This window comes from Podarcis tiliguerta (assembly GCF_965153285.1).
Source record: "Podarcis tiliguerta genome assembly, chromosome: W".
NCBI classification, from domain to species: Eukaryota; Metazoa; Chordata; class Lepidosauria; order Squamata; family Lacertidae; genus Podarcis; species Podarcis tiliguerta.
In genome coordinates, this window is record NC_139552.1 from 14,727,661 (window position 1) to 14,799,749 (window position 72,089).

Here is a 72,089-nt window from a genome sequence, read left to right on the forward strand (position 1 = left end):
TGCATGTTCCCTCGGCCCTAAAGGTGTTCAAGGCAAAAGTGGTGGCTGTGCTCGCTTATGCTGCCCCGCTCTGGGCCGTGTTGACAGATCTTGCCCCCCTTGAGACTCTGCAAAACCAATTCCTACGTCGGCTCCTAATGCTCCCTATGTGCGTTAGCAACGCAGCCATGCGACTAGAATTGAAGATCGCATCCTTAGAAACTTGCCTGTGGAAGCAAGTCTTCAATTACTGGTTATCATTGTGGCACAGATTACCAAACCATTACCTTGTCCAATGCCTATGGCGAGATGAATTCTCTAGCCTTTGGTCTAGTAGAATTCATGCCAAACTCTTGAGCTATGGAATCTCTCCCTCAGATTCCCTAAAATTAGATCAAATCACAGCTCAAAGACTGATCCGCCAAAGACTGGACGACATCGACTTACAGCGAAATTATATGCTGGGGGGAGGTGTTTGTTCGCCCCAGAGCATTGGTATCACTTTAACTTACTGCGTCCCATCATACCTTTCCTCCCTTTCGACTGTTGCCCATAGACTGGCCTTCACCAAAGCGAGGTTCAACGTTTTTCCCTCCAATGTCCTGAGACATAGATTCTCAAAGGGCCAAGTCCCCGCCATGTGCGAATGTGATAAGGTGACGCCGGAGTCGCTCCAGCACATTATGTTCTCTTGCCCCTTGTTTAATGTGCTACGGGCAAATTTGCTGGGATCAATCATTCAGAAACTAGTGGGTACCCCTCCAACATTCCACCTTGCCCAAATCTTGCAGGATAAGGATACCCATACGACCCTGAAAGTGGCTAGGTTCCTGGCTGCGGTCCTTACCCAAAAGCGACGCCAAGGAGCACTACAAGCTAATTAAGGTGTAGGATGCCATTCCATCTTACAGTATTTTATTGTTATAGGGGCGTTTTAGCGGCTGTTTATTTCTATTCTTTCTTTTTTTCTTCTCTCTTCGTTTTTTTCTTTTTTCTTTCCCCACGTCCACAAGCTGTTATTTATGTTTTTTCTGTATGGGCCCATGGCCGTAAAAAAAATAAAAAAAAAAAAAAAAAAAAAAAAGGAGTTGAACTCAATGAGGTCCTTAGGTGTGTTCTCCACCACGAAGCTGCCAGAGGGCAAGCAGGCCGTGAGCTGTCGTTGGGTTTACAGGATTAAGCCCACAGCGTCTGGAGAACCACAGTACAAGGCGAGGCTTATAGCCAGAGGGTTCACGCAGAGAAGGGGGCTGCATTACACTGAGGTGTATGCTCCTACGTCCCAGAGTGAGACTCTGCGTGTGCTTGGTCCCGTTCAGGTTTATCTAGGCGTTAGGATAGACAGGTCAGAGAACGGGAGTTTCTTGCTCAGTCAGAAAGGCAAGATTGAGCAGTTGCTTGAGAAGTTCCGGATGTCTGACTGTGCAGGGGTCAGAACGCCCATGGAGACCAACTTCGTGAAGGACAGACAACTTGGGGAGCGTTCTGAGTTCCAAAACCCTGAGGTGTTTCAGTTAGCGCTAGGGAGTCTGTTGTATCTCTCTCAGTGGAGCAGAACAGACATAGCGTTTGCTGTGAATCTGCTCAGCAGGGAGGCTACGAAGCCTAGTGTGAATGCCTGGCAAGGCATCAAGAGAGTGTTGAGGTATTTGCAGGATACCAAAGAGTTTTGCCTCACGTTGTCAGCTGAAGGTGACACACGGCTTACGTGCTGGAGTGACAGCGACTGGGCATCTCTTGGGGACAGGAAGTCTGTGTCTGGGCTGGTGATAAAATTCGGGGAATCCCTGGTTGGGTGGAAGTCCCGGAAGCAAAGTCTTATTGCACTTTCTTCCACTGAGGCTGAGTTCAGTGCGTTGTCAGATTTGTGCAGGGAGTTGGACTTCTACCGGTGCTTGATCCAAGAGATCTGTGGGGATTGTTGCTTGCCCATAACTGTTTGGGGAGACAATCAACCTTGTCTTAGGTTGACAGAATCTGGACAGTTCAAGTCCAGAACCAAGCATTTGGACATACGTTTCCAGAATGTATGTCAGAGTGTCCAGGCAGGTTGGATACGGCTCAAGTATTGTTCGAGCCGGGAGAACCTAGCTGATGGGTTTACCAAACCCTTGACCTTCCAGCGACATGGGGAGTTCTGTGAAGGGTTGTGTTTGGGGTGAGTTATACTCACAGTTTCCCTCAGGATGCGAGACGAGAGGAGGTGTGAGGAGAATCAGAACTTACAGGGTTAAACAGTTCTGTGTGACGTCTCACATTCTGAGGCGTGGTTTGGTTCACATACGGGAATCTTTCTTTGTGTGTGAGTTTCCTTTCGTTTTTGGCTGAGAGGCGAGAAGGATGTCTGCTCTCTCACCGGGACTGATTTATGATGTTTTTCTTCACATTAAAGGCTGTTAGAGATTAGCAAGAAGCCTGCGTTCAATCTGATTTGTTATCCACACACGAGGCAACGCTTTCTACCGCTGCTAAGAACTCTGCTAAGAGCTTCAAAGAGCTCAAGTTTTCTATCGGCACGAGCGTCCAAAGGCAGAGAGGAAGCGTGCCAGGCGCCATCTTATCGCACAGTAAATTTGTGACATACTGAAAGTAATTGTAGAAATTTAAAAACTACAGTAGGCTTAACGTAAACCTTGTGACGTGTACATAATTGGAACAGAAACTGTAAGAGTAGAAGTATACCAAGAAAACCACAACGGGATAGGAAGGAAGTCGAGGCATGATCCAACGCAATGTAAATAAGATGATGGTACCAAAGAACGATTGTTAAGAGTGTTTGTTTTAGTTTTTGATTGTTTGTTCTGGTTTGATTTCTGATTTCTGTTTAACTGAAAATCTCAATAAAAATAATTTAAAAAAAATGTTTGCCATACAGTCTTTCTTGAATCTAGATATTAGTTGACAGTATGTAAGCAGTTTCATATTTTTTCTCCTCTTTAATACTTTGGCATGTATTTGATCTGTTCTTGAATATGAACCATATCTTGGTATTATATATATTCATATATTCTCTTTTCGGCTCTAATAATAATTTTCCAGTGGAGACATTAACAGTGCAGGTAAGGGCATTTTTGTGATTTTTGTAGTGCAACTCATGATTTTTGTGGTGAGGATCCATGAGGATCCACGTTTTTGTTCCACGGTACGACCAGGAAGCCATGGATCTGAGTTTTTTGTGTTGCAGAATGTGCCCCTGGCTATGATGTGTGATTTGATGGTGATTTAGGGGTGGCCCAATGCAAAAATCATGAGGATCCAGGCTTCAAAACCATGTTTTTGGACCATGGAGTGGCCAGGAAGCCGTGGATCTGAGTTTTTTGTGGTGCAGGCTATGCCCCTGGCTATAACATGTGATTTGACAATGAGTTTGGGTTGGCCCAATGCAAAAAGCATGAGGATCCATGAGGATCCGTGCTTCAAAACCACGTTTTTGGGCCACGGTACGACCAGGAAGCCATGGATCCGTGATTTTTTGTGGTGGATGTTGTGCCCATGGCCATGATGTTTGATCTGATGGTGATTTTGGGCTGATCTAGTGCAAAAATCATGAGGACCCATGAGGATCCGTGCTTCAAAACCACGTTTTTGGGCCATGGAGTGGCCAGGAAGCCGTGGATCCGTGATTTTTGTGGTGGATGCTGTGCCCCTGGCTATGATGTGTGATTTGATGGTGAGTTTGGGGTGGCCCAATGTGAAAAGTGTGAGGATCCATGAAGATCCGTGCTTCAAAACCACGTTTTTGGGCTACGGTGTCACCAGGAAGTCGTGGATCCGTCATTTTTGTGGTGGATGCTGTGCCCATGGCCATGATATTTGAAATGATGGTGACTTTGGGCTGATCTAGTGCAGAAATCATGAGGATCCATGTTTTGTAACCATGTTTTTGCGCCATTGCGGCACCACGAAACAGTGGATGCGTGATTTTTTTGGTTCTGCCTACAGACTAAGAAGTGGTCTACAGTATCATGGTGTTTTTATTTTGTTTCAATATAAAAATCGTATGAATTCATGAGGATCCATGAGGATCCATGCCTCGGATCCATGTTTTTGTGCTGCTGCAGCGGCAAAGTGTTGGATCCACGTTTTTATAGTCCAGTCTGTAGGCGTGCCTTCCAGGTGTGATTTGACACTGCATTTGTTGGGGTTATTTTTTAAAAAGGGGAGGATCCATGAGGATCCGTCTACATCCGCCTTTAACCCAGACCCTCCTGTGAGCTAGTGATGAAGGCAGTTGTAGTCCCAAAACAGCTGGACGGCCACCATTCGCCAGCCAACCTGCGATTCTGTGTATGTGTGCGCGCGCGTTGTTTATTGACGTTTTTCACTACATACCGTGAGAGGCGGGGAGAGGACGACCCTCTTTCTGGACGGGCCGGGCGAGGGAAACGCACATCCGCAGCCTCCACAGAAACAACCACCCTTGTTCCCATCACCGCAGCAAGCGACGATGGGCGGCCCGAGCGAGGCCCTCCTCTCTGTGCACGCGTCGGGGAAGCTCCACCCACCGCCCCGCCCCCTGCCGCCCAAGGACGTCGAGAAGAGGCACCGCCTCTCGCGCCCATTTCCCGCCTCCCGATTCACATTCCCGGCAGCCCTATCGACTGGTGACACAAAAAGGGGCGGGGAAATGGGCGGGCCCGTCCGCTGAGCCGAGGGAGAGAGTCGGAGAGGCGGTGCTTGGTGACCGAAAGAGCCCAGAGGCGGCGGCGGCGGGTCTGTCCGAGGGGTGAGTGAGGGCAGGGAGCGGGGGTCTGCCGCCCCCCAGGAATGCCCTCAGGGGTTTCCTTCCCGCTGAGGGGCCTGTTTGGGGACTACCATTCCCACCATCCCTCACCTCTTGCTCCTTGATGGGAGTTGTAGTCCCGAAACAGCTGCGAGGCGACCCGACCCCGAAACAAAAGCGGGTCTCCTCGGGCTTGAGGGGAAGGAGCTGCGCTGCGCTGCGCTCCTCTGCGGGGGGGGGGGGCGGCGATCGGGGGTCTCGGGCCGTTGGGGGGGGGGCTTCCTGGGGGAAATGGCTCTCGAAGAAGCAGGCGACCCTCGCTGAGGGCGAGGAGGGCCTGGCTTTTGGGGGGGGGGGGATCGTCGTCGTCGTCATGCCTTTGGCGGTCACTCTCTCTCGCCTTGGGGGTCCCGGGCAGTGGTGGGCAGCGCCTCCTTCTTCCGTGGCGGAGTTCCCGGAGTTGTGTCAGGGATGACCCCCCTCTTAGCTTTTTTGGGACTACAATGCCCATCATCCCTGGCCACTGGTGCTGTTGGCTAGGGATGATGGGAGTTGTAGTCCCAAAACAGCTTGAGGGCCAAATTTTATTAATAGCGGTATGGAGTATAGTGGCCAAGAGTACGAGCTGTGAAACAATAAGTCCTCCATTTGAAACAACTATGAACAATATTATGATTGTTTCTATATATCAGGCTTCCTCAAACTCAGCCCTCCAGATGTTTTTGGCCTACAACTCCCATGATCCCTAGCTAGCAGGACCAGTTGTCAGGGATGATGGGAATTGTAGTCTCAAAACATCTGGAGGGCCAAGGTTTAGGAAGCTTGCTATATATTAATATATAATCCACCTGGCTGCCAAAGTATGCGAACCAGAGCCTTTGACCTTTACCGTTGTTGTTTTTTCTGCCTATAAGTTTGCCAAAATGCTTTCGGATTCCTAAATTGCTCTGACAAGACGCTTGGGGAGACGAAGCGGTCCTGTGAGCAGAAGGCACAGCGGGGAGGACGACTCGGGGCCAATGCAGCAGCAAAAACGGCAGCCAGAGTTAGTGGAAGGAACCCTTCCCGTATTCCTGTTCCCCACGGAGCTTATCTTTTACGCGGACGACCAGTCGACCCACAAACAGGTGTTGACTCTCTATAACCCCTATGAATTTGCCTTGAAATTCAAAGGTGCGTCTCAGGTACAATTCAATTGAAGGGCTTGCTTGGGGAGGAGGGATTGCCTCAACTTCCTTTTATTCACTTTCTGACCTGCCTTTTTCCTGAAAGTCCCTGGGTGGGTTACAATAACTTGGGAGTCTAGATCAGGCATGGCCCAACTTGGCCTTCCAGCTGTTTGGGGACAACAACTCCCATCATCCCGAGCTCACAGGGCCAGTGGTCAGGGATGATGTCCCCTCAAAGACTGAATGGCAAGCCAAATTGACAAGAGTACTTACAATTAGTCAGGAAGAGGAAATACAAAACAGGAAGTAAATAAGGATTGGTTAATAAGTAATATCTCAAAGGGTACTGCAATAGTAAAAGTTTTCTGGAGGATATTGAATGAGCGTTGTAATACAAAGTACACGTTAGATAAAGTTAAATTAAGTTAATGTTCTGCCAAGGGCAGGGTTCTTTCTAGATCTGGAGCCAATAAACACACCAGTGGATGAAGAATAAGTAATGCTTTATTTGCATAAGGTTAACAGATAGCAGCAGGCATACAAAACACAAATTATAGCATACCTGACAGAAGTCATACACAATCTCCCCTTCAGCTGCCTGGAGCTCCAGGTAAAGCAGCAAGAAAGACCCCAGCCAACAGTATCTGGTACCTCAATCTGTGAAGAAGCTCTGTGAGCCCCTTCAACCTACAGCTTTTATAGCCAACTTTGATTGACTGCACCTGGTTAGCAGGGATCACTCATGATCAGCCTGGGACACGGGTTGTGACTCAACAGGAATGCGGAGCAGCTGAGCGTCTTCAACCCAATTCACTGCAATTGGGTATCCTCCCCACTAGCCAATCAGCACCTAGAACACAGGAGACCCAGGAAACTCCTGACACAGGTGTGTGGAAAACAAGTTATACCAGCATGAATCGGCAAATTTAAAACCAGGAATGTAAAGGGAAAGAGGCATGTCATCTAGCTCCTTGAAATTACAATGGTCTTCAGCGTTTCCCCAACAGTTAACGAAAAACAATGTTGTGTAACTGTAAATAATAGTTTATTTGAAAATTAGTACCATGGGTATAGTTGGAAGTTTCTTTTCTTTGCTGACTAAAATATGAGCTATTACTATGTTTTTTACTCTATTCATTTATTCTTCTTTTCTTTTTTCCCTCTCCCTCTCTCTTTCCTTTATTTTTGTTATTTTGTATGTATACTCTCAATAATTTTTATGTTTGTTTGCTGGTATTGCATGTATTTTAAGACTTTGCTTGTTCAATAAATTCTTTATTAAAAAAGTGGTCAGGGATGATGGGAATTGTAGTCCAAAGCAGCTGGGGGGCCGAGTTGGGCCATCCCTGTGGTAGGTGAAGTAAATGACGAAAAAATGTAGAGCAGCAGTCATAGGCAAACTCTGTCCCTCCAGATGTTTGGGGCTACAATTCCCACCACCCCTGACCACTGATCCCATTAGCTAGGGATGATGGGAGTTGTCCCAAAACAACTGGAGGGCCGGAGTTTGCCTGTGCCTGATGTTGAGCTTTGTTTCTGTGCCAGTTCCTGGCAATTGGCTGACATCAAATGACGGCCCTTTTTCTTTTCTTTCAGTTCTTTGCACAACCCCAAATAAATACATTGTGGTCGATGCAGTGGGTGCGGTGAAGCCTCAGTGCTGCGTTGACATGTGAGTAAAAAGCTGGTTTTGGGTTTGTTGGCTTGTAATGAATAGCAACCACTAACCTGCCTTCCAGAGGCCGATCTTCCCTTTATTAGATGTATAGTCCACCCTTATCAAGACATCTCAGGGTGGGGAAAATAAAGAAAAATGGTCCAGGAGGAACGTAGAGACCAATGAAATTTGTTCTGGGTCTGAGCTTTCGTGTGCATGCACACTTCTTCAGATACACGGAAACTGAAGTCTGTATAAGGACTAGTATGAAAAGAGGCCTCCCAGGCCCATATAAGAGCAGTGCAAATAGTTGGGCCTGATGAGTGTTTACTGTTCCCAACCCTAATCCTGCAGAAAGCCATCTAATTGGATTTTAATTTGATCCTGACTTGTTTTCAGGAGGTAATTTCGTTATTGCTTGATTTTATACCAGTGTTACATATTTGATGTTAGCTGCCCTGAGCCCGGTTTCGTCCGAGGAGGGCGGGATACAAATCAAAGTTTATTACTTGTTGTTGTTATTACCAGGCCGTGATATATAGTGGGAGGGTGGGGCGGGGCTTTTCTACAAAGGGTAGTAGAACTCAATGGGATTGGTCAACCTGTGGGCGACTGTGAACGGCTGCAATTAGTCCGGCAGGAAAAAGCAAGGGAGATTATGCAGGTGAACAAAAATAGCTGAAATAATACAAAAATAAAAATTGTCTAGTAGCACCTTAGAGACCAACTCAGTTTGTTCTGGGTCTAAGCTTTTATGTGCAGGGGCTCTTCTTCAAATACACTGAAACAGAAGTCCCCAGACCCTGTTATATAGTGGGAGGGTGGGGTGGGGTATTTCTCAGAAGGGTGGTAGGAAATGGGTGATTTTATGGTTCCCAAAAGGAAACCTTCCTCCACTTGTCCATATTGAGAGGATGCAAGCAAGCCTGAACCTTTCCCAAAAGGAAACCTTCCTCTGTCCATATTGAGAGGAAGCCTGAGATAAGGTAAATAGGGTGATTTAGAAATGCGAAGATAAAAGTGATTGCATATGGAAATTAGGGAGGGGAACGGGAGGAAGGCAAAGCTCAATTTGAGAAAAGATATATTTGATAAAGAAATTTTATTTGGTTGTTATAAAGCAGGCAGCCCCAACATTCGGCCCTCCAGATGTTTTGGACTACAATTCCCATCATCCCTGGCCACTGGTCCTGTTAGCTAGGGATCATGGGAGTTGTAGGCCAAAACATCTGGAGGGCCACAGGTAAAGAAAATTTAATAAACATTAAAACCAAAAAAAAGCAATGTGTTAAAAACGGAAATGTGGCCGTTCACACTCTCCTCCCGTTACAGCGTGATCCGTCACCGAGACGTCCAACCTCGCCACTATGGTGTGATTGACAAGTTTCAGCTCCTGGTCTCCAAGCAGAGCCAGAGGAAAGCATTGGGGAGGAAAGAGGTCATCGCCATGCTGCTTCCGGTGGCGAAAGAGCCAAAGGAAGAGGAGGAGGAGAGGATCACGGAGCACCTGGCAGAGAGCGTCTTTTTCGAGCAGGCTTTATGCCAGCCAGGTAGTTGGGTGCTTGGAACGCCATTGCTTTTTTGTGCTATATACCGGTACCTGCCTCTTTCTTTCTAAAAATTGTTTTATTTAAGCATATTTACTTTTTTTTCTTTAAACAGTTTTTATTGGTTTTGCGATATATACATCCTTGATGAAATAGCTCTCCAACAATTTCCCATTTTTTCCTGCCCCCCTCCCCTGGACTTCCCTTATCCTTCCACTTGGTTTTACTTTCAATTTCTTCATCCTGCGTCTTATTTTTTTCTGCCGGGGCCGGCCCACTGTCCCTCAGACCTTGTGGGGGGGCAGACTATATTTTGGAGACTATATATATGTGTCAGAGCTGGCTCCTGGTCCCAGCTCACAAAGGACCAACGCTAGCCGGTAGTAAAGTATCAAAGTCTTTATTGAAGAATAGTTTCCATTTCCAAGCCTCAGCGTCCCAGCTCTACGTCTGGAGTTTAGACCGGCGAAGCTCCGTCTGAGTCTCCGCCCCCTGTACACCAGTTTAAGACTCTAATCTTACTCCACCTCTTCCTTCTCTCTCTCTTCCTCTGGGTCCTACTACCCCCCGGGGTCTCCTCCCTCCTGGACTCTTCCGACGCAGACGTTGACCCCTCTGACTCCTCCCACTCTCTTCGGCGGGCTTTAGGACCTGGCTCCCTACCCGGGCTGCCCACCGTGCCGCCCTCCTGTACATTTGAACTTGGCGCGCACGCACGTTTAACTTTCCTGATGACCGTTTCCTCGCTCCCTGACGGGGGTGTGGTCACTCCTGCCTCATGTTCTCCCGCTGCCCGCGCGCCACCTGATCCCGATGCCTGGGACTCCTCCCCCCTACTGCACTCTGGGGGGGACGCTGGTCCTGATTTCCAGCTGCTGCTCTCTGAGTCCCCTCTGGCCCCTTCTTCCCGAGGTGTCCCCCTGGGCACTCCTCTTGCCCTGACTATGGGGGCCCCTTTCTGTGAATCCTCCGAGTCACTGGAGAGACTCAGAGACCTCGGATTGCTGTCATCGCTGACATTTCCTTCGGACTCCTCCCCCTCACTCTCCATTTCCTCCCTCTCCTGTGCCTCTGCTCCTGAACCCCTGACAATATGTATTTGGAGACTATTTTTTTTAATAAAAATGAACAAATTCCTATGCCCCACAAATAACCCAGAGATGCATTTTAAATAAAAGGACACATTCTACTCATGTCAAAACATGCTGATTCCTGGACCGTCTGCAGGCTGGATTGAGAAGGCGATTGGGCTACCCATGTTATATACACTTGTGAATGTTTACTCAAACCCTGCCAATGAGTCCAACTCTTCGTGTTGTTTCTTCATATATATCGTAAATGGTTCAAAATTCTTTTAAAGTCTTTGTTGTCCCTTTTGTGTAATTTATTTGTTCATTTGGCTAATGCTGCATATCCCAGGAGTTTCTCTTGACACTGTTTTTTCATTGGGCTTTCTTCCGTCTTCCGAGCTGGTGCTAGTAGAATTCTTGCTGGTTTTGTTGCACACATAATTTCCAGTCGCCTTTTCTTATTTCTTTAAGTATATTTTCAAGCAGACAATACGGAGGTGCAAGTTGCAGCTATACCAAAGGTGGCATTTTTTCATCTCCACCAAGCTAAGCAGTTGGCTCCTTACCTCCCTCGCCCTGATTTAGCCACTGTGATCCATGCAACGGTCACCTCTCGGCTCGATTATAATAACTCGCTCTACGCGGAGCTGCCCTCGAAGCTGACCCAGAAACCCCAGCGGGTGCAGAACACTCCCCGCCACAGGACCACATCCACCCAGCACTATGCCAGCTGCACTGGCTCCTGGTGGAGCACAAGGTCAGGTTTTAGGTGCTGGTTTTCACCTTTAAAGCAGGCATCCCCAACCTGTGGCCCTTGAGATGTTTTGGCCTATGGCCAAAGGTTGGAGATGCCTGCTTTCAAGTAAGGTTTTCCAAAGAATCCAGGGACATTTTTTTTTGAAAAGAGAAAAAAAAGCTATTAACAGAAAAGTTACTTTTTTAAAAAATAAGAAATACAGTATTTTTCGCCCTATAGGGTGCACTTTTTCCCCTCCAAAAATGAAGGGGAAATCTGGGTGCGTCCTATGGGGCGAATGCAGGCTTTTGTTGAAGCGTGGAGAGCGAGAGGGACCCCTCTCACTCTCCAGGCTTCAGGAAGACATCCGCAGCCTAGGCAGCCCTGTGGGAGGTCTCACAGGGATGTCTAGGCTGCGGATAGCAGCCTGCTTCCCGGAGCGTCGGGCGCCTTGAAAGCAGAGCGACCGGCGCTTCGGGAACACATCCGCAGCCTGCTTCCCGGAGCGTCGGGCACCCTGAAAGCAGAGCGCCCGGCGCTTCGGGAAAGCACCCGCAGCCTAGGCAGACCTGCGGGAGTCCCCGCAGGGCTCCCCACGCTGCGGATAGCAGCCTGCCGCCCGGCGGGCGGGCGGGGCGCCCTGAAGCAGAGCACCCCTCGCGCCGGGCAGACATCCGCAGCGTGGGGAGCCCTCCAGGAGTTCCCCGCAGGGCTCCCCACGCTGCGGATAGCAGCTTGCCGCCCGGCGGGCAGGGCACCCTGGAGCAGAGCGCCCCTCGCGCCAGGCATACATCCGCAGCGTGGGGAGCCATGCAGGAGTTCCCCGCAGGGCTCCCCACGCTGCGGATAGCAGCCTGCTGCCCGGCGGGCGGGGCGCCCTGAAGCAGAGCACCCCTCGCGCCGGGCAGACATCGGCCAGCCCCACAAGCTCGGGGGACAGCAGGGAGGCGCAGCGCCGCCACCCCGCTGTTCCTCGACCTGCTTCCGTTTCCCCGACCTGCTTTTGGGGGGGAAATAAAGGAAAAAAAATTTTCCTTTATTTCCCCCCCAAAAAACTAGGTGCGTCCTATGGGACGGAGCGTCCTATGGGACGAAAAATACGGTACCCTCTTCTCTTCTGTGGTCTCCTCTGTCGTGTGGCGTTCCTCAACCTCGGCCCTCCAGATGTTTTGGGACTACAACTCCCATCATCCCAAGCTAGCAGGACCAGTGGTCATGGATGATGGGAATTGTAGTCTCAAAACAGCTGGAGGGCCGAGGTTGAGGAAGCCTGCGCTAGCCGCTTTGGAGTAGGCTTGGCTCGGGCTGGGGCTCGGCCATGTGCCCTCACCCTCCTGGTGCTCTCCTACCTCTCCTCTTCGGTAGCGGCGCAGCAAAGTCGGGGCTCCCCTCTTTTTTGCCTTCCTCTTTCTCTTCCTTCTCCTCCTCCTCCCTGTCTTGGCTCCGGCATATTTCTTGCCCCGGAGCGCCGCTGAGCAGTCAGCTGGGTGGCCGGGCGCTCTCGCCCCCGGCTTGATTTGGGTCGCGGGGTGGGTGGGTGTCAGCAGTTCCCCCAGTCGACATGCCGGGCGTCCCCAGTTCCCCCTTGGCAGTGGCGGCGGCAGTGGCAGCCTCAGCAGCCATATGATGTGCCTTGTGCCATTGAACCAATCACACCACGTTCATTCCCTACCAATAAATCAACAACAATATAAATCCAGGGACATTAAATCCGGGGACAGGTTTGTAAATCCGGGGACTGTCCCCGGGAAACGGGGACATCTGGTAACCATAATTTAAAGCCCTATACTAACGTTACCGGATCCCCCCCCCCCCCCCGAATCCGGGGACACTTTTCAACTTCAGTTGAAGGGGATAGGTTTTGTCAGGGGACCGATTTGTAAATCCAAGGACTGACCCCGGGAAACGGGGTCGCCTGGTAACCTTACCCTATACAGCCGAGGGCCCTCGTACCTACGGAACCACCTCTCCTGGCATGCCCCGTGGAGGAAGTTAGGGTCTGCAAATAATATCTTGGAGGTCCCAGGCCTCGAGGAAGTTCAACTGGCCTCAACCAGGGCCCAAAACCTTTTCAGCTTTGTCCCCGGCCTGGGGGAATGCTCTATTGCAGGAGACCAGGGCCCTGCGGGAATTGACGTCCTTCCACCATGGCCTGCAAGACGGAGCTGTTCCACCTGGCCTTCGGTACAGGCCCAGTTTGAACACACACACACCCCTCTATGGGACCCTGTAAGTTATCTCTTTGGCCCTTTTATCGGCTCATGTGGGACCAAAACGGATAGCTGGCCCTTACGAATACTTGAGGTCCCCGACCCCTATGGTTGTAATTCATGGGCAGCCATTTAAGTTTATCCTGGTTCTAATTTTTAAGCTGTGTTTTAATCATTTGGTTGCGTTTTCATGTATTTGATATTTGAGGTTAGCCGGCCTGAGCTTGGTCTTGGCTGGGGAGGGCGGGGTATAAATAAAATTTTACTTACTAATAAGGTACACACACTTAACCCAGGCTTCCTCAACCTCGGCCCTCCAGATGTTTTTGGCCTACAACTCCCATCATCCCTAGCCAGCAGGACCAGTGGTCAGGGATGATGGGAATTGTAGTCTCAAAACATCTGGAGGGCTGAGGTTGAGGAAGCCTGCACTTAACCACAAAAACCAGAGAGTAAAGGGAAGGGGTCAGGAAGTGGGGGAAGGATCAAGTACCACACCCATTTGACTTTTTAATGTTTTATTTAAGCATATTTACAAATGGACAAAAAGGTACACACAGTTCACCCCCCCAAAACCAAAGAGAGTAAAGGGAAAGGGTCAGAAAGAAAGGATGGATGGAGGACCATACCCATTTGACTCTCCTCCACCAGCACCCAGCACCTTGTAGTCCTTTAAATTCTCATTCCCACTGCATATCATTTATTGTTGGAATTACTTCTTTTATAGTACTATGACTGTGTAACATCAAGTCACCTTACAAGCTTAGTCTAGCAAATGATGGTATGGTGTGCCTCCAAATTCCAAAAAGGAAACCTTCATCTGGTTGTCAATATGAAGAGGATGCCAGCAAGGTCAAAGCTTTCTGTAAAAAAACAAGCAAAAAAACAAAAAACTAAGGGATTTTGATTCAAAAAAAAGGAGAACCTTCCTCTGGTTGTCAATATGAAGAGGATGCCAGCAAGGTTGAAGCTTTCTGTAAAAAAAAAATAATGATTTAAATCAAGTCTTGCTGACTAGTGATTTAAATCCCTCCCTCCTACTTGCTTCTCCCCACCCTGCCTAGAGGAGGAAGGAGGCTGGCTGAGTGCCATTTTGAGCAGCCCCTCTCCGGAGCCAGCCCTTTCGCACTCCGCCGCCCTGCTGCTCCTGTGGGCCAGAGAGTGCAGCGGACGAGCTTGCTCTACCTACTCACGAGAATCAGCAGCAGTGGTGGTGGCAGCCTCCAGGAGGTAACTGCAGCAGGTGAGGCTCGGGAGGACTACTTGCCCACCTCGCCTCTTCTTCCAGCTCCCCCCCCCCCCCCCCCCGGTGCTGCTTCTCTGGCTCCTCAAGTTGCTAGGGATGGTGGACCGGCCCGCGGCAAAAAAATTTTGCCGGCCCCTGCTCTAATCCATGGGTCCGCAAACTACGGCCCGGGGACTGAATCCAGCCCAATTACCTTCTTGTTCTGGCCAGCGGACAGTCCAAGAATTGGCGTGTTTTTACACGAGTAGAATGCGCCTTTTTATTTCAAACACTCCTCTGGGTGATTTGTGGGGCATAGGAATTTCTTCATTTTTTTATTGATTTTTCAAAATATAGTCAAGGGACAGTGGACTATCCAGAAAATTCTGCCGACCCCTGAAGTCCTAGCCATTCTGGCAGGGTGGATTTGACGGGAAGCAAGATTGTTTGGTGAAATGAAACATTTAGGAATGAAGTGGATCTCATTTGTAGATAAATAGATAAACTTTATTCACATTAGCCAATGGCCATAGCAACATAAAACAAGCAATATATACAATTAAAAAGACAACAATGGGTAAAAAGGGCCAAGATTATTGTTCAGATAGTGTCCCTTAATCTCATTGCACCATTGATAAACCTAGCAACCTTTGCTGTTGTCTGATCATTTTGATCTGATAAAAGAAAAAACAATGTGGCCACAGATGGGTGGCCTGGGATGGTAAGTAAGATGATCTCATTCCTCAGATCTTTATAAAGGGGACAGAACAGGACAGGAAAACATGAGCCACTGTTTCCAGATTGCCATCTGCACAGGGGCAGAGTCGTTTCTCAGTTGGAATCTTTTGGTATCTGCCCTCAAGTACGGCAGAGGGCATCACATCCAATCTGGCCAGTGTGAAGGCACGTCTGTATTTTGGGATAGTTATTTGGGATAGTCATTTGTACTTTTTGTTATACCAGGGGTGGCGAACTCCCAAGAGACTGTGATCCACTCAGAGTTAAAAACTGGCAGTGACATACCCCTGTTTTGGGGGAGTTCAGGTCTAAGTAGGTCACGATCTACCTATTGGACATGCCTGTATTCATAAAAACTGTGGACAAAAAAATACAAATTTTACAGTATGTTATTTAATAAGATAAAATTACCTGAAAATGCACTGTAGGTGGTATTTAGCACCAGAGAGATTGGCTAAAATGAACAAATCGCTTGGTAATAAGTGTTGGAGATGCACAAAACAGATTGGAACCTTCTACCATATGTGGTGGACATGTCCAGAGATCCGAAAGTTCTGGGACATGATTCATGAAAAAATAAAAGAGTTACTAAGAACTTCAGATAGTAAAAGACCAGAAAAATATATTTTGGGAATATTGAACAGTGATACTGTATTCCAAAAGAAAAAAACTAATTCAGCGGCGAAAATTCTGGTGGCTAAGTACTGGAAGGGTAACCAGGTACCGGCCAAAGAGGAATGGTTATTTAAATTATGTGAATATTTGGAACTGGCCAAATTGATGGATATAATAAGACTAAAGCCAATGAATACAGTCAAGAAGGAATGGAATTGCTTGAATGACTATTCAGAAAGACAAGGTTCAAAAGTAAAAATTTGGCTGTGTCTAGAATGACTTTGTGAATAGAAAATATACATATATACAAATCTATATATTAAGAGGAAAATAATACTGAAATACAGATAAAATATGATAGGTGAAAGGAAATGTGAGAGTGATGGAAGTCATTATTATTATTATTATTATTATTTTGTAAAATAGTATTTATTGTATTGAAATATTATACTTTTCTTTATTCTTTAACTGTCTACTTTTTTCTTTTTCTTCTTTTTTTCTTTCTGTTTTATTGGATATTTTTCTTTATGTATGGTTTTGTTTTGATTTATTTATTTTTCTTTATGTATGGTTTTGTTTTGATTTATTTACTTTGCAACATAATAAAGATTTTTTTAAAAAGTTTTGTTATTTACTAAATTCAATAAAAGGGTGGGGGAAGAAAGGAAAGAAATTCTGCCCCTTTCCATAATGTCAAATGCCTTTTCCTTTTTCCAGAAAACAGAATTTCCTCATCAGGGCCAAGTTTGCTCACCGTGTTCCTCGGAATCATGTGCATTGCGGCTCTCATGCTTCCCACATTGGGAGAAGGGGGTTCCCTCGGGCCTCTCTACCTCCACTTAAGTGTTAATCAAAAGTTAGTAGCAGCTTACGTATTAGGTACGCATCTTTTTGTCGTCATTACATTATGTGATTTGGGGCAGGACCAAGTGAAAAAATGAAAATGTGTATAGAAACGTTTTTTTAAAAAACCTATAATCGAGTCACTGTGTGAGGCCCATGCCAGCAAAATTGCAACCAGTGTGGATAAAGATCAATGGTTTTTTTAAAAAAGTTTTTAAAAATCGGATTTTTGAAATAAAATGCTTTTGGAGGAAGAATCTTTCTATAGTTTCCCTTTTAGGTTACATTATAGTCCAAAAGCTATTCATCAGGAAATAAGGATTTGTTTTAAGTTTTTAATGTGTGCTAAAACTTAGTCTTGTTTTTTAAAAAACGTTCAACCCCAGCAGTTAACAAACATGGGTCCATATGCTAGCATGTTATTGCTTTAGTTAAATAAATGGTTTAAATTGTGATGAAGAAAATGATTCTTTTTCTCCTTTCAATTAAGTACAGCAGAAAAGCTGTCCAAATAGAAACAGTTAGCTTATGAAACCTCACCAACATTTCATCATTATCTGTCAATGTATTTCGAATAGTAGAACCAAATCAGTCATTTTTGATAGAACTGTAAAAACGATTCTGAAATTTTACTGTTCCAAAAAGGAAACCTCCCTCTGGTTGTCAATATTAGGAGGATGCCAGCAAGGCTGAACCTTTCTGTAACTTATTCCAAAAAGGAAACCTTCCTGTGCTTGTCAAATATGAAGAGGATGGCAGCAAGGCTGAACCTTTCCATAGAAAAAAATATGATTTAAATCAAGTCTTACTGACTAGTGATTGAAATCGTGATTGAAATTGATTTGAATCCAATCCACCCTGATTGCAACTGAAAGTATATCTGGTTTTTTTTTTTTATAAATATTTTATTCGTTTTTGCATAAAAGACAACAAAGCAAAACAAAAGCAACAAACAATACACCAAAAACATACAGAATTACACAAACATAACATACTACAAACAACAGAAATAAAAACAATCTTATCTTCATATTGATCTTGCATTAACTTGTTTCTCTGCAACTGAAAGTATATCTGAGCCCCCTGACATTTCGGCGTTTATACAAAGATCAGTTGTCTATGCAAACTACATTTCACAAATATTAACAAACGTGCATTTCCCTGTGAACAAGCTTTCATGCGTGCTCCCCACACCTAACAAACCTCTCGGTGTGGGTTATTTCTCGAGTTAAGCTGAAATAACTGGATTTTTACCTCTGATTCTTGCAGGTCTTATCACTATGGTCATCCTGAGAACATGAGTGAGAACACAACTGGATGTTTATCTTTTTTCTCCTTTTCTTACCGCGTTTTAAATTTGCATCCTGAACGTGGGCCTCTGACTCCCGTTTGGGTGCAAAAATCATCTGGCGATTTGCATTTTATTTTTTTCTTCTGGAAAGCAGAGCTTTAACTCTTTTTCACTGGAAAGACTTGCATGCTTGGAGGCACTTTTCGACAGACAGCCATGAAATGGTCGAAGGAATTTGCAGAAACTTCTCTACCTAGGCCTACCATGCAAAAATCTCATTTCTGCTTTCTTTTTAAATTGCATGTTTTTAAATTCACGTAGACTTTAGCGTTTGGCTGCCATAGGAGCCGGCAGTTCTATCTGCAACGTTCATTTGACTGTGAGTATTACAAATTTAAATACGGATAAAACGCCAAGATGGCGGAATAGAAAGCCGCTCGCCTGACAGTGGAAGCTGCCATGTTTTTCAGTCTATTTTTGGAAACTCAGGTTTAAGAAAACCGGGGGGGGGGGGAGGAGATGGCCCACAGTATAAGACGCCCCCTATTTTTGGAGAGTCAGATTTAAGAAAATGGGGGGGGGGGGGGAATGGCCCAGAGCATGGGTAGGCAACCTAAGGCCCAGGGGCCGAATGCGGCCCAATCGCCTTCTCAATCCAGCCAGCGGACGGTCCAGGAATTTGAGTGTTTTGACATGAGTGCTTTTATTAAAATGCATCTGTCAGGGGTTCAGGAGCAGAGGCACAGGAAAGGGAGGAAATGGAGAGCGAGGGGGAGGAGTCCGAAGGAAATGTCAGCGATGACAGCGGTCCGAGGTCTCTGAGTCTTTCCAGTGAATCGGAAGATTCACAGAAAGGGGCTCCCATGGTCAGGGCAAGGGGGGTGCCCAGGGGGACACCCCAGGAAGAAGGGGCCAGAGGGGACTCAGAGAGCAGCAGTTGGAAATCCGGACCAGCGTCCACACCAGAGTGCAGTAGGGGGGAGGAGTCCCAGGCATCGGGATCAGGCGGCGCGCTGCCAGCGGGAGGACATGAGGCAGGACTGGCCACGCCTCCATCGGGGAGCGAGGAAATGGTTGAGAGGAAGGTTGAAGGCTGGGCGCGCGCGCCAAGTTCAAATGTACAGGAGGGCGGCACAGTCGGCAGCCCGGATAGGGAGCCAGGTCCCAAAGCCCGCCGGAAAGAGCGGGAGGAGTCAGGGGGGTCATCGTCAGCCTCAGAAGAGTCCAGGAAGGAAGGGACCCCGGAGGGTAGCAGGACCCAAAGGAGAAAGGAGAGACGGAAGAGGTGGAGTAAGGCTAGAGTCTTAAACTGGTGTACAGGGGGCGGAGATTCAGATGGAGCTTCGCCGGTCTAAACCCTAGACGTAGAGCTGGGGCGCTGCGGCTTGAAAATGGAAACTGTACTTCAATAAAGACTTTTGTACATTACTACCGGCTAGCGTTGGTCCTCTGTGAGCTGGGACCAGGAGCCAGCTCTGACAGCATCTCTAGGTGATTTGTGGGGCATATGAATTCGTTCATCCCCCCCCCAAAAAATATAGTCCACCCCCCCCCCCAAGGTCCAGGGACAGTGGACCGGCCCACTGCTGAAAATGTTTGCTGACCCCTGGCGCCCTTCTTACAAAAGGAGAAAAGAGGACAAGCTTTTGCAACCATACAACTACACCGAATGAATTGTTGACTGCTAAATCTGCAACACAGATATATATATATAAACATAAACTAATACATTACAGCGGGATCCGTTCTGGAGGTCTGGCCGGATTCCGAGGTTTTTGCAACCGGAGGTGCCATTCTGTGCATGCGTGCGGCATGGTAGAGCGCTTCTGCGCAAGCTGCAAAACCCGGTAAAACACTTCTGGGGTTGCCACTTACATATCCCGAAGTTTACGTAACCAAAGGGTTACATAAGCGGAGGTACTGCTGTATTTGCACTTCAGGGAAGCTCATCCATAGTAGGCGCAGGCGTGGTTAAACTTGGCCCTCCAGCTGTTTTGGAATTACAACGCACATCATCCCTAGCTAACAGGACCAGTGATCAGGGATGATCGGCGTTGTAGTCCCCAAACAGCTGGAGGGCCAAGTTGGGCCATGCCTGATCTAGAGCAGTGGTGGCTGAGGAAACCAACTCTCCCCAGGTGAAAACCGGAATAGGGGTAACAAGAGGTACAACTCCAATTCCAAACCAACGCTTTCCAAAGGGAAACTCCAGGAAGGGAAAAGCCAAATGTCCTTTTTTTCTCCTTTTTCCAAGCCAGATGAACACAATCTCACATCAAATTCCGTGCTATTTCTCGGAATGAAGGAAGGAAGAAAATCAAAGTTTTCCAAATGTGGACGGCAAGAAACATTTGGAACCGGAATCCTACAAATAGGACAACGTTGCCTATCAATACAGACCAGCCAGCGCTCACAGAACATGGGGAAAGGGCTTCATAAATACTCTAACAAATCACCAGACTACTACTATTATGATTATGATTTTATTTTATTTTACAGAATTATAAATAATAAATAGCGTGTAAGACAGTAGATTACAAATTGTTTGCTTCTTTTTTAAAAAGAAAAAAGAAGTTAAGGCCGATGGGATCTTGTGAGAAGGAATAGATCAGGCTTCCTCAACCTCGGCCCTTCAGATGTTTTTCGCCTACAACTCCCATGATCCCTAGCTAGCAGGACCAGTGGTCAGGGATGATGGGAGCTGTAGTCCCAAAACAGCGGGAGGGCAGAGTTTGCCTAGGTCTGATCTAGTTTATTTCAACTCCATTCTTATCTTCAGAACAGGCATGGGCAAACTCCAGCCCTCCAGATGTTTGCGGACTGCAACTCCCATCGTCTCTGACCCCTGGTCCTGTTAGCTAGGGATGATGGGAGTTGTAGTCCCAAACATCTAGAGGGCTGGAGTTTGCCTGTGCCTGCTTCAGAACAAGCGATCGCAACAGCTTTTTTTTTTAATAAGAATTAAGAGTTACTATCCGAGCAGACATTGGCAAAATAATAATTTATAATAATAACTTATTCTTTATACCCCGCCCATCTGGCTGAGTTTCCCCAGCCACTCTGGGCGGCTTCCAATCCAGGGCTGCCTTCAGATGTCTTTTAAAGAGAAGATAACTGCTTATTTCCTTCACATTTGAAGGGAGGGTATTCCACAGGGCGGGCGCCACTACCAAGAAGGCCCTCTGTCTGGTTCCCTGTAACCTCACTTCTCGCAATGAGGGAACCGCCAGAAGGCCCTCGGTGCTGGATCTCAGTGTCTGGGCTGAATGATGGGGGTGGAGACGCTCCTTCAGGTAGTTAAAAGGAAAACCGGCAAACCAGGCAGCATTGGGCCTGATGTGTCTATTAAAAGGAGAATTATTCTTTCTAAACAAGTATCTAGACCAGGCATTGGCAAACTCGGCACTCCAGCTGTTCGGGGACTACAACTCCCACAATCCCTAGCTAACAGGACCAGTGGTCTGGGATGATGGTAGGTGTAGTCCCCAAACAGCTGGAGGGCCAAATTTGCGTAGGCCTGACCTAGAGCAACAGAGTTTATTTCAACTGCATTCTTACCTTTGGAACAAGTGACGGCGACTGGTTTCTCGCCGACATTTTTAACGCAAATATAAATTGGGTGCTTTTCTGAGAATCTGGAGGAAATGTGGATTCACTTTCTTTGAAAGGAAAGTCCCGATCTGAGCAGTTGTTGTCAAAATAATTGGTAGTTAAAAGGAAAACCGAGCAGATGTTGGCAAAAGAATTAAAAGGGAAACCGGCGAGCCAGGCACTGCCGGGACCTGACGCATCCCTTAAAAGGATTAAAATCGCCAGGAGACGTTGCCGAGAAGGAAGGTTGACGTGGGCATTTCGCACTCTGCACTCATAATCCGGATGCCCTCAGGGGTTTTATGCCACCAATTTCTCTGTAGGCGGGTATAGCAAAAGGACGGCACGGGCGGACATCCAGGCGAGCGGCAGGGGGGAGTCACTTGGGGGAAAGGTCATCCATCAAGATGAAGGGGGTTCGGATCGTGCAACAGGTGCTTCCGCCACGGCGCCTTTGGCCAGGGAGTCAGAGGAAAGCCTGGCACTGCTGGAGCTCCCGTCGAGGGCGTCCGAGGACAAACTGCAGGGCACGAGGGGAAACCACAAGCTTAAGTCAGGGCACATGAAATGAAAATTTAAAAAATGTCCAGTAGAATCTTAGAGCAGGCATAGGCAAACTCCTATGTTACATTTCCCATAATCCCTGACCACTGGTCCTGTGAGCTAGGGATGATGGGAGTTGTAGTCCAAAAACAGCTGGATGGCCAAGTTGGGCCACGCCTGATCTAGAGCAGTGGTGGCCCAACTTGGCCCTCCAGCTGTTTGAGGACTACAATTCCCACCATCCCTGACCACTGGTCCTGCTAGCTAGGGATGATGGGAATTGTAGTCACCAACATCTGGAGGGCTGGAGTTTGCCTATGCCTGTTATAGACCAACTCATTTTGTTCTGAAGAAGTATGTGCACACATCTTCAGATAAAGTGCACATAAAGTGAATGCAAAAACAAACAAACCACGAATCCGAAGAAGTCACTGGCAGGTTCTGGTCCGTACCCAGCCGGGTGGATTGGGTTCAAATCAAGTCGGTTGAAATCACGATTCAAGTCACTCAGTAACGCTTGATTTAATATCCCCTTATATATATATATACACACACATATACATACATACATACAGAAAGGCCCAACCTTGCTGGCATCCTCTTAATACTAACTCCCATCATCCCTAGCTAACAGGACCAGTGGTCAGGGATGACGGGAGTTGTAGTCCCCAAACATCTAAAGGGTCGAGTTTGCCTATGCCTGGACTAGAATGTCACTTAAATAAAAAAAGCTTTAGAAAGATTTTTCCTCCAAAAGCATTTTGTTTTAGAAATCTGATTTAAATTTTTAAAAATCCAATTTAAGTAAAAAAAAAATCAGATTTAAATATAAAATCCCTTTTTTTGTTTGTTTTTTAAATCATTGATTTTTATCCACCCTGGGTAGGAACTATTTTGGAATGCTAGAACAACAAAAGACATGGCAAACCATTTCTGGGCCAAGATGAGTAGTATATGCATTATTCAGATTAATTTTACCATGAGCTGAGGTCTGACAGGTGGGTCACATCAGGAGAAAGCATGTTGGTGGTTCCTTGGAAAAGTCTCTTGGGCTGGCTTTCGGTTTCCATTTTTCCTACCAAAATCAAGCAGATTTGGTTCAGATTGGAGAAGGAGACCTTCAAAAAGCAGCAGTTTGAAGCTTGCCTCATAGCAGCAAAACAAGACAACCAAACCAAGTCTCTGGGTGATGATCATTTCAGGCACCCGCTCCTCGACTCCAGGCATAGGCAGACTCTGCCCTCCGGATGTTTTGAGACTACAACTCCCATTGTCCCTAGCTAATAGGTGTTGGCATACAACCAAGGAAATGGGGGCAATTGGCAGGCCCCCAGCTGGTTCTAGCCCACTGGCTGGTGTGTTGGGCGATCTCCAGTCCTTGGATCAGCTACTAACAACAGCTGTTGCTGTCTTAGCAAACTCATCAGCAAATCTCTTTGGAGGTTTGCCTTTTGTGGCCCTTGCAGATCTGCATACTAGATGCAAAGTCTTCAGCACTCATCTCCTCCTTCTTAGGAGAATGGTGGCCAATGGTGAACAGTGCTTCTTCCAGTTTAGTGTCAAACCCATCAGATGGTCTGAGTGAGGCCTTTGCGCTCTTGTAGTCTGCTGTGTCATCACTGTCGCTGACATCAGCAGCAGCACCGCCCACTAAGCTGGAATCCGAACTCTGATCATCATCCTCAGCTTCCTCTGCTACCTCAGCATCCTCATCTTCTGAGTGACACTGGAAAATCCCCACATCCCCGCCCCCCTTGGGATTGTATTCAACACTCTTTGTGAACCGTATGGTCTTCGTGTCAGTCATGAGTACCCTGTATGCACCTTTTTCATACCCCATGAACAAACCATGTGCCCCACGCTTCCCAAGCTTGCTGCTCTGTGGGGTGTGGACCCACATGTCAGAACCAAAGATTCTCATGTGCTTGATGTAAGGTTTCTTACCAAACATCTTCTCATAGGGAGCACAGCCGATAGGTGAAGACAATCTCCTGTTATACATGTAAACAAAATTATTCAGCGACTCTGCCCAATATTTCTCAGGAAGATTGGCATCATGCAACAAGGTTTTAAGGCCTTGCAGCAAAGTTTGATTTGTTCTTTCACAAAGGGAGATCTGGGACTTGAGAGGTCGTGCTGGATTCCCTTCTCAGTCAAAAAAGCTTCAAACTGCTGAGAAGTGAATTCCCCACTTCAGTCAGTAAACAAACAACCAAGTTGTCTACCGTGGGCATTATTCAACCAAGCACAGAAGGCCTTGAACCTAGGAAATGCTTCTGATTTCTGCTTGAGCACAAACACATGAATGTACCTGTAAAAAGCATCAATTAAAACCATGAAGTACCTGGCGCCACCCAAAGAGGGTGAAAGTGGACCAACCAGGTCTGCGTGGACTAGCTAATAGGGTTTAGAAGCCTGCCTGCTAGACACTTTGCCTTTGGGTGCAACCTTCACTTTGTTTTCTGCACAAGAGACACATTTCATATAATACCTGCAGAGTTTGATTGTCATACTTTGAACCTTCTCTGGCATCTTGGCGAGCGCTTGCCATGCCATGTGGCCAAATCTTTGATGATGTGTATGAATACAATCTAAATGAAGAACTTTGTTAGTTTGTGCAACACAACAAGATTCAACATTAGGCACATTAACACCAGTGTCATCGTAAGTTATCAAGAACAATCCATCTATAAAATCAGCATGCAAGATTCCTTCATTGTTCTTCCGAATGATGCAAACCCCCTTCTTGAAGGAAATTTCAAAGTCTTGCTCAGTCAGCTGTGGGATACTGAGCAAATTGTCTGCTGAATCAGGAACATACAGTACCTTGCTGATGGTGGTGTGCAAGCTTGTCAGTTTCACTGTCCCAATTCCAGCAACCCGCAATGTCTTTCCATCAGCCTGTTGAACTGCCCCATCCTGTGGCATAAAGGAGATAAACAAGTGTCTGTCCCTTGCAATGTGCTGCGATGCGCATGAATCCACAACAAATCAGGCTTTGGCTTTTGGAGAAGCAGTGCTAGCAACTAAAGCCTTGTTCTGCACTGTTTCGGGCTTTTGGCCCCCCTTCTTCCGGCCATCTGCAGTCTTTTTTCTCTGTTTATCTTTCGCCTTTGGACAATTCCGTTGGACGTGACCTTGATTCTCACAGGACTAGCATTTCACAGCTGCCAAAGCCTTAGCTCCCCCTGGTGGCTGCAATGCTGTCCCAGATGACATCGCAGTCTGCTCTCCCTGAAGCACACAATCGGGTTCTGCGTTCCTCCGATCATACAGTGGTACCTCGGGTTACATACGCTTTGGGTTACATATGCTTCAGGTTACAGACTCTGCTAACCCAGAAATAGTACCTCGGGTTAAGAACTTTGCTTCAGGGTGAGAACAGAAATTGTGCAGCGGCAGCAGGAGGCCCCATTAGCTAAAGTGGTGCTTCAGGTTACTAACAGTTTCAGGTTGAGAACGGACCTCCGGAACGAATTAAGTTCTTAACCCAAGGTACCACTGCACTCATTTTGGAGGACAGCCAAAACCTTTGCTGCAGTCAGGTCTTGAGCAAGTAGAGTAGCCAGCTGGCTTGCCACAGTGTGGTAACTCTCATCCAGGGAGTCCAAAATCAGGACCGCAAATCAAGACTCCGGCATAATGAAACCTGTATGCACTAATTCCTGTCTTAACTTCTGCAAGTCCAATACGTGGGCTCTGAGATCTCCCCCTGGCTCAAGCTTCTTTCTGTGCAGCTTTCTGAAGTAAAGCAATACAGACCCAGCTTCTTGTCTCAGATGCGATTCCTTCAACGCCTTCCACATTTGGCGTGAAGACGCCTTGCCAGCCAGGGTAATTAACTCCTCCGGAGCTACTGACAGGAGAATCGCCCCCATTGCTTTGGAGTCGGCTGCAGACCATGAATCTGTTATTTGAGCTGGGGGATCTTCAGAAACAGTGTTCCATACCCCAAGCCTTCTCAACTGACCCTTGCAGTACTTTGCCCAGGTCTGATAATTGTGTCCATTTAGACGTGGACAGGGAGCCCCATCTGATACTTGTAAGAGATCCATTCCTGCTTTTTACTTCAGCCAGGACCTGAGCTCTTCACAGCCGCTTATCTTAGCAGGTCGTAAATCAACGCAGCCTGCTTCTCTCCGGCCTTAATTGCTTGGCACAGACATCAAATGCCAGGTGGTGCAGCATCCATCAGCAGCCTTACTCTTGTGTAAGCGCCGTGGATCTGGGCCCATAACCCTGTTGTTGGCATGCAACCAAGGAAACGGGGGCAATTGGCAGGCCCCCAGCTGGCTCCAGCCCACTGCCTGGTGTGCCAAGCTATCTCCAGTCCTTGGATCAGCATGAATCTGGACCTGAGCTTCAGAAGCTGGGGTACTCTACTCAGCAGAGTAAACACGCAAACAGAAGTGGCAAGAGAGGTTGTGTGAGCATATTTACAAGCAGTTTATTCAGCTTACATCAGGACAAAAGGAAAACATGTCTGCTTTCCTTCGTGTCCAAAGCAAGACAGCTAAAGCAAAAGCAATACACAAACAGAAGTTCCCAGCAATAATAATAATAATAATTTATAATAATAATTTATTCTTTTTTTAAAGATATTTATTAAAATTTCAACATATTACAAAAATAAGAAAAAGAATAAAAAGAAAAAGATACAAAGTAAAAACAGTTAAAAACAGATCAGTCTTTCCATATCTTATCTTTCATTTGCTTGTTTCCCTGACCTCCTCACACCTCCCTTTCTTGTATTCCAGTTCAATTAGTTAATTCAGCAAATCCTTTCCCTCTTTGATTTTATCTTAATCTTTTATCTTAATATATTATAGCTTTAGATTATCACCTGTTAACAATCCATTTTTACATATTCCTTTATAACATTGCTGCTAAAAACCACTTAACTTCAATCCAACATCATTCTAACATTCATTAACTTTGCAGTATTTCTGTAAATAGTCTTTAAATTTCTTCCAATCTTCTTCCACCGACTCTTCTCCCTGGTCTCCATATAGTCCATCACCTTCATCTGCCATTCTTCCAGAGTGGGTAAATCTTGTGTCTTCCAATACTTTGCAATAAGTATTATTGCTGCTGTTGTAGCATACATAAAGAAAGTTCTATCCTTCTTTGACACCAATTGGCCAACCATGCCCAGGAGAAATGCCTCTGGTTTCTTCAGAAAGGTATATTTAAATACCTTTTTCATTTCATTATAAATCATCTCCCAGAAAGCCTTAATCCTTGGGCACGTCCACCAAAGGTGAAAGAATGTACCTTCAGTTTCTTTACATTTCCAACATTTATTATCGGGCAAATGATAGATTTTTGCAAGCTTGACTGGTGTCATGTACCACCTGTATATCATTTTCATAATATTCTCTCTTAAGGCATTACATGCCGTGAACTTCATACCTGTGGTCCATAACTGTTCCCAGTCAGCCATCATTATGTTATGTCCAACATCTTGTGCCCATTTAATCATAGCAGATTTCACCGTTTCATCCTGAGTATTCCATTTCAACAGCAAGTTATACATCTTTGACAAAATCTTGGTTTTGGGATCTAACAGTTCTGTTTCCAATTTTGATTTTTCCACCTGGAAGGCAATTTTCTTATCCAAATTATATGCCTCCATTATCTGATAATAATGAAGCCAATCTCACACTTTATTTTTTAGTTTTTCAAAACTCTGCAATTTCAATTTGTCTCCCTAATAATAATTTATTCTTTATACCCCGCCCATCTGGCTGAGCTTTCCCAGCCACTCTGGGCGGCTTCCAATCAAGTGTTAAAAACAATACAGCATTAAATATTAAAAACTTCCCTAAACAGGTCTGCCTTCAGATATCTTTCCTTCACATATGAAGGGAGGGCATTCCACAGGGTGGGCGCCACTACCAAGAAGGCCCTCTGTCTGGTTCCCTGTAACCTCACTTCTCGCAATGAGGGAACCGCCAGAAGGCCCTCGGTGCTGGATCTCAGCGTCCGGGCTGAACGATGGGGGTGGAGACGCTCCTTCAGGTATACAGGACAGAGGCCATTTAGGGCTTTAAAGGTCAGCACCAACACTTTGAATTGTGCTCGGAAACGTACTGGGAGCCAATGCAGATCTCTCATCTTATGTGGTCTCAGCAGCCACTCCCAGTCACCAGAATAGCTGCCGCAATCTGGATTAATTGCAGTTTCCGGGTCACCTTCAAAGGTAGCCCCACGTAGAGCGCGTTGCAGTAGTCCAAGCGGGAGATAACTAGAGCATGCACCACGCTGGCAAGACAGTCCGCAGGCAGGTAGGGACTCAGCCTGCATACCAGGTGGAGCTGGTAGACAGCCGCCCTGGACACAGAATTAACCTGCACCTCCATGGACAGCTGTGAGTCCAAAATGACTCCCAGGCTGCACACCCGGTCCTTCAGGGGCACAGTTACCCCATTCAGGACCAGGGAGTCCCCCACACCCGCCCACCCCGTCCCCCCAAAACAGTACTTCTGTCTTGTCAGGATTCAACCTCAATCTGTTAGCCGCCATCCATCCTCCAAGCTGTGCTGGACTGTAAACAGACATGTGACATGCAACAATCCACACGTCTGTTCTTAAGGTGGAACGCACTACCCCAACAACAGGACCAGTGGTCAGGGGTGGTGGGAGTTGTAGTCCCAAAACAGCTGGAGGGCCACGTTTGGCCCCGCCTGATCTGGAGCAGGAAAGACGCATGGCTCGGGCAGGCCACAGGCCCCACGGTGAGGGCCCCACGGCATTTTGTGTCCCCCAGTGGTGACACCCGGGACGGACGGCCCCATGGCACCCCCCTGCCTTTGCCCCTGCATATACCTTTCCTTTTGATGGGACCAAGAGCGCTGGGCCGGATGCAGTTGATTGGACTCTGGCTCCTCCTGCTAAAATCAAAGCCGGATTACGGTCAACCTAGGAACAGGGAAACCTCTGAGGTGACAAGACAACTTTAAAGCTACTGTATTGTGTTTTCAAAATTATAATCTGGGTGGATAAAAATCAATGTTTTTTTTAAAAAATCAGATTTTTAAATAATTTAAATCGGATTTTAAAATCATTCTAAAGATAGTTTTCCATTTAGGTTACACTATAGTCCAAAGGCTATTCATCAGGAAATAAGGATTTGTTTTAAATCAGGCATCCCTAACCTTCGGCCCTCCAGATGTTTTGGACTACAATTCCCATAATTCCTGACCACTGGTCCCGTTAGGGATCATGGGAGTTGTACGCCAAAACATCTGAAGGGCCACAGGTTGGGGATGCCTGTTTTAAGTGCTAAAACTCAGTCTAAGGGTTTTTTTTTTTAAAAAAATAGTTTAACCACATCAGTTAACAAACATGGATACATGTGCTATAATGTTATTCCTTTAGTTAAATAAATTGTTTAAATTGTTGTGCAGGAAAAGATGATTTTTCTCCTTCCAATCAAGTACTGCAGAAAAGTTGTCCAAATTGAAACAGTTAACTTATTAAACCTCACCATAATTTTGTAAGTATTTCTGATGGTATAACCAAATCAGTCATTTTTGATATAACTGGAAAAACTCTGAAAATTTATGATTCCAAAAAGGAAACCTTCCTCCCGATTGTCAATATTAAGAGGATGCCAGCAAGGTTGAACCTTTCTGTTAAAAAGGGATTTTATCATTCCAAAAAGGAAACCTTCCTCTGGTTGTCAGTATTCAGAGGATGCCAGCAAGGTTGAACCTTTCTGTAAAAAGGGATTTAAATCAAGCCTTCCTGACTAGTGGTTTAAATCAAGTCTGACTGACGAGCGGTTTAAATCATGATTTAAATTGATTTAAATCAAATCCACCCTGATTATAATGCTGTACAGATACCCCATCCAATCCTTACAAACAGTAGCCTTTCACAAGCTGTTAATATTTTTAACCGCCAAGGAATTTCACCGAAGATGGACTTTGTGCCCTAGCAGTTTATCAAATGAAACTCTGCTACACGAGTCCGCTCTTTAATAAGCATATCTACACGGGGCAGTATTTTCAGGACAATGCTAATAAAATCGATATAAAGTTGAAAATGCTATCCTTTCCAGAAAATAAAACACAAATAATGACAAGTTACATAACATCAGAAATGCCAATTGCTATCTGCTTAGGCGAGTAAGGCAACACATAACATGTTTAAATTACAGTGGTACCTCGGGTTAAGAACTTAATTCATTCTGGAGGTCTGTTCTTAACCTGAATCTGTTCTTAACCTGAAGCACCACTTTAGCTAATGGGGCCTCCCACTGCTGCCGCCGCCCCGCCACTGCGCGATTTCTGTTCTCATCCTGAAGCAAAGTTCTTAACCTGAGGTACTCTTTCTGTCTTAGCGGAGTCTGTAACCTGAAACATCTATAACCCAAGGTACCACTGTATAACTGATAAATTGTCAGAAGAAAGAAATTTATTTAAAAAATGGGCTTTAAGTAACCAGCCTGTGACTTTATGGTTTCAGCTTGCGGTGTGCTGCCAGATTTGATATACTGTACCTTTAAAGTTTCTTACATTGATCCTAATTATTTGTTATTTGATACATCTGTGAATAACCTTATAAGTTCTATACATTGGTTTTATCAGCATCAGCTAGCTACACTAGTTAGTAAGCACTGATCCCCAAGTATTATATTTACCTGTATGGATATTCTAAAAAAATTACTTGGTGTGTATTCCTAATTTATTGTTTATTCGTTATTTAATATACAGGTTGCTTCAGCACTATTTGAAAAGTTAACTCATTACATTGACTACTCTTTGGTGATGGACTGATATCTATTTTATTTGGAAATTGTAAATTTGGGGTGACATTCTACTATTAATAAATGCATTTATTACATTCATTAACCATGGGTTGTGGCTGTATTGGAGTAGACAAGGAAACACACATGATGTTTAAATTATACAGCTGATAATCTGGTTTTCGTGTTGGTTTTATGCAAGTGGTTTTTAACGTGAAGCGCCCCGAGAGCTTCAGGGATGGGGTGGTGCAGAAATAAAAGAAATAATAAATAATAACAAACACAACACCACACACTGTCCATCAGCATGCATCTAGATTCAGGGGGGCAGCTGCGTTGGTCGGACACAGTCGGAATAAATAAATAAAAAATTAAAAATGGTCCAGCATTGCCTTTGAGACAAACAAAGTTTGTTCTTGGTATAAGCTTTCGTGTGCATGCACCCTTCTTCAGATACACGGAAACAGAAGTCCCCAGACTCTCATATATAGTGGGAGGGTGGGGTGGGGTTTTTCTCAGAAGGGTAGTAGGAGATGAGTGATTTTATGGTTCCCAAACGGAAGCGTCGTAGGACTACAGACCTGCGCCTCCATGACTGACTTTTTCTTAATCCTTGTATTCATTGATAATAACACTTGGCTGTTGTGCGCAGGCAGACTTCTTCAGATACACTGAACCAGAAGTCCCCAGACCCTGATATATAGAGGGAGGGTGGGGTGGGGTGGGGTATTTCTCGGAAGGATAGTAGGAGATGAGTAATTTTATGGTTCCGGAGCCCCATTCACAACCTGAGCAGAATGCAACCCATGTCTGCATGTGTTTAGTGATTCGCCGCTTCTGCGCATGACGTCATTTTGAGTGTCTGCGCATGCACGAGCGGCAAAACCCGGAAGTAACCCTTTCCGGTACTTCTGGGTTGCCGCGGGACGCAACCTGAAAACACTCAACCTGAAGCGTCTTTAACCTGAGGTATGACTGCAGTAGAACCAAATCAGTCATTTTTTATGTAACTGTAAAAACTACTCTGAAAATTTATTATTTTTGAAAAATGAAAATGAAAATCCTTATTTCCTGATGAATAGTCAGTTAAATAGAGAACTATCTTTAGAAAGATGTTTCCTCCAAAAGCATTTTATTTTAAAAATCTGATTTAATATTTTTTTAAATCCGATTTAAATAAAAAAATCTTTTTTGACATATATATATTTAAATCATTGCTTTTTATCCACCCTGATCTGTTCCATTCGCAGGCATAGGTCATGTATAAGTTAACAGTACAGAAGTCAAACTGATTACTAAGAAACGCTTCCGCAGATATACTGACTTACTTTGAAAATCTCCTTATGGGGCTAGGAGTTGGGCTTGGAGGCAATCCATTACTACACACAAACATTTGCAGGGAGGGAGAGAAGCATTGCTAGGAAAGACAAGCACAGCATTGAAAAGCACCTGAAATGATGTTTCCGTCGTTAGAAATAAGAAGTTTTATCAACATATCAACACCAGCGAAATTAACTGAAATGCATAAAACAAGGAATCGTTGCTGGAAACGTAAAGAAAAGGAAGGTACTTTTAAACTGCATGTGGTGGGTCTGTAAGGAGGTGAAAGCTTTCTGGGAAATGATTTATAATGAACTTTTAAAAAATGTTAAAATATATATTTACTTAAAAAAAACAAACCAAGAAGCCTTCTTACTAGGTATTGTAGGTAATGAAATACATAAGCAAGATAAAAGACTGTTTTTATCTGCAAGAACTGCAGCAAGAATATTATTAGCCCAACGTTGGAAGCATACAAGAGATCCCAACGAAAGAAGAGGGGCAGACGAAATTAATGGACTATGGCAAGCTGGCAAAACTTGCAGGGAAAATTCAGAACCAGCAAGACCAGACTTTCCTGAAATATTGGAATAAATTTACAGAATACTTGAAAGACAATTGTAAAAAACTAACTTCGCTAGGAGGGTTGCCAGAAGTTTTGTAAGGTGGACTTTATCCATTATTGCAAAGTGTAAAATGGTTGATTTATAATTAGGATTTAATAGTACCGTATTTTTCCGTCTATAGGACTAGGTTTCCCCCCTAAAAAATAGTGTCCAAAATTGAGGGGCATCTTATACATGGGGGCCATCTCCCACCATTTTCTTAAATCTGAGTCCCTAAAAATAGGGGGCATCTTATACATGGGGGCGCCTTATTGACAGAAAAATACGGTAATTTAAAAATGGTCAATTTACAATTTGGATTTAATAGTACTGTATTTTTCTGCCTAGGGACACAGGTGGCGCTGTGGGTAAAGCCTCAGTGCCTAGGACTTGCCGATCGTATGGTCGGCGGTTCGAATCCCCGCGGCGGGGTGAGCTCCCGTCGTTCGGTCCCAGCTCCTGCCCACCTAGCAGTTCGAAAGCACTCTTAAGTGCAAGTAGATAAATAGGGACCGCTTTATAGTGGGAAGGTAAACGGCGTTTCCGTGTGCTGCGCTGGTGCTGGCTCGCCAGCTGTAGCTTCGTCACGCTGGCCACGTGACCCAGAAGTGTCTTCGGATGGCGCCGGCTCACGGCCTCTAGAGCAAGATGAGCACACAACCCTAGAGTCGGACACGACTGGCCCGTACGGGCAGGGGTACCTTTACCTTTATTTTTCTGCCTATAAGATGCCCTCATGTAGGAAATACCCCCTATTTTGGGGAAATCCGATTTAAGAAAATGGGGGGAAGACGTATCTGTGTATAAGACGCCCCCAAATTTTTGACATTTTTTTTTGGGGGGGGGGGTAGTCTTATACACAGAAAACCATTAGTCAAGGAGGAGGGAAGTCTCCGGCTGTTTTAGCCAAATGTTTTCTATGTTATATATAAGTTGAATGTTATGTTTAAAATGTTTACAAAAAACTAATAAAAATGATAGGAAAAAATGAAGTTTTATAAACATATTGCAAAATATTTATCCCTCCAGTTCTGGACAGAAGCAACCAGAAGGGTTGGTGTCCACAGCCCTCTCTGAAGATTATGAATGAGCTTATCGGTCCAAAAGATCTGAGGACTCCCAAAGACCACTAAATATCATTTAGTTCCCGTATAACAGGCACGTCCAACAGGTAGATCACGATCTACTAGTAGATCGTGGGGTGTTCCTGGTCGATCTCTGGTCCCTCAGGGATCTCCCCCCCCCCCCCCAATAAAATAAGCTCAACAACTACTGCATCCTCAAAAAAGCTCAACCACTCTGGCTTCCTAAGAAAAGCTGAATAACTTTGCCTTCCCCAAAAAAGATCAGCCACTTTTGCTCCCTAGCAAAAAAGTGGGCCATTAAATTAAGTTCCACTATCGGACTGTAGATTCAGGACCCTCCACTGTGTTTTATATAATCAAGTTTTGATTATGTTCTGTGTATCTCGCAATGCTCATTCAGTTCCATTCATTCGTATATTCTGTTCCCTTCATTCATACATTCCACTTCCTTCATTCATATATTCCGTCTCCTTCATTCATTTGCTTCCGGGGGGAAAAAGCTCCACAACTTTGATCCACCCAACAACAATGGGTAGATCCCGGCCAGTTTTTTTTTAATACTGTGTGTAGATCGCAGTCTATCGGGAGTTGGATGTCCCTGCACTATCGGACTGCGGATTCAGGACCCGCAACTGTGTATTATATATAAGTGACCTTTGATTATGTTCTGTGTGAATCGCAACGCTCATTCTGTTCTGTTCATTCATTCATATATTCTGTTCCATTCATTCATATATTCCGTTCCATTCATTCATATATTTCGTTCCATTCATTCATATATTCCGTCTCCTTCATTCATTTGCTTTCAGGGGAAAAGGTCAACCACTTTGGCTTCCCAAAAAAAAGCTCCACAACTTTGATCCATCCAATGACAATGGGTAGATCCCGGCCAGTTTTTTTTATACTGCGAGAGTAGATCGCAGTCTATCGGGAGTTGGGCGTCCCTGCTGTATAAAAAAGTCTTCCCACACTGCCACCTCCCTTGCGACTCCTAAACTGAGGAAGCTCTCTGGCGTACCTTTCCAATCCCCCTCGTGGGCGAAGGTGCCGGAGAGATGGGAATGAAGTCTATCCTCTTTGGAGACGAGGATTTTTCCGATTTGTCCAAGTCGTTGTCACTCTGAGAACACAAAAGGGTCATGTTGACAGCCTCATGGGGCTGCGCTGCAAAAATTTCAATGAAAAAGAGCACAGCCAATCACTTCATTCCCCACTCTAAGCTCACTGGTTAAATTAAATTCAATTAAATTAAAATATTAAACATCTGTAAAAAGATTACCAGGCTCAAGCTTTCTTCCCATGATTGGCTTATCTGCATTGCTGTTTGGACTTCCCTAAAACACAAAAAGGCTCATCAGTAGTGACAAGAGAACACAGTCGCTTCTTCTTCTTCTTTTTTACAGCAACTGCGTACAACAACTATACTTTGCAAAGGCATATGTGGAACATTACAAAGAACAAGTTCATTTTCTGCAAGTACTGCTTCTTAAAGTTGTCGCGTCTGACACTTGTATTTGTAATGAAATACATGGAACACAAAAAGCTTTTATTTGGACATTACCTTTAAATAAACTGATTCATTTGTACATACGTAGAACACAAAAGCTTCTATTTGGACATTATTTATATAAGAACTGATCTATTTGTATTTCCCGTTCTAAATGTTGGTCCTTAATTGCTTCTACTCAATTAGATAATGTGAAAAGAGTTACATTTATATGATGTATAAATAATTTATATAGTTAAACACAGCCAGTTACGTTGTGGGTATATTTGCTCCTTTTTTTTAAGACAGCAGTTCAGTTGCGCCTACCTTTCATGTGCCGCTTCTCTGTTCATCAAATCCACTCCTTCCTCCTGGAGTACAAGAATTCACAGCTTAGTTCTTAATGACTTCCTGCCCCGCAAAATATCACTTCCTATATCAACCATATATCCTATATCAGGCATCGGCCAACTTGACCCTCCAGATGTTTTGGACTTCAATTCCCATCATCCCTGTCCACTGGTCCTGTTAGCTAGGGATCATGGGAGTTGTAGGCCAAAACATCTGGAGGGCCGCAGGTTGGGGGTGCCTGTTTTGGGACTACAACTCCCATCATCCCTAGCTAACAGGACCAGAGGTCAGGGATGATGGGAGTTGTAGTCCCAAAACATCTGGAGGGCCAGGTTTGGCCACCACTGCTACATCCTATACAGCCTTGTGAAAAGGAATTGAAACAAAGAATATTTTCTATCTCACTCGCTATCTGGAGGGCGAAGTTGGCCGATGCCTGTCCTACATCAGCATAATCTGATATATCTTATATCATAGGTAGGCAAACTAAGGCTCGGCGGGCGGATCCGGCCCAATCACCTTCTCAATCCAGCCCACGGACGGTCCGGGAATCAGCGTGTTTTTACATGAGTAGAATGTGCCTTTTTATTTAAAATGCACCACTGGGTTATTTGTGGGGCATAGGAATTTGTTCATTTTTTAAAAGAATTATAGTCCAGCCCACCACAAGGTCTGAGGGACAGTGGACCGGCCACCTGCTGAAAAAGTTTGCTGACCCCTGTAATATCCTATATATCCTATATCAACAGAATCTGATAAATCCTATATCCCAGTGATGGCCAAACTTGGCCATCCAGCTGTTTTGGGAATACAACTCCCATCATCCCAAGCTAACAGGACCAGTGGTCAGGGATGATGGGAATTGTAGTCCCAAAACAGCTGGAGGGCCAAGTTTGGCCACCACTGCTACATCCTATACAGCCTTGTGCAAATGAATTGAAACAAAGAATATTTTCTATCTCACTCGCTATCCTGTACTCAAAACAAACATGAAAAGCCAGTTGGTCATTGTGGTGTCGGAAGCCTGCAGCCAACAGGAGGAACGATGAGCTCGCCACAATCTATTGAGGTTCCACGAAAGAGAGTTATTCCAGAGCTGAGAAAGAGGTATCCTGACGGTACTGAGATATTGCAGCAGGACCTAGCTCCCTGTCACATATCGAAAGCGGCGAATCATAGCACTGTAGAGTTGGAAGGGACCCTGAGGATCATCTAGTCCAACCCCCTGCAATGCAGGAATATGCAGCTGGTCACGACAGAGCAGCAAAGACAGATACTTGATTAGCCAGGAAATTCCCCCGACAATCCCATGGAGAATTGGTGGGCTATATGCAGAAAGTCGCCTCTGCGCTGGAAGACTGCGCAGCTATGCAGAAGCTCGAGTGTGGTGCGGGGATCTGAAAATCAACAGCATGGGTACGCAAACTATGGCCCGGGGGCCGGATCCGGCCCAATTGCCTTTTCAATCTGGCCTGCAGACGGTCCAGGAATCAGCATGTTCTGTAACCTGAAGCGTATGTAACCTGAGGTCCCATTGTATAAGACTATTTTGGGGGAATCAGATTTAAGAAAATGGGTGGAAGATATATCCGCGTATAAGATGCCCCCCCTAATTTTTTTGGAGGGAAACCTAGTCTTATACACGAAAAAAATACATAAATTTGCACCAGGGTGTATCAGCAGAATTGCATGGTGCAGCCAAACTGTACCATCACAGAGGATAGGGTAATACAGTGGTACCTTGGGTTACAGACGCTTCGGGTTACAGACGCTTCAGGTTACAGACTCTGCTAACCCAGAAATAGTGCTTTAAGTTAAGAACTTTGCTTCAGGATGAGAATAGAAATTGTGCTCCGGCAGCGCGGCAGCAGCAGGAGGCCCCATTAGCTAAAGTGGTGCTTCAGGTTAAGAACAGTTTCAGGTTAAGAATGGACCTCCGGAACGAATTAAGTACTTAACCCAAGGTGCCACTGTATGCGTTTGAATATAAATAACCGCGTAGATGCACACAAAACATAAATGTATCAGGAAGATACATTTCCCCCCAACATGCTCGTTTTCTGTCTGCAGGAAGCTTTCAAACCTGGAAGCTCACATCTCGACCCTCTGCAGCAGCAGAAACCAGCACCGACCCTCCCTGCCAGCCGTCTCACCAGAGTGGTGCATGCTCTGGTTATCTCCCGCTTGGAATACTGCAGTGATGGCCAAACTTGGCCCTCCAGCTGTTTGGGGACTACAACTCCCATCATCCCCGACCACTGGTTCTGTGAGCTAGGGGTGATGGGAGTTGTAGTCCCAAAACAGCTGGAGGGGGCCAAATTTGGCCATCACTGGACTACTTCAACATGCTCTACGTGGGGCTACCTTTGATGGTGACCTGGAAACTGCAATTAATTCAGAATGCGGCAGCTAGACTGGGGACTGGGAGCAGCCGCCGAGACCACATAACACTTGTCCTGAAAGACCTGCATAGGCTCCCGGGGCGTTTTTGGGCACAATTCCAAGTGTCGGTGCAGACCTTGAAAGCCCTCAACCGCGCAGTACAGGAAACTTTCCTCTAGTTGTCAATATTAAGAGGATGCCAGCAAGGAAGCCTGCCCGCCCCACCCCGAACTCCCCTGCCCCTTCTTCCAGGCATAGGCAAACTCGGCCCTCCAGAGGTTTTCGGACTACAACTCCCATCTTCCCTGACCTCTGGTCCTGTTAGCTAGGGATGAAGGGAGTTGTCATCCCAAAACAGCTGGAGGGCCAAGTTTGCCTATGCCTGTTTTATTATGTTTTTAGTGTTCTGTTGGAAGCCACCCAGGGTGGCTGGGGAAACCCAGCCAGATGGGCACAGTAGAAATACATTATTATTATTTAAATTTTATTTTATTTTATATACAAACCAACAGGAAAACAGAAATATTTAACATACACTACTGACACCAATTACAAACATTAAAACACCCTTGTGACTTCCCTCCACCAACATTCACCTTCTTTTGTACAGTATTACTGTATTTCACATTGCAATTTATATCTTTGTTTCTTAACTCTCTTAACTTATTATAATTTATTCTTACTCGACTTTACAAGCATTAATCCAAACATATCAACATATTATTTTTTGAGCAGTGTCTGGACATATAATCTTCAAACAATTTCCATTATAGTCTTAATTTCTGCAAAACAATTGTTTTCTTCGAATAACCGAGATATTATTGAGACCAATTCCAAAGAACCTTTATATATGTTTGTACTTCGATGACAGCGCCTGTAGAAGTGAAATGTTGCTTACCCTCCTGATCTGATGGAGTCGGCTGCTGGGAATACAAATTGTAGAGGAAGAGATCAGCTGTGGGAGAGAAGGAAGACACAGACCTTTCAGAAGTTACCTTGCTTTGGTTGGGCTGAAAGCCAACACTCATTCAAGAACCTGGCATGCCACTTTGTAAAGAAGGAAAGATGAGCCGCTAATAAAAACTGCCCACAGAATTGTATAGTAAGAATGCCAGGGTGGATTAAAATCAATGATTTATTTAAAATAAAAAAAATCAATTTTAAAAAATTTAAATAGGATTTTTAAAATATTTAAATCGGATTTTTTGGATTTACCATATTTTTCCATGTATAAGACTAGGGTTTTTTACTACACGGGTAGTGCTGAGGGGTGTTTGCTTAATTTGGAGTCCCCCAAAATAGGGGGTGTCTTATACATGGTATACGGTATATCGGATTTTGAAAATAAAACGCTTTCGGAGGAAAAATCTTTGTCAAGATTTTCTATTTAAGTGACATTATAGTCCAAACGCTATTCATCAGGAAATAAGGATTTGTTTAAAGTTTTTGTGTGCCCAGTCTCAAATCTTCCATTCTTGGGCAAGGTGATTGAGCGAGTGGTTGCTGAACAACTCCAGGCACGCCTGGAAGAAGCGGACCATTTGGATCCCTTCCAGACGGGATTCAGGCCTCATTATGGGGCTGAAACTGCCTGGTTGCACTGGTTGATGATCTCCGGCAGGCTAGGAACAAAGGTGAGAGCTGTTTCCTAGTTCTGCTGGACCTTACCTGCCTGCGGACTGCCTCGCCAGAGTGGTGCATGCTCTGGTTATCTCCCGCTTGGACTACTGCTATGTGCTCTACGTGGAGCTACTAATCCAAAATGCGGCAGCTAGACTGGTGACTGGGAGCGGCCGCCAAGACCATATAACACCGGTCTTGAAAGACCTACACTGGCTCCCAGTACATTTCCGAGCACAATTCAAAGTGTTGGTGCTGACCTTTAAAGCCCTAAACGGCCTCGGTCCAGTATACCACCTCCATCGTTCTGCCCGGACACTGCGAGAAGCCAAGCATTCTGCACCCGCTGAAGTTCTGGGTCAGTCTCAAGGGCAGCCCCACGTAGAGTGAGTTACAATAATCAAGCCTGGAGGTGACCGTTGCATGGATCACAGTGGCGAGGTCAGGGTGAGAGAGGTAAGGAGCCAACTGCTTAGCTTGGCGGAGATGAAAAAATGCCACCTTTGTTATAGCTGCAACCTGCGCCTTCATAGATGTCGAAGATTACACCCAAACTCTTAACGGATGACGCTGGCACTAATTGCAACCCTGCAAGAGATGGGAGTTGGCCCCCCAATCCCATATTGTCCCGACCCAGCCAAAGGACCTCTGGCTTCGAAGGCTTTAACTTCAACCGGCTCCCACGTAACCATCCAGCCACAGCTTCCAAACATCTGATCAGTGTGTCTGGGGCCGAGTCAGGACGGCTGTCCATTAACAGATGGACCGTCCAATCAAGTACAGCAGAAAAGTTGTCCAAATATAAACGGTTAACTTATTAAATAATAATAATTTATTATTTATACCCCACCCATCTGGCTGGGTCCCCCCAGCCACTCTGGGTGGCTTCCAACAAAACACTAAAATACAATAACCTATTAAACATTAAAAGCTTCCTTAGACAGGGCTGCCTTCAGATGTCTTCTAAAGGTTTGGTAGTTATTTTTCTCTTTGACATCTGGTGGGAGGGCATTCCACGGGGCGGGCGCCACTACCGAGAGGGCCTTCTGCCTGGTTCCCTGTAACTTGGCTTCTCGCAGTGAGGGAACCGCCAGAAGGCCCTCGGCACTGGACCTCAGTGTCCGGGCAGAACGATGGAGGTGGAGACGCTCCTTCAGGTATACTGGACCGAGGCTGTTTAGGGCTTTAAAGGTCAGCACCAACACTTTGAATTGTGCTCGGAAACGTACTGGGAGCCAATGTAGGTCTTTCAAGACCAGTGTTATATGGTCTCGGCGGCCGCTCCCAGTCACCAGTTTAGCTAGCACATTCTGGATTAATTGTATTTTCCGGGTCACCTTCAAAGGCCCAGTTAAAACCATACGCAGCGGGGAGCGCAAAACAAAATAGGAGTCGCAATTGAATCCTTAGGAAGGCGCTACACTAATTAGGCAAGGGGAACAGGGCTGATGAACAGACGGTATTGGGATGCCGTACAGATTGAGAGGCTCCACACACAAGGACACTCAAGCGCCCCCTTTAACCATGCGCTCTCCCGTGCAGCAACACGACTCACACGCCTCCACACACACACCAAAGTATGCCTGATACAGGAACCCCAGCAGCCTCCTCTCTGCAGCCTTCCCTCCTCTGTGACATGCGATCTGATTTTCGCCCCTGCACTTGGGCCAGCCGGCTCCAGGGCCCACACATTCACTCAATAAGACGCACAGACATTTCCCCTTACTTTTTAGGAGGAAGAAAGTGCATCTTATCGAGCAAAAAATACAGTACTCTAAATATTTTAACAATGATAGAACCTGAAAACACCTTCATTGGTGGCTAAAAAGAGTTGAAGCATTATTTATATGTGGAATTTCAGCTGCAAAACTTATTCTTCTCACTGTTCATCTGTTGGAGATGATTGACACTTTAGCCTACCATGTAGAGATTGATACTAAAGCTAATTCAATCTTGGGGCAAAATTAGCTGAATTTATTCCTGCCATTGAAAATGCTATCAGCTTGCCTCTTTGCAAGACAGAAAATTGCAAGTTCCTCATCTTGCAAAAAGTCATGGAAAGAGGAAACAAAGTTTACTGCATGCTCAACAACTTCAATCCTAAAAGAAGCTCAACAGCTTTGGGGCAAAATCGTAAAAAAAGCACAACAACTTTAATCCTAAATAAAGCTCAACAACTTTGGGTTAAAATTGTAAAAAAAGCTCAGCAGCATCAATCCTAAAAAGAGCTCTACAACTTCCATCTGAAAAACAGCTCAACAGCTTTGGGGTAAAAGTGTAAAAAAAGCTCAACAACTCCAGTCCTGAGATATGCCATGAATAGTTACACTACAGAGCAGGGATTCTTGGCAGGCCATATTTCTATTTGCAATTTCTATTTGCGTGATTATGTCGGGCACGAGGGGAAGTCCGGCCTCGAGTTCGAGTTCCGCCCTGATGAGAAACTGAGACATGCAAACGGCAGCAATTGTAAAAATGATGTCTGGATCAGAAAAGAAGCATGCGTACTCAAGAAGTAAAAAGGATAATCAACCCGGGGGGTGTCCTTTTGTTCTTGGAGGAATTTAAATAATTTCCACGTAATACACAGCCAGGAAGGATGCCCCACAACACAGCATTATATACAGACATACACGGACACCAGCTCATTAGGAGACACCAGAGAGAAGTTGTTGACTTGCCATTTAAAAACTCTTATTTTTGGAATGAAGCCCAGTGCCTTTAATGAGAACTTGACAAACAAAGGAGAGAGAAGAGAACTGAACACCCAAATAATTGGACAGAGAATAGGATGGGGAGGGGAAAAACATGCCTCCTGTGTGTTAACAAAATAATAATAATAACAATAATAACAATAATAACAATAAATTATTTGTACCCCGCCCTCCCCGGCCGGAGCCAGGCTCAGAGTGGTTAACATCACAGAAAAAATACAATATGCATAATACATATGCATAAAAGCTTTGCTACAGAAGATGTGAGCCACAGAAACGACGACTGATCAGATTCAGAATAAGGGTGGATAATATTAGTATTGAATTTGAACAATAGCCATAAATGCAGAGATGTGAATGAGGACGGTTATCTCCAGACATCTGGAACATGGGAAGTCCCAATTTTTAATTTTTTTTTTACAATTGGAATATATAATTGGTGCACTGCTATTACTGTAATCTGGATTGGTTTGATTTGATTTGTCATTAATCGGAAGGTTGTGATTGAAAATGAATAACATTTGAACAAAAATAAATACAAATAAAGAGGATAATTGATGATGGTGAAATCACGAAAGAAGATGATGCCTTATGGCCTCCTTCTGATGGAGTTGGCTGGCAGGAGCTGGAAATTGCAACTGGCGATGAAGACATCACTTTTGCCACCTCAAAAAGTGGTTCTCTGATTAGGGCGGTTCATAAAAAACGTTTTTTTAAAAAATGCCTGCTCCAAAGGTCTTATGTTACTACACTAGGGATTATATAGCTATCTTTGACATTTCATGCATATCAGTTAATATCTTGACCCTGCTCCACTGAATTGAAATTTCAGCCTTCACGACATAGGAAAACGGCCAAGTAAACAGCTATTTTCATGGAGGAGGGTCACGATATCAACTGATATGCATGAAATAATATTAGAGTCAAGGACTGACAGCACAACCACCAATTCAGCTTTGATGGAAATGCAATGGGGCCTTCACCGCCTGTCTGCCAGGCTCCCACACAGCCTCCCTCTTCCACAAACCCCTGGGGTTCGAATGCGCTTTGTACCTCACCAGTGCTTACCATGCTGTGCCGGTTCACGACCGTTGTGCTGTTCCAGCGGGTGCTCAAGACGTGAGGCTGAAAGACCTGGGAATTGTCACTGAAAGAAGTGAAAGCATCTATTACGTTATGCAGCTGTCTTACATACAATTCTAAATTCCTGATTGACTACTCTTCCCTTCCCACCCTCTTCTCTCCCATCCGAATGTCGACTATCAACTTTGGAAGAGGCTGCTTGGTTTGTTCTGAAATGTGCCACGCATATTGCTAGCTCTATACAAATATGTAGCTCCCATGCACAGCTAGCACAATACCACCTGTAGCACTTTGGATCCTGGCCACACTGCTGCCATGCGCTCTATGTGGGGATGCCTTTGAAGGTGACCCGGAAACTGTAATTAATCCAGAATGCAGCAGCTAGATTGGGGACTGGGAGCGGCCACCAAGACCATACAACACCGGTCCTGAGAAACCTGCATTGGCTCCCAGGACGTTTCCAGGCACAATTCAAAGTGTGTTAAGAGGATGCCAGCGAGGCTGAACCTTTGTGTAAATAAAGGATTTCATTGTTCCCAAAAGGAAACCTTCTTCTGTGTGTCAGTATGATTAGGATGCTAGCAAGGTTGAACCTTTCTGTAAAATAAAACCTTACCAAGACCATATAACAATGGTCCTGAGAGATATGCATTGGCTCCCAGGACGTTTCCAGGCACAATCCAAAGTGTTGGTGCTGACCTTGAAAGCCCTAAACAGCCTCGATCTTGCATACCCAAAGGAGCGTCTCCAGCCCACCGTTCCACCCGGACACTGAGGTCCAGCGCCGAGGGCCTTCTGGCGGATCCCTCCCTGCGAGAAATGAGGTTACAGGGAACCAGGCAGAGGGCCTTCTCGCTAGTGGCTCCCGTCCTGTGGAACGCCCTCCCTCAAAGAAATAAAAAACTATCTAACTATTTAAAAGACATCTGAAGGCAGCCCTGTTTAGGGAAGTTTTTTAATGATTGATGCTGTCTTGTGTTTTTAATATTCGGTTGGAAGACACCCAGAGTGGCTGGGGGAAGCCCAGCCAGATGGGCGGGGTATAAATAATAAATTATTAGCATTATTAATTACTAGTGGAATAGCAGTATGTTGGCTAAGAGTATGAGCTGTGAAACAAGAAGCCCTCCGTTTGAAATTATTACGAATGAGGCCATTCAACAGGCCCAGTCCTCTATTGTCTCCCAAGACAGACAGATGCCAACAAAACAGGAGCCCCACTGATATCAACAGGTAAATTGCCCATTGTAACAGACATCTATAGCAGTGGTGGCCAAACTCGGCCCTCCAGCTGTTTTAGGACTACAACTCCCGTCATCCCTGACCACTGGTCCTGTTAGCTAGGAATGATGGGAGTTGTAGTCCCAAAACAGCTGGAGGGCCGAGTTTGGCCATCGCTGGTCTATAGGATACCAGTTCCCTGTGACCTTAGGTAGTGTAAAGTAGAACATTCCAATGTGCTCTTCAGATCCTTTATTTGTGTTTTAACTGTATGCTTTAAACCAGGCATGGCCCATCATGTTTATCATGTTATTGTTTTAGTGAAATAAATTGTTTAAATTGTTATGAAGGAAATGATTATTTTTCTCCTTCCAATCAAGTACAGTGTCCAAATAGAAACAATAATTTCACAATTATCTGTATGTATTTCTAATAGTATAACCAAATCAGTCATTTTTGATGTAACTGTAAAAACTATTCTGAAAATTCATTCTTCCAAAAACGAAACCTTCCTCTGGTTGTCAATATGAAGAAGATTTCAGCAAGGTTGAACATTTCTGAAAAAAAAAAAAAGAGGATTTAAATCAAATCCACCCTGCTTTTCCTCCAGGGGAACCCCCAGCTGACCTGGCGCAAAAACCACTTTTAAGCGCATATATACTGTATTTTTCGCTCCATAAGGCACACCGGACCATAGGGGGCACCTAGTTTTTAGAGGGGGGAATCAAGGGAAAAAATCGTATTTCCCCCCCAGCCCCAAAGAGCAGTGTACAGGCTGCGTGCCTGCCGGAGGGGTCGCATGCGGCTATGGCACAAGCCAAGACAGCGGTGTCTTGGCTTCCTCTTTAGCTGCGCGCAACCTCTCCAGCCAGGAGAGGCTGCACGGGGCTAAAGAAGCCATAGCCCTGAGCAGCCTCTCCCTGCCGGAGGGGTTGCACGCAGCTATGGCATAAGCCAAGACAGCGAGCAGAATGGATCCTGCTCGCTGTTTTGGCTTCCTCTTTATCCCAGCGCAACCTCTCCCTGCCAAAAGGGCTACGCACGGCTATCCCTGAAGACTTCCGAGCGCAGCGCAAGTTCCCACTGCGCTCCTCAGGCTTCGGGTTCCTTTTCCTGAAGCCGGGAGAGCAAGACTCTCCTGGCTTCAGCGAAAAGAACCTGAAGCCTCCAGAACGCAGCGGGAACTTGCGTTGCGCTCCGAAGGCCTTCAGGCGGCTATCCCTGAAGCCTGGAGAGCAAGAGGGGTCAGTGCCCACCAACGCCTCTCGCTCTCCAGGCTTCAGTGAAAGCAACGTGAAGCCTCCGGAGCGCGGAGGGAACGCTCCCTCTGCACTTCGGAGGCTTAGCGTTGCTATCGCTGAAGCCAAGGAGCCTGCATTCGCTCCATAGGACGCACACACATTTCCCCTCAATTTTTGGAGGGGAAAAAGTGTGTCCTATAGAGCGAAAGATATGGGATATATACAAGCAAGGTGCCTATAAACAATATTCACATTTCTGCTCTGGGTCTGTAAGCGCAGTAGTTGGGCATCCTATACGTCTCATAATAGCCACACCAACCCTAAGTTCGGTTTCGTCGCACACGAGGGATCTTGGTCTGCTCAAGTCTCTGCGCGCCCATTCATTTCGAGAAGGCATGGCCAAACTTGGCCCTCCAGCCATCTTTGGGACTACAACTCCCATCACCCCTAGCTCACAGGACCAGCGGTCAGGGATGATGGGAATTGCAGTCCCAAAGAAGCTGGAGGGCCAAAAGGGTGACAGTACCTGGGGGGGGGGGGGGATGCCTCCTTTCTGTTCCTACCGACCCCAATGCCCTTTTTGAAATAATAACTATTATTTTAAACAGTGGAAACAGTTGGTCTTGGCAAGTATTAACCACTCTCAATTCCAACCTGATAATCATCACCTGCCCAGATTTTAACTTGTCTGAATTAATTTTAAGATTTATTTTAGATTTAAGATTGATGTCTGTTTTTATGCACATTGTGTTGTTTTTATGATGTTAGACACTCTGAGCCCGGCCTCGGCCAGGGAGGGCGGGATACAATTTTTTTTTTATTATTATTATCATCATTATTATTATTATCATTATTATTCCTCCTCCTGCGAATGGTCAGGCGCAAGAGGAGAAGGCGCAACCTGCCTTCCTGGCGCAGTGCCCCATTTCTTGGGATACCGGTTTAACTAGACGCAAACTCGGCCCTCCAGCTGTTCGAGGACGATTCCCATCATCCCTGACCACCGGTCCCGTGCGGTAGGAATGATGGGAGTTGTAATCCCCGAGCAGCGGGAGGGCCCGTTCCTCACCTGAGCCCGTGGATGAGCGGGGCACTATTGAAGCGCCTCAGGCCGCCCCCCTCACTCCCGACCGGCGGCAGCTCCAGGTCCAACTCCATCTTCTCGACCTGGGCCATGGCGGCGGCGGGCCTGCTCACTGAGGGCGGCCTCGGCTGCTGCTCCTCAGGCCCGGTCTCCCAGCTGTGACGGGAGAAACATGGCAGTGCCCGCGAAGAATTTGCCCGGCGGAGGAGGCTCCTCCTCCAGCCCGTCGTCGCCGCAGCCTCAGCTTCGCCTCAGGAGCGGCGTCGGGGCGTCTCAGGCGGAGGCTGGCCAGCCGGTAGGCGTTGCGCATGCGCTAACAGCTGGATCTCCCGGCTACTGGGCAAAAGGAAGGGAAACGGCGGGCAGGCCGTTCACGCACGTGCACGTCGGTCTCTGCGCGTGCGTGCGTGCGTCTCGCCGAAGCACGGCATTAGAGGATGGCAAGCCGGTAGGCGATGCGCATGCGCGGGCTGTTGAATCGCCCGGCTGCTGGGAGAGAAGCGGGCCGCCCCTTCACGCATGCGTCCCGCTGCTCCTGCGCATGTCGGCCTCTACGCGTGCGTGCATCTGGCCGGAGCTGCTCCCGACGACGATTGCGCATGCTCAACCGAATAGAGGGCGGGGCAAAAGGGGAAAAGAGGGCGGGGGGAAGGCGAGCCTCATGATTTCGTCACCGCGGCTCTCCCTTGCCGCTCCGCCCATTGAGGGCGGGGCAAGCGCTTTACCGCAGAGTGATTTGCTGCTCTATTTTGACATCCCTCTAGACAACGGGCTAATCCAGAAAGTGGCTTCTGCGGTGGGAGCCCGGGGCCGCTGGAAGAAGCGTCATGATTCCTTTTCAGGACTGCGAGTTCGAGTCCTCGTTCGCTCTTTTGCCGGTGCCTTTGATTTTTCAAGGTATTATTATTAGTCGCTTGTCACCTGAAGGTCTCCAAGTGACTTGCAGCAAATAAAAATGTATAATCAGGGTGGATAAACATTAATGATCATTTAAAAAATAATAATCAAAAAAATCGGGTTTATTTTAATCGGATTTTATTTAATTTTTTTAATCGGATTTTTTAAAAAAAATTAATCGGATTTTTAAAATAAAATGCTTTGGGGGGGAAATCTTTCTAAGATTTATATTCTTTTTTTAAAAAAAATTGCTTAATTGAAATAAAGAAAAGATTCTTCATCACCCATTAATACAAAATTATAAAGCAAATCAACTAAAAGAAAAAAAATCTAATATAATAAAATAAAGAATATCTTCTTACTTTACATATAACTTCCCATCCACCTCATATTTCACATGTTCCTTATTAGTTTGATTGCCCAAACTTGTCAGATTGTTATCAAAGCCAAAAGTATAAATAAATATTCAATTATCTGTGTCCTCGAGTCTTACTACCAACTTTTATAGATATAATAAATAACAAGATGAAAAATGAAAAAATATTTTAAAATAATTCCAGTGGCACCTTAAAGATCAACCAAATAGGAAAAAGGTAAAAGGCGGATCTACACGGATCCTCGTGAATTCATATGATTTTTTCATTCAAATTAAATAAAACCACCATGATAAATAAAACCACCAGAGTAGACCATGTCTTACTCTGTAGAAAGCATCAAAAAAATCACGCATCCACTGTTTCGGGGGGGCGCAGGAGTGCAAAAACATGGTTAAAAAACACGGATCCTCATGGATCCTCATGATTTTTGCATTGGGCCAACCCAAACTCACCATCAGATCAAAGATCATGGCCATGGGCACAGCATCCACCACAAAAATCACGGATCCACGGCTTCCTGGCGAAACCGTGGCCCAAAAACGTGGTTTTGCAGCACGGATCTTCATGGATCCACACGCTTTTTGCATTGGGCCAACCCAAACTCACCGTGAAATCACATATCATAGTCAGGGGCACAGCCAACACCACAAAAAACTTGGATCCACGCCTGCCTGGCCACGCCCTGGCCCAAAAACGTGGTTCAGAAGCACGGATCCTCATGAATCCTCATGATTTTTGCACTAGATCAGCCCAAAGTCACCATCAGATCAAACATCATGGCCAGCAGCACAGCATGCAACACAAAAATCACGGATCCACAGCTTCCTGACCGTACCGTGGCCCAAAAACGTGGTTTTGAAGCACGGTTCCTCATGGATCCTCACGCTTTTTGCATTGGGCCAACCCAAACTCACCATCGAATCACACATCATGTCCAGGGGCACAGACTGCACCACAGAAAACACGGGTCCACGGTTATCTGGCCACTCCGTGGCCCAAAAACGTGGTTTTGAAGCATGGATCCTCATGGATCCTCACGCTTTTTGCATTGGGCCAACCCAAACTCACCGTCAAATCACACATCATGTCCAGGGGCACAGACTGCACCACAAAAAACTTGGATCCATGGCTTCCTGGCCACTCCATGGCCCAAAAACGTGGTTTTGAAGCGCGGATCCTCATGGATCCTCACGCTTTTAACATTGGGCCCGCCCAAACCAACAGTCAAATCACACATCATAGCCAGGGGCACAGCCTGCACCACAAAAAACTCAGATCCACGCCTGCCTGGCCATACCGTGGCCCAAAAACGTGGTTTCGAAGCACGGATCCTCATGGATCCTCATGATTTTCGCACCAGATCGGCCCAAAGTCACCAGCAGATCAAGCATCATGGCCATGGGCATAGCATGCACCACAAAAATCACAGATCCACGGCTTCCTGAAGAAACCGTGGACCAAAAACGTGGTTTTGAAGCACGGATCCTCATGGATCCTCACGCTTTTTGCATTGGACCACCCAAACTCACTGTCAAATAACACGTCATAGTCAGGAGCACAGCCTGCACCACAGAAAACTCAGATCCATGCCTTCCTGGTCATACCATGGCCCAAAAACCTGGTTTTGAAGCACGGATCCTCATGAATCATCACACTTTTTGCATTGGGGAACCCCAAATTCACCCTTTATTCAAATATCTTGTAGATAACCACAGATCTGACCCAAACATCATGGATCTACTGCTTCATGGCCCAGGCCAGATGCTACCCTGGATTTATTGGCCAATTTTTAGGTGGGTGTGCTGGGATGGAGGAAACGGAGTCGGCTGAATCTCTATCCAATAAAGATGGGCGTCCAATGGCTGGGCCAGAATGATTTCGATCCGGTTTGCCAGCTCCCAGCTCTTCATGGGGCGCAATAGTCACCTGTAGCCTCCATCAGGAGTCCCAGTGTGATCCTGGATGCTTCTGTCTCTATGGAGGCATTGGTCAGAAATGTAGCAAAGTGCCATTTTTTAATCTATGTCAGGTTAGGCGATTGGTACCGTACCTGTCCCTTTCCAACCTAGCCATGGTGATCCATGCAGTGGTCACCTGCAGACTAGACTACTTTAACTTGCTGTACACCTGAGCCGGGGAGGGCAGGGTATAACTGTGATAGAGAGTGTGTGTGTGTGTGTGTGTGTGAGAGAGAGAGAGAGAGAGAGAGAGAGATGCAGGGCTACCCTTGAGACTGCTCCAGAAACTCCAAATGGTCTAAAATGCAGATGCATGATGTCAGGGAACTGCCATCGGAGTGGGAGGCGGAGAGGAGGCTCCAGGACGATGGTGGAGAGGGTCCCAGTAGGGGGAGAGGTAGCCCATCTGCTGGGGAAGGAAATCAGCGTAACACCAGTAGAGAAGGGGGGCAGATGGGGGAATCGGAGAGGTGGCTCCAGGACTCTTCGCAAGAGACCAGCGGAGAGAGTACGGGTACTCCGCTGCCCACACCCTCCCTGCGCAGAAGACTTCTGCGCAGGGAGAGTAGGAGAAGACTGGGCGTCAAACAGCTTTTATGCTGGAAAAGGTTCAAGAAACGCCCACTGACGGATTCTGCCAGCGACTGAGGCAGCCACAAAACTTGAGGCTGTCCAGACAGAAAGGGTTCAACCAGGTAACCTAGCCAGGAGTGGCAGCAACTTACGCACGAGCAACCCCTAGAACCATTACACATGAGTTCTTACTTGGACTTTGTGGAGAGCCCACATTCAGTTGGTTGTTCATCAGCTGGATTGGCTCCAGGTGGAGTATCGAATCAGGTTCAAGGTTTTGGTGCTAATCTTTAAAGCCCTAAACAGTCTGTGACCTTTCTTATCTGTGGGAATTATCTTCCAATACACCCCCCCCCCATGAGTGTGACGCTCATCTGACAGCAACCTACTGGTGGTCCCTGGCCCAAAACATATCCAGCTGTCCTCGACCAGAGCCAGAGCCTTTTTGGTGGAACGCTTTGTCTAATGAGACCAGGGCTCAGTGCAATCTATCTCAGTTCTCTCACATGTCATGGTGAGTGGGCTTGCACATTCCTATGACCCTTGTGAGCGAAGCCGTTGGGAATCTCATACTCCCAGCAGGGTCACCCAAGGCCAAAGAAAATTAAATATTCTCAGAGTCCTGTAGTGATTTCATGCTCTTTATTGCAGCTTGTAAAACAGTGACTGAATTTCCCCCCAAACATCAGGCTTTTATATACATTATTTACACGATGAGTCCCGTCTGACTGGCTGGTTCTGCTTCCCTCCTGGAGCCTGATTGGTCTTTTCCTGCAAGCCAATCAGTTCTTGCATTCTAGGATCCTACTTGTCTATTGTTCTAGGATCCAAGCTTAGTACATAACAGGGAAGGAGCTAGACAAAGAATGATCCAAGAAGTCCTCAACGGCAGAACAGGTGGGTGATAACAAGCAGTGTGTTACAACGGCTCTGAAGGCGGATGAAGGCTGCAGGAGATAGGATCCACCAATTTGTCATGACTACTCATGCCATCAGAACAGAGCCCTACTGCGAAGGCTGTGCGTTGGTCAGCGTGCACTGATCTACACACCTAAAAGAAATTCACGCACAGGCGTCTTCCAAAAACCCAACCCAACACCCCCCCCCCCCATTGTGATCAGCAAATGGCTTACGGAGGCAGGAATGTGAAATCTGGAAGCCCCTAGTCATGAATTGACACATGGGCAGTGGATACAGATTCAGTCGTTCTGACTCAAGGAATGAGGCAGTTGAGCAGCTCGGCAGCTGTATCCATGACTGAGCAGCCCTTTTTAGGATCCTCTCTGCTCACCCCGAAAAGAGGGAGTGGCTGGAAACGGTGCCCTAAACATAGTCTGCCTCCCTTTTTCCCTGACTGGATTACCGCGCCCAGTGGGGTCACCACCCAGGGGCCGTAAAAGACAATTGAACTTTGGAACATGGAATATATGGACTTTGTCAGATAACACAGACAGCGAACGTCCTAAATGCAGAACTGCCATCATTGCAAGAGAGCTGCGATGTTTTAACATCGATATTGCAGCGTTTCAAGACTCTCGAAGAGCAGGCAAAGGACAACTGAAGGAAGAAAAAGGAGGCTACACATTCTTCTGGAGAGGTCTATCTGAACAAGAATATTGAATACATGGGTAGGCTTCGCTATGAAAAACGACCTTGTGAAACTCCTGTCAGAAGCCCCTACTGGCATTAATGAGCGACTCTCAACCCTTCGAATAAAGCTCACAAAAAACCAACAGATCACTATAATCAGCACTTATGTACCAACAGTGGATGCCGATGAAGACATTAAAGAAAATTTTTACTCTCAGCTGGATACCATCCTATCAGAGATGCCTAAGGAAGATAAAATTATCCTCCTGGGTGATTTTAATGCAAGAGTTGGGTGAGATTTCGATTTGTGGCCTAGGACTATTGGGAAAGAAGGAGTTGGCAACAGCAACCAGAATGGAATCTTACTTTTGACGATATGTGCAGCGCACAACCTTGTTATTACCAAAACACTCTTTTGACAGAAAAATAAATTTAAAACTTCATGGAGGCATCCTCGGTCTAACCACTGGCACCTCTTAGACTATGTTATTGTCCGTGCTAAAGATCAACGTGATGTGCTCCTTACCAGAGCTATGACGAGCGCTGGACAGATCACCAACTAATACGCTATCAAGATTATACCTCAACGCAGGCTTCAGGGAAGAAAACCAAGGCGCAAAATGAACACTCAAGCCCTTCAAGTTCCCATTAAGCGGGATTGCTTCTAAACGACTCTTAAGGACCACCTGCTTTCAGAATTCCCTGATAACATCGAGGAACACTGGACCAAGCTAAAAACTGTTAGGATATAGCTCCGTTCCTCCTTAAAAGAGTCAGGCATGATTGTTGTGTGTCACATGCCTGTTTAGTCCCAGCACTGTTCTCACTGGGAACTTCCGTTTTGTATATAGCTTTTGTTCTGGCTGTTTCCTCGACAGGGATGCAAGCAGCCATGTTTTTCCTTTGTTCTGACCTATGTTGAATAAAGCTGTAAATATGCTCTTCTGTCTGAATCTTCCATTGCGGAGACTGCTGAAAAGGGTGTGCATGAGTCTTGGAATGTGTCTGAGGCTCATGTCACTAATTGACTGATGCTGTTTCCACGGGAGACCGGTGATCGTCCGGAGACGGCGTGGAGGCCTGATGCCTCTGTCTCCCTGGCAATTCTCCAACAAAAACATCCATTATTGCAGTCTGTGAACAAACTATTGGATACCAAACCAAGAAACACCAGGACTGGTTTGATGAGAATGACAGTGAGATTGAATGCATGGTTGACAAGAAAAGGAAGGCATTTCAGATCTGGCAAAGAGAAAGAAACTGTGCCACTAAGAAAAAAACCCTATGCCAATGCTAAGAACCAGAGAACTAAAAAACACCTGGTGGATAAAAATAAAAAAAAACCTCAAGAGATCCAGCACTTAGCTGACACTCATGATGCAAAGAGTTTCTTTAAAGCCACAAAGACCATCTATGGACCAATAAATCATGGCATATGCCCCCTACGCTCAGCAGATGGTACCACAAAAGAAGCTTTTGCACTGTGCTGGAAAGGACACTACCAACATCTCCTTAACCACAACTCCCCCATAGCTGCTGAGGTCCTCTCACAAATCCCACAAAAACAAATTAGAGATGAGCTTGCTGTATCTCCAAATCTGGGAGAGTTGCGTACAGCTATTAACCAAGTGAAAAACAACAAAGCCAGTGGACCTGATGGGATACCTGCTGAAATCTTCAAAGTGGGTGGAACTGAACTTACACAACAACTTCACAAGCTCATCAAAGAAATCTGGGAGAGAGAAGCAATCCCAGCAGACTTCATAGATGCCAAAATTATCAATCTCTTTTAAAAAAGGTGACAGGACTGATTGTAGAAACTATAGAGGCATCTCTCTATTAGCTGTGGCCGGCAAAATGTTTGCAAGGATCTTAGCAAACCGTCTCTTAACATTATCCGAGGTGACCCTTCCTGAATCCCAAAATGGTTTTCAGCCTTCTAGGGGGACAGTGGACATGGTTTTCACAGCTCAACAACTTCAGGAAAAATGCAGAGAGCAAAACCAACCTTGGTACTCACACCAAGCTGCCAGTTCTAGTGGTGCATCCAGCACCTCAGGGGCTCCCCTTGCTTGCTTATGAGAAGAACTGGCTCGGGGCGGCGCCGCTAGGGGCGCATTGGAAGATGGCCAACAATACCATCTCTCCGGCTCACACGAGGTAATTAAGAGGCTAATATGGGAGTAATTAGCCTCCCGGGTTTTCCCAGGGGGAATGGGAAAACGCTGCCTCGTCCGCGGATGCCTATAAATAACCCCCCGAGTTCGAAAGAAGGAGGGGGTGAGGGCACTGGACAGAAAGCCCTTGTGTGAGTTTTTGGCTCTCCCGGACACTACTTCTGATCGCAATCCTAGTTGCAGGCTCAAGATAAACAATTAGAGAAGACTAAATGCACATGTTTCGAGCGAAAGAAAGGGAGTTTTGACTGCTAACTGAATCGACCTCTGAGAAGTTGAGTGATGGGTTGGATTGAACAGAAAACTAGATTAAAGAAGATTACATCAAAGATGTCGGTATGTTGAAACGGAGTGGAAAGGGGGGGGGGACTTTTCTTCTTTTCTTCTATGTGATTTACCTAACAACCCCTCCCTAAGAAGAACCGTCGCATAACCGATAACAAGAGAGATAGAATAATAAACTGTGTGGAAATGAATCATTGACTAAAGGCTTTGTTTTGTGGAAGATCTGGAAAGCAAATGAAAGGCTTTTGGATGACGCAGTTCTAATGGAGAATCGCCATGACGAGACAGGCTTTGTTGCAGGATTTATGATCAAGAGGGGGAGGAAGCCACGGCTTTGCTATCATATCTGAGTTCTACATTTGACTTGGCAAGAACTACCCTGAAAAGATTGATGTCGGAGCAACAGGTCTGGGAAAGTTAATGAGCAGATGTTTAGACTGTATTTTATGGAAACGCTGAAATGGCATCTGCCGTTCGAACAGGACCTTTGGATTAAGGTGAAAATCCACACAGGACTATAATAATGTTTGTTTCAATTCACTTGTGGAGACTTTCAGAGTTTATAAAGAAAAGAAAAAACGATAACAACAAGAAGATTGGAAGATGATTGGTAAAGGATAACAACAAAGAGATGGAAAGATGGAACTCTGAATATCAAAGCAGCACAAATATGAGAGGATTGGACCCTTTTTGAGCTCGAAGCATGGGTACCCCCAACAAAAATTTAAAATTTGGCTAAATATTTGGAAATATTTGGAGTTTATTATGTATTGGTATAATTTGGAATTAATGTGATTTGATTGGTTTGTTAATAATTTTTTTTTTTTAAAGAGAAGAACTGGCTCTGCATTCCATACAAAATGTTGTTGTGCCTGCTGTTTGCTACAGAGACTGAATATTCCTTCCCCCAAGTTTTGGCCCTGCTCAAGAACCAGTTAAGCACTTCTATGCCCCATTCATTTAAACTGCTGAATAAACTTGGCCCTTCCATGAATCCCATTGAAATCTATAACATTATTATTATTCAGTTGTGTCTCAGCATATTTATGGGAAATGTCACTATTACAAAGTGTTTGGAAGAAGAGTTTGGACTTGATATTTCGCCTTTCACTCCCCTTAAGGAGTCTCAAAGCAGCTAACAATCTCCTTTCCCTTCCTTCCCCACAACAGACACCCTGTGAGGAGCTGCATGTGGAGGAGCGGGGAAGCAAACCCAGCTCACCAGATTATGAGTCCACCGCTTTTAAGCACTACACCACACTGTCTCAAAGACTAATAGATGGCAGCTATACATAACCTTTAGCTTAAAAAATAGCAACAATATCTATCTAATGGAACAGTGCAGTGTACTAGCTAGTGTCATAGAATCATAAAATCATAGAGCTGGAAGAGACCGCACGGGCCATCTAGTCCAACCCCCTGCCATGCTGGAACACACAAGCAAAGCACAAGCAAACCACGTTTTTGGGCCACGGAGTGTCCAGGAAGCTGTGGATCCGAGTTTTTTGTGGTGCAAGCTGTGCTCCTGGCTATGACGTGTGATCTGACGTTGAGTTTGGGTTGTCCCAATGCAAAAAGCATGAGGATCCATGAGGATCCGTGTTTCAAAACCACGTTTTTGTACCACGGTACAACCAGGAAGCCATGGATCTGAATTTTTTGTTGTGCAGGCTGTGCCCCTGTACATGATGTTTGATTTGACAGTGAGTTTGGGCTGGCCCAATGGAAAAAGCATGAGGATCCGACCTTCAAAACCATGTTTTTGGGCCACGGCGTTGCCAGATAACCGTGGATCTGAGTTTTTTGCTGTACAGGCTGTGCCCCTGGCCATGATGTGTCATTTGACAGTGAGTTTGGGGTGGCCCAATGGAAAAAGCATGAGGATCCGTGAGGATCCGTGCTTCAAAACCATGTTTATGAGCCATGGAGTGGCCAGGTAACTGTGGATCCATGATTTTTGTGGTGTAGGCTGTGCTCCAGGCTATGACGCATGATCTGACGTTGAGTTTGGGTTGGCCCAATGCAAAAAGCGTGAGGATCCACGAGGATCCGTGCTTCAAAACCACGTTTTTGGGCCACGGTACGACCAGGAAGCCGTGGATCCGAGTTTTCTGTGGTGCAGGCTGTGCCCCTGACTATGACGTGTTATTGGACAGTGAGTTTGGGTTGGCCCAATGCAAAAAGCGTGAGGATCCATGAGGATCCGTGCTTCAAAACCACGTTTTTGGTCCACGGTTTCGCCAGGAAGCCATGGATCTGTGATTTTTGTGTTGCATGCTGTGCCGTTGGCCATGATGTTTGATCTGATGGTGACTTTGGGCTGATCTAGTGCAAAAATCATGAGGATTCATGAGGATCCGTGTTTTTAACCATGTTTTTGCGCCATTGCGGCACCACGAAACAGTGGATGCGTGATTTTTTTGGTTCCTCCTACAGACTAAGATGTGGTCTACAGTAGCATGGTGTTTTTATTTTGTTTCTATATAAAAATCATATGAATTCATGAGGATCCGTGCCTCGGATCCATGTTTTTGTGGTGCTGCAGCGTGGCAAAGTGTTGGATCCACGTTTTTTATAGTCCAGTTTGTAGGTGTGCCTTCTAGGTGTGATTTGACACTGCATTTGTTGGAATTATTTTTAAAAAAGTGGAGGATCCATGAGGATCCGTGTAGATCCGCCTTTTATGCAGACCCAACTAAATATAAGCTTTCAAGGTATGAGCTTTCATGTGCAATACACACTTTGTCAGTGGGGATCATTTGTCAGATACTCTGCAGCAGAGGTCGCTATTATTATCTTATAGTTATTATAATTATATTATTATTATCTGTAATAACTATTACAGATGTGATTCGAATGTTACAACAGAGTTTAGACTGCAACAATTATTTTTCAGAAATATTTTAACTACTTCCCAGTTAGAAATGAACACACGTTTTGGTTTATTTTTCATTTTTCCCTGACAAATTGTCCAACAACTCCACATATTCAACTGGTTTTGGAATCCATCTTGTCCTAGAAGGAGCATGGTCACTTTTCCAATGTGGAAACATTCTTTTGTTGGATTCTTATTTTCGACAAGTTTGATTGACGGGCAATAATGAAGATATATCTTTGATGTACCGCTGCAATTATGGACAATAAGGCATGGGAAAGGGGGGGGGGGGGAGGAAAGAAGATCTACAGTTAGCTATTTTAGGACAGGATCTGCCAAAAGAAAAAAAAGACATTATTCATGTACACTACGACAGCTGCAAGAATTTTAATAGCTCAAAATTGGAAGACCGGAGAAGTTGGCGAACTATGCAGAGTTAGCAAAGTTAATGGACAAGTTGTGTGAAAGGGGCAATAGTGACTTTGAAAAAGAATGGTAACCTTTTACGATATATTTGCAGAAACAGCAAAAAGATTTAAATGAGCATTTACAAGTTTAGTTACAGAGAACAAGAAGTACTGTACATTGCATTAAAACAGCAGAATGTATCATTGGATGTAATATACCAGAAATGGTAGTTGAGGGAAGTCAACAGAGCGGGGGGGGAGGGGTGGAAAATGTATGTTTAGTAATGATATTTGATACTTGTTTTGAGAAAAGAAAACTAATAAAAATCATTGAGGGGGGAAAAGAACATATGAATTTGCTTTTTGTTAAAGTATATAAAATAATAAATAAATTGTCCAGTAGCACCTTAGAGACCAACTAAGTTTGTTAAGTGTGCAAAAGGCCGACGAAAGGTTATACCAAGAACAAACTTAGTTGGTCTTTAAGGTGCTACTGGACAATATATATATATATATATCTCGACTGCGTCAGACCAACACGGCTACCTACCTGCTTTTTGTTAACTTTGTCTTTTGTGGAACAGATGACGTCAATGCATGGTTTTTTCTTTTGTTGGTGTTTAAGCATAATAAAGCATAAAAAAAAGAGACGCACTTGCCTGAGTTACACATGCTTCTTCTTTGGCAATCCCTCGTTCCCAACCCTAACCCTGCGGGAAGCCATCTAATTAGACTTTTTTTTTTTTTAAATAAAGTTTATTGATACAACAAGAAAAAAGAAAAAAGAAAAAGAACACAAATACCAAATTACACACAAGAATAACCATAAACCATAACCATAAACACATAACTTTCTTAGCAAATAATAAAACATCTATTGGTCTTAACACTAAAGACCCAACCTCCCATCTATTCTATATTTCAAATTCATATTACTTATTGCCAATACACACTTTTATCATAGTTAAACTTATTCTTAATAAATCTAATTTCTTATATCTACCTTGCAACTATTACTGAAGTTGCTCGAATGCTGCGACAGAATTTAAACTACTATATTTATTTTTCAGATATTCTTTGAAAACCTCCCATTTTGAAACAAATTCCTGTTTTGATTTATTCTTTATTTTTTCTGATAAACCATCTAATTCGGCATATTCTGTCAGCTTTTGAATCCAATCTTGTATAGAGGGGATTTCATTACTTTTCCATTTTGCTGCGATCAAAACTCTTGCTGCCGCCGTCGCATATAAAAAGATACCCTTCCTCTTTTGTGGAATATCCAAATCTGTTATTCCCAGGAGGTAGGCCTCTGGTTTTTTATTGAAAGAGATCTTTAGCATTTTTTGCAGTTCTGCATGGATACTCTTCCAGAATACCTGTATTTTCCTACATATCCACCACATATGGTAGAATGTTCCTGAGTCCCCGCATCTCCACATTGACACATTTTTATACATTTTTGAAAGTTTCCATGGTGTTAGATACCATTGATGTTGCATTTTTTGAAAGTTCTCTCTAATCGTGTAACTATTTGTGAATTTCCAATTGATCTTCCATAAATTTTCCCATTGGGCCATGGTTATTGAATGGCCAAAATCCTGGGACCACCTCACCATTGCCACTGTTATCTCCTCCTCCTCCTTGACTGTACAGTCAAGGAGGAGTCAATAAGTTTTGGAAAGAGTTTTCTAAAAATTTTTAGAATTTACAAGATCAAATTCGAATTGGGAAATTTCTGTTGAGAACTCCTTTTGTTTGTCAGATTTAAATTTTTCAAATAACTGATGGTATTGAAACCAGTCTGAGATGTGTTCTCTTATTTCCTCAAAGTTTTTAAATTTTATTTGGTTATCTTCATTTTTTAGAAGTGTTTTATATGTTGGCCAGCTTTCCTGGGTATTTTTCCGTTTTACTGCTATGGCTTCTATTGGAGAAGTCCACCACGGGACTTTAGGCTCCATCAGGTCTTTATATTTTTCCCATACAGCAAAGAGTGACTTTCTTATTATATGGTTGGTAAAATTTTTATGGATTTTCGCTTTTCCATATATCAGGTAGGCGTGCCATCCCCAACGGTTGTCAAAACCTTCCAGGTCCAGGAGGTCCGGATCCTGCAACGTGCACCAATCTTTTAGCCAGGTGAAACAGGCTGCCTCGTAGTAAAGTTTTAGGTCAGGTAGAGAAAAGCCTCCTCTCTTTTTTATGTCTATTAAGATCAGGTGTTTAATCCTAGGTTTCTTCCCTTCCCACAGGAATTTAGAAATTTCTGTTGGGATACTGCCAGGGAGACAAAGTCCATCATAACTCCACGTTGTCTCCAGACGTCCATCGATCTCCCGTAGACATGCAGTATCAGCAATTAGCGACATGAGCTCCAGAAATCGCTTGCCAAAGATCCAGAGCTCTTGCACACTCTATCAGCAGATACGCACAACAAAAGATGCACACAGGAGAGCATGATTTACAAGTTTATTCAGCGTTGATCAGAACAAAGAAAAACCATGACTGCCTGCTTCAGAGTTTCCGGCAGTGAGAGAGAACGAAAGCAAAAGACACAACAGAAACATCCTGTGAGACAGGAAATGCGCAGGCTGTGACACAAACATCCTGCTCCCTTTTAAGGTGGAACGGAAATATCCTAACAATTTCTCTATGATATATCTTGAGACAACCTGCTTCGCCCAGTATTGGAATCATTTGAAATAAAAAGATTCATTTTGGAAGCACATTCATTTTTATAATGGAAATCCTACCCCGAAATGTTAATTTTGGTTTACTCCAGGTTAATTTTAGTTTACTCCAGTTTTTTCTAATTTCTAACCAAGTTTTGGTGTAATTATCCTGAAATAAGTTTATGTTCTTGGGGGTGATCCAAATACCCAAGTATTTTGCTTTTGAGGAGATTTTCAAGCCCAATATTTTTTCTAAGTCGTCCTTTTCTTCCGTGGTTACATTTTTAACAAGCATTTTTGTTTTTGTTACATTCAGCTTAAAGCCTGCCACTTCTCCAAATTCTTTAATCAATTCCAGCACTCTTTTCAGACTTTCTTTAGGGTTTTCAGTCATAACAAGTAAATCGTCCGCAAAAGCTTTAATTTTATATGTTTTGTTTCCCAGAGTGATGCCTTTAACAAGCTGGTCCTTTCTTTCTTTCTTTCTTTCTTTCTTTCTTTCTTTCTTTCTTTCTTTCTTTTTTAAGTTTTTTATTTATACAACAAGAAAGACAAACAAACAAACAAAGAACACAAATACCAAATTATACACAAATTACAAAAATAACCATAAACACATAATATTCTTAACAGACAATAAAACATCTATTGGTCTTAACACTAAAGACCCGACCTCCCGTCCATTCCATACTTCAAATTCATATTACTTATTGCCAATACACATTTTTTCTTATAATTAAACTTATTCTCATTAAATCTAATTTCTTATATCTACCTTGCAACTATTACTGAAGTTCCTCGAATGCTGCAACAGAATTTAAACTACTATATTTATTTTTCAGATATTCTTTGAAAACCTCCCATTTTGAAACAAATTCCTGTTTTGATTTATTCTTTATTTTTTCTGATAAACCATCTAATTCAGCATATTCTGTCAGCTTTTGGATCCAATCTTGAATAGAGGGGATTTCATTACTCTTCCATTTTGCTGCGATCAAAACTCTTGCTGCCGCCGTGGCATATAAAAAGATACCCTTCCTCTTTTGTGGAATATCCAAATCTGTTATTCCCAGGAGGTAGGCCTCTGGTTTTTTATTGAAAGAGATCTTTAGCATTTTTTGCAGTTCTGCATGTATACTCTCCCAGAATACCTGTATTTTCCTACATATCCACCACATATGGAAGAATGTTCCTGAGTCTCCACATCTCCAACAATTACTTGATACATTTTTATACATTTTTGAAAGCTTCCGTGGTGTTAGATACCATCAATGTTGCATTTTTTGAAAGTTCTCTCTAATCGTGTAACAATTTGTGAATTTCCAATTGATCTTCCATAAATTTTTCCCATTGGGCCATGGTTATTGAGTGGCCAAAATCCTGGGACCACCTCACCATTGCCACTGTTACCTCCTCCTCCTTGACCGTCCAGTCAAGGAGGAGTCGGTAAGTTTCGGAAAGGGTTTTTCTTTTAGAATTTACAAGATCAGATTCGAATCGGGAAATTTCTGTTGAGAACCCCTTTTGTTTGTCAGATTTAAATTTTTCAAATAACTGATGGTATTGGAACCAGTCTGAAATGTGGTCTCTTATTTCCTCAAAGTTTTTAAATTTTATTTGGTTATCTTCATTTTTCAGAAGTATTTTATATGTTGGCCAGCTTTCCTGAGTATTTTTCCGTTTTACTGCTATGGCTTCTACTGGAGAAGTCGTCCACGGGATTTTAGGCTCCATCAGGTCTTTATATTTTTCCCATACAGCAAAGAGTGACTTTCTTATTATATGGTTGGTAAAGTTTTTATGAATTTTCGCTTTTCCATATATTAGGTAGGCGTGCCATCCCCAGCGGTTGTCAAAACCTTCCAGGTCCAAGAGGTCCGAATCCTGCAACGTGCACCAATCTTTTAGCCAGGTGAAACAGGCTGCCTCGTAGTAAAGTTTTAGGTCGGGTAGGGAAAAGCCTCCTCTCTCTTTTATGTCTATTAAGATCAGGTGTTTAATCCTAGGTTTCTTCCCTTCCCACAGGAATTTGGAAATTTCTCTTTGCCATATCTTGAGACAACCTGCTTCGCCCAGTATTGGAATCATTTGAAATAAAAAGATTAATTTTGGAAGCACATTCATCTTTATAATGGAAATCCTACCCAGAAATGTTAATTTTAGTTTACTCCAGGTTACAAAGTTTTTTCTAATCTCTAACCAAGTTTTGGTGTAATTATCCTGGAATAAATTTATGTTCTTGGGGGTGATCCAAATACCGAGGTATTTCGCTTTTGAGGAGATTTTCAGGCCCAATATTTTTTCTAAATCGTCCTTTTCTTCTGTGGTTACATTTTTAACAAGCATTTTTGTTTTTGTTATATTCAGCTTAAAGCCTGCCACTTCTCCAAATTCTTTAATCAATTCCAGCACTCTTTTCAGACTTTAGGGTTTTCAGTCATAACGAGTAAATCATCCGCAAAAGCTTTAATTTTATATGTTTTGATTCCCAGAGTGATGCCTTTAACAAGCTGATCCTTTCTTATCTGGTTGTTCAAGACTTCCATCACCAAGATAAATATCAGTGGTGACAGTGGGCAGCCCTGTCTGGTTCCCTTGTTTATTTTGCATTCCTCAGTAATTCTTCCGTTGATGATCAGTTTTGCATATTGTTCTGTATAGATGGCATTTATTCCTTTACAAATATTTTCTCCCAGTCCGATTTCTTCCATTAATTTTTTCATAAACTTCCAGGACACATTATCAAAAGCTTTTTCAGCATCCACCAACATAATAGCTGCTGGTTTGTCAATTTTAATATCCAAATATTCTAATACATTAATCACACATCTAATGTTGGATTGCATAAATCGTCCGGGAAGAAATCCAGTTTGATCTTTATGAATTATCTCTTTCAGCACCATTTTTAATCTGTTTGCAAGAATGTCTGCGAATATTTTGTAATCGTTATTTAACAGTGCAATGGGTCTCTAATTGGCCATGTTTGAGGTATCTGTTCCCTGTTTGTGGATAAGAGTAATAAAGCTATCCTTCCAGGTTTTCGGTAGCTTTCCATTTGCCAAAATATTATTCATTAGGTCTTTCATGGGAAGAAATAATGCTTGTTCTAACTTTTTATAGTAAATAGCTGGGAGACCATCTGGGCCCAGTGTCTTTCCTAATTTTGATCTCTGTATAGCTTGTTGCACCTCCATAGCTGTTATTGGTGAGTTCAAGATTTCAGTTTTTTCCTTAGGTATTATTGGTAGTTTATTTCTGCCCAGATAATCAATTATTTTTTCTAGAGTCTCTGGACCTTCTTTATATAGTTTTCCGAAAAAACTAGCAAAGTTTTTACTAATTTCCTTCGGTTCTTGAATCCATTTGTCTTCAATTTTAATTTTATTGATAATTCTATCTTCCTTTTTCTTCTTTAATTGCCAGGCCAAAAGTTTGCCAGGTTTATTTGCAAACTCAAAGTTTCTATGTCTCAACCATTTTATCTTCCATTCTATCTCTTCATTTATTATCATGGAGAATTGCGTCTGTAAAATTTTTATGCTTTGCTTAATTAGTTCATCATCTGGTTTTTGGAAAAGGATCCTTTCCTTTTTTCTAATTTCCTCCCATATCTCCATTTTCTTCTTCTCCTTTATTTTCCTTTGGAATGCGTTTTGTTGGATAAAGAAGCCTCTTATGACGGCTTTACCCGCATCCCAAACAGTCTCTAGATCTACTCCTTGATTTAAGTTGAACTTAAAATATTCTTCTAAGATTTGCTTGGCCTTTTGTACAGTTTTTTCATCGTTTAGCATACTCTCATTAAGTTGCCACCTCTTAACCTTTTCTTCTTTTCCTTTAAAGTTAACCCAGACTGCGCTGTGATCTGAAATTGTCCTTGGATGAATTTCTGCTTTTGTAATATTATTTAATAAATCCTTTGTTGTCCAGATCGCGTCGATTCGTCCCGCCGATTTATGTGGCTCTGAGTAATGTGTAAATTCTTTCTCTGTTGGATTCTTAAACCTCCAAGCGTCAAACAAATTCAGGAGTTCTATTAATTGGAAAAATGTAATTGGGAGTTTATTCTGCCTCTTTTTTTTCTTCTTTATTGTTCTGTCCATGCTTGGATTGACTACTCCATTAAAATCTCCTAATAATATAATTTCCCCCCCTAAATATTCTATGACTTTTTCTTCCAGGAATTGATAGAATTCAGATTTTCTTTCATTTGGTGCATAAATTCCAATAACTATCACTTTTTCATTATTGATCTTAACCTCTATAATCACTGTTCGACCTTTTTCATCATTGTAAAGCAGTTTTGGCTCCAGCTGAGGTTTTACATAGATTACCACCCCTCTCTTTTTTTCTTTACTTGATGTAATAAACTCAAGCCCCAATCTTTTATTTATTAATACTCTTTTATGTTTTTCCACTACATGGGTTTCTTGCAGACAGATTAAATCATATTTTTGCTTAACCAGAATATGTTCCACCTTGATCCTTTTTGATTTTTCATTTAGACCATTTACGTTCCAAGTAATAAATTTATAATCCATACTTTATTTCTTATGATACGTCAATGGGTTTAATGAGATAAAAAATTAAAAATTACACATTCAAGGTCTCAGTCTACGTTTAATAAATTCCCTTCTTAGATCTGTCTCCTAACTCTCAACTGTTTGTTCAATTTCCTGTGATTCTTCCAACAATTGCCTTTTTCCTCCGAGCTCTTTCCGGTACTTTCTCCAGAACTTGTCCACATCTAATGCCGACAAGCACTTTCTACGTTTCCCTTTAAAGAAAAAGGAGATGCCTTCAGGATACTCCCACCTATAGTCCACTGCCTTTGCCTTTAGTGCCTCGGCCAGAGGTTTGTAAGCTTCTCTCTTTTTTAATCAATCGATTTGGGATAATCTTGTGGACGATAATATCATTTCCTTCCAATTGGAATTTCTTCTTGTTACTAGCTTGTAAAATTCTGTTTCTGAAATCCATGGAGTTAAAAGAGACTAAACAGTCAGCCGGCCAGTTATTTGCTTTTGCTACATTAGATTTGACTCTGAATGCTTTTTCTATTTTTTGTGCTACTTCTGCTTCTTCTAGGTCTAACCAAGCTGCTAGCTCTTTTGAGATTTTTTTCTCAATTATTTCCTCTGCGTCCTCTGTTAGTCCTCTGAATCTTAGGGTATTCTCCCTTCTCTGCATTTGCAACATCGCAATAGAGTCCAAAGTTGAATCCTGCTGCGCTTTCAGATCTGCTGTTTCTTTCCTTATCTTATCACATTGCCTTTTCAACTCTCTATTTTCATTTTGTAATTTTTTCTGAGCTTCCTCTAGGTTCTGTGTCCAACACTATTTTCGTCAGTTCTGATTTTTTTTGTACTAAATTCTTGACCTGAGTTGATAACTCAGCTGTTATTTTCACATTTTCATCTATTTTAACACCCATTGAAATAAGTTTTTCTTCTGTTGCTTTTGCCTTTTCATTTACATTATTTTTAAAATCTTGGATATCTTTCTTCAAACTTAAAATTAATTCTCTCATATCTAGTGGTTGAGCCATGTCAATTACATAAGTTCTCCTGATTTGTGAGGCTGAAACTGCTGCAGAACCTGACACAGTTGTTTTTTTACCATACATCACTAAGAAGTTCAATTAGCTCACAAGGTAATTTGTTCTCTTTCTTTCTGTCTTACAGATTGGATATCAATTAATTCAATCTTTCTTAATGCAATCGTGACAATATTTCCAATGTGATAATTAATGAATGTCAATTAAATTCAATCTTTCTTAATACAATCACGACAGTTTTACCAGTCTGATAATAATCTCCGGCCTATGTATCCACTAATTCTTTATATACACCAGTTTCACTAAATATATTTAAAATTGATTATGAACAATTATCTAATTAGTTACAGCCAATCATCAATACAGCAAAATCACAAATTCATCAGATCAAATAAATATAAGAAATGATTGCAATCCTTGCGTTCACTTACTCATTTAGGGTGATAGATCATATATATAAATCTTTAAACAGGTTAGTGGTTCAGTTAATCAGCACCTAACAACAAAACTAATGACATCTGGTGCTAATATCAGCTGCATTAGCTACCAATAGATAGCGAAAAGCAAAGCAAAAAAAAAAAAACCAGCAACAAAAAAAACAACAAGACAAAACCACGCAAGTCAAAAACCACACAGAAACACAACCAGAAAAACAACAAAAATGAAACAAACAGAGTGCTCACTTCGGCAGCACATATACTAAAATTGGAACGATACAGAGAAGATTAGCATGGCCCCTGCGCAAGGATGACACGCAAATTCGTGAAGCGTTCCATATTTTTTTTTATGTACGCTACAACAGCAGCAAGAATACTCATCGCACAGTATTGGAAGACACAGGAGCTACCCACGCTGGAAGAATGGCAGATGAAAGTCATCTACTACATGGAATTGGCAGAAATGACGGGCAGAATCAGAGACCAGGGAGAAGAGACAGTGAAGGAAGATTGGAGGAAATTTAAAGACTATTTACAGAAACACTATAAGATAATGAATGCTTGATGACACCAGATTGAATGTAAAAGGTTATTAGTAAAAAAGTGTAAAGAAAAAGATCTATTATTTTAAGATATAAGGAAATGTAATTATATTAAGACATTAAGATTATGATAAAATCAAAATATGACAGAGGGAAGGAATTTGCTGACAGAATATATGATCTGGAATACAGAGAAGGGAGGTCTGGGGAAGTTAATGCAAAGAATATAAGGAGACAAAAATTGTTTTTAATATCTTTATTTTTCTCTCTCATATATTTTGTTGTTTGGTGTTTGTATGTTGTTGTATTTTCTTTTTTGTTTTTTCGGTTTGTTGTGTTGTGTTCTATTTTTTGTTCATTTATTGTAAAATCCAATAAAATATTATATATTAAAAAAAATTGAAACAAACAGAGAAACAAATCAAACAAAACAAAACAAAACAAAAAATACCCAAAATGAAAATCCCAAAAGAAAGAAACAAAGAAAAGATGGGGGGGGGGTAAGAGAGAAATAAAGCAAGAGAAAGTAATAATAATAATGCTATTTATAATTTATAATTTGTAAAGGAATAAAGAGGGGGAAGAAAATACGAAAAGTATATATAAATGATAAGAAAGGAGTTGAGGAGTATTTTCAATTAATAATATACAATGCAATAATATTATGTACTATTAAGTTCTCTCTAGATGTTACTCTTCCAGAAGCAACAGGAATGTTATTCCAGTAATGGGGTATAAGGTCTATAAAAATTTATGAAACCTTGTCTCTTTCTTTTTTTTAAATAATATTTTATTATGATTTTCACATAAAAAAATAAAAATAAAAAAATAAAAAAATAAAATAAAAACAATTCCGTTTTCATAATATTTCTTACATTTGCTTGTTTCCCAGACTTCCCCACACCTCCCCTCTCTGTATTCCAATTCAATTATTTAGTCAGCAAATCCCTTCCCTCTATCTTATCTTTATCTTTATCTTAGTATATTATACCTTTAATTCTTCATCTTTTTAACCTTCCATTTTCCCATACTCCTTCACCACATTATTACTAATAACCCTTTAACCTCAATCCAACATCATTCTAACATTCATTAATTTTATAATATTTCTGTAAATAGTCTTTAAATTTCTTCCAATCTTCCTCCACCATCTCTTCTCCCTGGTCTCGGATTCTGCCAGTCATTTTTGCCAGTTCCATATAGTCCATCACCTTCATCTGCCATTCTTCCAGAGTGGGTAAATCTTGTGTCTTCCAATAATTTGCGATGAGTATTCTTGCTGCTGGTGTAGCATACATAAAGAAAGTTCTATCCTTCTTTAACACCAATTGGCCGACCATGCCCAGGAGAAAGGCCTCTGGTTTCTTCGGGAAGGTATATTTAAATACCTTTTTCATTTCATTATAAATCATCTCCCAGAAAGCCTTAATCCTTGGGCACGTCCACCAAAGGTGAAAGAATGTACCTTCAGTTTCTTTACATTTCCAGCATTTATTATCGGGCAAATGATAGATTTTTGCTAGCTTGACTGGTGTCATGTACCACCTGTATATCATTTCCATAATATTCTCTCTTAAGGCATTACATGCCATAAATTTCATACCTGTGGTCCATAACTGTTCCCAGTCAGCCATCATTATGTTATGTCCAACATCTTGTGCCCATTTAATCATAGCAGATTTTACTGTTTCATCCTGAGTATTCCATTTCAACAGCAAGTTATACATTCTTGACAAGTTCTTAACTTTGGGGTCTAACAATTCTGTTTCCAATTTTGATTTTTCCACCTTGAAGCCATTTTTTTTATCCAATTTATATGCCTCCATTATCTGGTAATAATGAAGCCAGTCTCACACTTTATTTTTTAGTTTTTCAAAACTCTGCAATTTCAATTTGTCTCCCTCTTGTTCCAGAATTTCCCAATATTTCAGCCATTTGGCCTCCATATTGAGCTTTTTCACAGCCTTCGCTTCCATCGGTGACAACCACCTTGGGGTTTTATTATCAAGTAGGTCTTTATACCTTATCCAGACATTAAACAATGCTTTCCTGACAATATGATTTTTAAACATTCTGTGCACTTTAACCCTTTCATACCATAGATATGCATGCCATCCAAAGACATTATTAAAACCTGCTAAATCCAAAATGTCTGTATTTTCAAGAAGCAGCCATTCTTTCAACCAGCAAAAAGCTGCTGATTCATAGTAAAGTTTAAGGTCTGGCAGGGCAAAGCCTCCTCTTTCTTTTGCATCAGTTAATATTTTAAATTTTATTCTTGGCTTTTTGCCCTGCCAGACAAATCTAGAAATGTCTTTCTGCCACTTCTTGAAGCAATCCATTTTGTCAATAATTTGCAATGTCTGAAAGAAAAACAGCATTCTAGGCAATACATTCATTTTTATCACAGCAATACGGCCTAGCAGTGAAAGCTTCAAATTAGACCAAATTTCTAAATCTTTCTTCACCTCCGTCCAACATTTTTCATAATTGTCTTTAAATAGATTCCCATTCTTAGCTGTCATATTAATCCCCAGGTACTTCACTTTCTTAACCACTGTCAATCCTGTCTCATTCTGAAACCTTTCTCTCTCATTTTCTGTTACATTTTCTCCAAAACCTTTGTTTTTAACTTATTCAATTTAAATCCTGCTACTTGACCAAATTCCTGAATCAGTTCTAAAACTCTTTTTGTACTAGATTCTGGCTCCTGTAAGGTCAAAACTAGGTCATCTGCAAATGCTCTTAATTTATATTGTTTGGCTCCGACCTGTATCCCTTTAACCAATTGGTCCCTTCTAATCATATTCAACAGGGGACGCGGGTGGCGCTGTGGGTTAAAGCCTCAGCGCCTAGGGCTTGCCGATCAAGAGGTCGGCGGTTCGAATCCCCGCGGCGGGGTGCGCTCCCGTTGTTCGGTCCCAGCGCCTGCCAACCTAGCAGTTCGAAAGCACTCTCGGGTGCAAGTAGATAAATAGGGACCGCTTACTAGCGGGAAGGTAAACGGCGTTTCCGTGTGCGGCTCTGGCTCGCCAGAGCAGCGATGTCACACTGGCCACATGACCCGGAAGTGTCTTCGGACAGCGCTGGCCCTCGGCCTCTTTGAGTGAGATGGGCGCACAACCCTAGAGTCTGTCAAGACTGGCCCGTACGGGCAGGGGTACCTTTACCTTTAATCATATTCAACAGGACCTCCAGGTATAAAGAGCAATGGGGAGATTGGGCAACCTTGTCGTGTTCTTTTTTCTATCCTGAACTCCTCAGTCACAACATTATTAATAATTAATTTGGCCTTTTGTTCAGAATAAATTGCACCTATACCATTTTCAAATTCTTGTCCTACCCCCATCCCCTGGAGATTCTTCTTCATAAAACTCCAAGAAATATTGTCAAAGGCTTTCTCTGCGTCCACAAAAATCAAAACTGCCTTAGTATTAATTTTCTCTTGTAATAATTCCAAAATGTCAATTACGTTTCTCACATTATCAGATAGATGTCTGCCCGGGAGAAAGCCTGCTTGGTCTTTGTGAATCTCCTCTACTAGAACTTTCTTTAATTTTCTAGCCAAAATGTCTGCAAAGATTTTGTAATCCACATTTAGTAATGATATAGGGCGGTAGTTCTTAAGTTGAGTCTTTTTAGTCTCTGTTTTTGGTATAAGTGTAATATACGCTTCTTTCCACGACTCTGGTGCCTTTCTCCCTTCCAATATTTCATTAAAAACTTCTTTCAAAGGTTGTATCAACCATTCTTTCAGCAGTTTGTAATATCTAGAGGTCAGTCCATCCGGCCCTGGAGATTTACCCAATTGCATATTCTGAATGGCACTTTCTACCTCTTGTTCAGTTATTTTGTAATTCAACCTTAGTTTATTTTCTTGAGAGATTTTTTCTAATCCATTTAATTTCAAAAATTGATCTATATCCACCTCTTTCTGTGGCTGTTGTGTATATAGCTGTTTAAAGTACCTCTGGAAGCAATTTCTAATCTCGGCTGGGTTCTGTATAGTCCTTCCTTCAACCTCCAAATTAGCAATGGTGTTTAGTTTTTGTCTTTTTCTCATTTGCCAAGCTAACAATTTCCCAATTGTTTGCCGATTCAAAAGTCTTTTGTCTCATTTGTCTAATTTTCCACTCTGTCTCTTGATTTATAATTTGCATATATTGTACTTGGTATAACTTTATTTCTCTCAGAATTTCCTGTGACTTTGGTTTTGCTCTCAGTCTCTTCTCACTTTCCTTTATCTTCTCCAAAATTTTGTCTCTCTTTGAGCTCTCTTCTTTAAGATATATTGTTGTATCAAGAACCCTCTCATAACAGCTTTGCTTGCGTCCCAGATTACTCTTTTCTCGACTGTAGTGTTCATATTTATCTCAAAATAGTCTCTCAAGGTTTTTTGGGCCTTCTTGGTCACTTCTTCATCCCTAAATAGAGTGTCATTCATCCTCCATCTGAAGGAACCAATTGGTATAAAGTTCATCACCATCTTCACTGCGTTATGGTCGGAGCAAGTCTTTGGGCAGATTTCCACTTTTTTTATCTTTGGTGCCATACCTCTAGTTATCCAAATTTGGTCAATTCTTGTCCATGTCATTTTGGCTTCAGAAAAGAAGGTTCCCTCTCTCCCCAGGGGGTTCTTTGTTCTCCAAATGTCCACTAAGTCCAAATTATCTGTCAACTCAAAAAAGGTTTTCGGTAGTCTGCCATCTTTAGTGACTACCTGTCGTTGTGCCTTATCCATATTTGTAGATACTACTCCGTTCATGTCCCCCATCAAAATCACATTGTAGTCCAAATAGTCTGTCAATGTCTCATGCAACTTTTTAAAGAATTCAGATTTCCCCTCATTTGGTGCATA

General features: G+C 43.7%; 2 protein-coding genes across 2 annotated transcripts; one reads left to right on the forward strand and one right to left on the reverse strand.

The window, feature by feature from the left end:
* Nucleotides 1-5,621: 5,621 nt before the first annotated feature.
* On the forward strand, nucleotides 5,622-18,312 carry LOC310668855 (motile sperm domain-containing protein 1-like). Its single transcript, XM_083422209.1, has 5 exons — nucleotides 5,622-5,875; nucleotides 7,468-7,543; nucleotides 8,861-9,078; nucleotides 16,387-16,548; nucleotides 17,782-18,312. Exons 1-5 carry the CDS (start codon nucleotides 5,722-5,724, stop codon nucleotides 17,811-17,813), a joined length of 642 nt encoding a protein of 213 aa, XP_083278335.1. The 5' UTR covers nucleotides 5,622-5,721; the 3' UTR covers nucleotides 17,814-18,312.
* On the reverse strand, nucleotides 13,593-47,182 carry LOC310668852 (PABIR family member 2-like). The gene is given in 12 exon segments (XM_083422206.1): nucleotides 13,593-13,954; nucleotides 21,362-21,812; nucleotides 21,818-21,914; nucleotides 22,916-23,012; nucleotides 28,766-28,830; nucleotides 32,018-32,106; nucleotides 34,718-34,819; nucleotides 34,979-35,033; nucleotides 35,513-35,556; nucleotides 38,817-38,873; nucleotides 43,321-43,399; nucleotides 46,867-47,182. Coding segments are annotated over 11 exon segments (831 nt in total). The 5' UTR covers nucleotides 46,974-47,182; the 3' UTR covers nucleotides 13,593-13,954; nucleotides 21,362-21,773.
* Between the last annotated feature and the right edge of the window lie 24,907 nt (nucleotides 47,183-72,089).

Excerpts from the sequence above, each read along its gene's own strand:
- LOC310668855 (XM_083422209.1), top strand. The coding sequence starts at position 5,722 with ATGCAGCAGCAAAAACGGCAGCCAGAGTTAGTGGAAGGAACCCTTCCC. Across the intron at positions 7,544-8,860 it reads CCTCAGTGCTGCGTTGACAT|CGTGATCCGTCACCGAGACG; the intron begins GTGAGTAAAAAG and ends CTCCCGTTACAG. Across the intron at positions 16,549-17,781 it reads AGTAGCAGCTTACGTATTAG|GTCTTATCACTATGGTCATC; the intron begins GTACGCATCTTT and ends TGATTCTTGCAG.